Source organism: Mycetomoellerius zeteki, unplaced genomic scaffold (genome assembly GCF_001594055.1).
Source record: "Mycetomoellerius zeteki isolate Tzet28-1 unplaced genomic scaffold, Tzet1.0 scaffold46, whole genome shotgun sequence".
Taxonomy (NCBI): Eukaryota; Metazoa; Arthropoda; class Insecta; order Hymenoptera; family Formicidae; genus Mycetomoellerius; species Mycetomoellerius zeteki.
Window position 1 is genome coordinate 157619 of NW_017257457.1, and position 70476 is coordinate 228094.

The 70476-nt window shown below is 32.0% G+C and overlaps 11 protein-coding genes across 21 annotated transcripts in view; 6 read left to right on the forward strand and 5 right to left on the reverse strand.

The window, feature by feature from the left end:
- Positions 1–3704, reverse strand: part of LOC108726973 (phospholipase A1 member A) — a 3957-nt gene extending 253 nt beyond the window's left edge. Inside the window, 7 exon segments of the mRNA XM_018454836.1 lie at positions 81–249; positions 452–643; positions 1018–1272; positions 1641–1789; positions 2149–2260; positions 3529–3683; positions 3685–3704. Of these exon segments, the coding sequence (XP_018310338.1) occupies positions 81–249; positions 452–643; positions 1018–1272; positions 1641–1789; positions 2149–2260; positions 3529–3683; positions 3685–3704 (1052 nt within the window).
- A 9907-nt stretch (positions 3705–13611) lies between these two features.
- Positions 13612–26863, reverse strand: VGlut (Vesicular glutamate transporter). Its single transcript, XM_018454894.1, has 11 exons — positions 26785–26863; positions 26118–26572; positions 23236–25921; positions 22070–23046; positions 16807–17027; positions 16228–16544; positions 15830–16004; positions 15096–15388; positions 14547–14927; positions 14256–14465; positions 13612–13965 (listed from the first exon to the last, which is right to left on the reverse strand). Exons 1-11 carry the CDS (start codon positions 26830–26832, stop codon positions 13717–13719), a joined length of 6012 nt encoding a protein of 2003 aa, XP_018310396.1. The 5' UTR covers positions 26833–26863; the 3' UTR covers positions 13612–13716.
- A 4678-nt stretch (positions 26864–31541) lies between these two features.
- On the forward strand, positions 31542–35691 carry 7B2 (Secretogranin_V domain-containing protein 7B2). Of its 2 annotated transcripts, none has more exons than XM_018454891.1 (5): positions 31542–31669; positions 32369–32458; positions 32873–33284; positions 34904–35091; positions 35272–35691. In XM_018454891.1, exons 1-5 carry the CDS (start codon positions 31547–31549, stop codon positions 35341–35343), a joined length of 885 nt encoding a protein of 294 aa, XP_018310393.1. In that variant the 5' UTR covers positions 31542–31546; the 3' UTR covers positions 35344–35691. The 2 variants fall into 2 exon arrangements, with proteins under 2 accessions (XP_018310393.1, XP_018310394.1); XM_018454892.1 differs by having other exon boundaries at positions 32915–33284.
- Positions 35692–36435: 744 nt separating this feature from the next.
- On the reverse strand, positions 36436–38912 carry Trf (TATA-box binding protein-related factor). The gene is made up of 5 exons (XM_018454893.1): positions 38625–38912; positions 38461–38567; positions 36981–37224; positions 36706–36904; positions 36436–36609 (listed from the first exon to the last, which is right to left on the reverse strand). Exons 1-5 carry the CDS (start codon positions 38721–38723, stop codon positions 36533–36535), a joined length of 726 nt encoding a protein of 241 aa, XP_018310395.1. The 5' UTR covers positions 38724–38912; the 3' UTR covers positions 36436–36532.
- Positions 38913–40138: 1226 nt separating this feature from the next.
- eas (ethanolamine kinase 1) lies at positions 40139–43340 on the forward strand. 7 transcript variants are annotated; one of them, XM_018454887.1, is made up of 7 exons: positions 40139–40167; positions 41012–41140; positions 41653–41790; positions 42001–42266; positions 42363–42589; positions 42728–42950; positions 43247–43340. In XM_018454887.1, the coding sequence occupies exons 2-7, from the start codon at positions 41021–41023 to the stop codon at positions 43323–43325; spliced, it is 1053 nt and encodes a 350-aa protein (XP_018310389.1). In that variant the 5' UTR covers positions 40139–40167; positions 41012–41020; the 3' UTR covers positions 43326–43340. The 7 variants fall into 7 exon arrangements, with proteins under 7 accessions (XP_018310389.1, XP_018310386.1, XP_018310387.1 ...); XM_018454884.1 differs by lacking the exon at positions 40139–40167 and adding an exon at positions 40178–40403; XM_018454885.1 differs by lacking the exon at positions 40139–40167 and adding an exon at positions 40178–40275.
- Positions 43341–44511: 1171 nt separating this feature from the next.
- Positions 44512–50020, forward strand: PRAS40 (Proline-rich Akt substrate 40 kDa). 3 transcript variants are annotated; one of them, XM_018454882.1, is made up of 9 exons: positions 44512–45540; positions 46164–46337; positions 47780–47900; positions 48028–48208; positions 48299–48509; positions 48624–48786; positions 48862–49001; positions 49133–49254; positions 49575–50018. In XM_018454882.1, the coding sequence occupies exons 1-8, from the start codon at positions 45427–45429 to the stop codon at positions 49244–49246; spliced, it is 1218 nt and encodes a 405-aa protein (XP_018310384.1). In that variant the 5' UTR covers positions 44512–45426; the 3' UTR covers positions 49247–49254; positions 49575–50018. The 3 variants fall into 3 exon arrangements, with proteins under 3 accessions (XP_018310384.1, XP_018310385.1, XP_018310383.1); XM_018454883.1 differs by having other exon boundaries at positions 49780–50016; XM_018454881.1 differs by having other exon boundaries at positions 49133–50020.
- A 1887-nt stretch (positions 50021–51907) lies between these two features.
- Positions 51908–54378, reverse strand: eIF3m (eukaryotic translation initiation factor 3 subunit M). The gene is made up of 7 exons (XM_018454837.1): positions 54274–54378; positions 53612–53791; positions 53434–53528; positions 53033–53248; positions 52637–52905; positions 52403–52546; positions 51908–52134 (listed from the first exon to the last, which is right to left on the reverse strand). The coding sequence occupies exons 1-7, from the start codon at positions 54316–54318 to the stop codon at positions 51911–51913; spliced, it is 1173 nt and encodes a 390-aa protein (XP_018310339.1). The 5' UTR covers positions 54319–54378; the 3' UTR covers positions 51908–51910.
- Positions 54379–55297: 919 nt separating this feature from the next.
- PIG-V (phosphatidylinositol glycan anchor biosynthesis class V) lies at positions 55298–62814 on the forward strand. The gene is made up of 5 exons (XM_018454827.1): positions 55298–55435; positions 55997–56089; positions 60516–60680; positions 61146–62516; positions 62800–62814. The coding sequence occupies exons 4-5, from the start codon at positions 61428–61430 to the stop codon at positions 62812–62814; spliced, it is 1104 nt and encodes a 367-aa protein (XP_018310329.1). The 5' UTR covers positions 55298–55435; positions 55997–56089; positions 60516–60680; positions 61146–61427.
- Positions 58230–59568, forward strand: LOC108727001 (pyruvate dehydrogenase E1 component subunit beta, mitochondrial). Its single transcript, XM_018454880.1, has one exon. The coding sequence runs from the start codon at positions 58318–58320 to the stop codon at positions 59392–59394; it is 1077 nt and encodes a 358-aa protein (XP_018310382.1). The 5' UTR covers positions 58230–58317; the 3' UTR covers positions 59395–59568.
- A 404-nt stretch (positions 62815–63218) lies between the features above and the next one.
- On the reverse strand, positions 63219–68801 carry LOC108726999 (probable ATP-dependent RNA helicase DHX34). Of its 2 annotated transcripts, XM_018454877.1 has the most exons (15): positions 67791–68801; positions 67492–67658; positions 67197–67403; positions 66804–66936; positions 66501–66649; positions 66177–66409; positions 65887–66073; positions 65621–65815; positions 65335–65544; positions 64866–65234; positions 64439–64614; positions 64227–64337; positions 64000–64121; positions 63652–63910; positions 63219–63520 (listed from the first exon to the last, which is right to left on the reverse strand). In XM_018454877.1, exons 1-15 carry the CDS (start codon positions 68530–68532, stop codon positions 63238–63240), a joined length of 3543 nt encoding a protein of 1180 aa, XP_018310379.1. In that variant the 5' UTR covers positions 68533–68801; the 3' UTR covers positions 63219–63237. The 2 variants fall into 2 exon arrangements, with proteins under 2 accessions (XP_018310379.1, XP_018310380.1); XM_018454878.1 differs by lacking the exon at positions 67197–67403.
- Positions 68802–70075: 1274 nt separating this feature from the next.
- The window catches only part of Zip88E (Zinc/iron regulated transporter-related protein 88E), a 5551-nt gene continuing 5150 nt past the window's right edge, over positions 70076–70476 (forward strand). Inside the window, exon 1 of the mRNA XM_018454879.1 lies at positions 70076–70476. This exon is cut by the window's right edge and continues 306 nt beyond it. Coding sequence (XP_018310381.1) covers positions 70409–70476 — 68 coding nt within the window. The 5' untranslated portion in view covers positions 70076–70408.

Below are 70476 nucleotides of genomic sequence, written 5' to 3' on the forward strand. Positions count from 1 at the left end.
TTAATTAAATTTTTATTCATCAAAGATGCGTATAACATGCAATTTCGTAGGGGAAACTCTGATATATAGAATTTATTTACGTATGAGGCGAATCCTCCCCCATCAGGATGTATTCGTCTTTCTTGGGATTGCACCATCCGATTAGGTATGAGAATAGATTTGCGCAAGGAGCCGCCCAAAATCCCTTTTTCGTCGTGATTGATTCTATGTAATACGGTGTCACTTTTGTATGATCGCACGAGAGCGTTTCTACGGAGGAAATTTTCAGTTTACCACCGGAAGAAAGAAGCTCTTATCAACACTTAGATATAGATACACGCAAATCGTAAATTCTTTTCTAATTAAGATTGACTTGAAAGCAATAACATATCTTGCTTGTATATCTTTAGCTGCAATTTTCTTAATATTGCATTTTGTCCCTACTGTCAATTTTCACTCATTAGGTACTTACGGAGTATAGAAGAAGTGGCGCATCCGGGCTGACTCGAGCCACCGTTTACGTAGAAATCCGCGTGACCATTGGGCCCCCATTGCCCCAAGATGCCAGCGCCTGTATGAATCACATCTACAAAATGGGCATCCGTTTCGTCTAAATCCATCGAGCGATTGCCATTCATGTAGAAAAATATCGTCGGATCGAGGCCTGTGTATTGCATACCAACAGGAAAAATATAAATTATTCGATTAATGCCCGATTATACTAATTATTAACCCTCGAGACGTAACATCGCGTAAAAAGTATTCTTTTAATAAGTTCTTTACTTTGCTAGAAGATAAAGAATTTCTTGCAATTTGAAAAGCATGTTTTTTCCAATTTGGTCAATTTTTATTCTCTATATACTATATTTTCAAGAATGTAAAAGTAAGAAGAAAAATTTATTGAATAAACAATGATAAGAAAAATGATCACAATAATTCATTAAATTTATATAATGCAGCATTAAGTAATATAGTGAAAGATTTGTGTTACGTCTGGTTAAATTGCGAAAGGACGATCGGCTGCATACAAGCAATTACCCGTAATTCTCCCGAGTTTGTCATTGGGCAAATAATTTGCAATGAGTCCACCGATATGTGCACCCACGCTGTATCCGAGCACGTGTATGTTCTCTACCCTCGTGCCTCGTGGATGATCTCTCAAGTATTTCACCAGTTGAGCGATGCATTGGGAGCAGAAATCCGGACCCCAGGAGATCTGCGAGAGACAGGGCTCGCGTACCAACGAACCGTAATCCACGATTATAATATTATAATCGCCTCGCGTGAAATACGCTGAAATTGAACGTGGTGGTATGGCTATTTTGGCTGAATGGCTATTCTCTGCTGTGGTCTCTTTAACGTCTCTAATTTTCTTTTTCTACCTATGTAAGCCCATCGAACACTATTTCTTAACTTGTATTTGTAGATTTAATTATTTTTGATTTTGATATAATTTATGTATGTAAATTTTATATTTGTATAACAGTAAAATTCCAATCTATAATTTTAATTTTAATTTTTCTTTTAACAAATTTTAATGTTTAATTAAATGATCTTTTCAATATTATTAGTAAATTTTTGTTACACATACACACTCACGAATTTGAGATATATAGCATACAATTCAAGTATACAGGAAGGTAGGAGACTGTTAATCTTACCATCTCGTAAATCTGTACTAGGTGCTAAGTTTCGTCCACCGCCAAAACCATGAATGATGACCTTCGTCGGATGTGTTTTATTGAACTTGGAATTCCGAAGAGAATTAAAGTCACGGATATCTAGTAGCGAAGGGTCTTTTTGTGTTTTCCTGAAAATGACAGATAAACAGAAGATAACAGCGAGAGAAACTTTTCATCGACACTTGTTACGTTCGCTACGTCAATATAGTATAGAGGATAGTGAGAGCATTCGACGATACTATAGATGCCGGAGAAAGGTAAGTCTCGAAAGGAGGTCACTTTCAATACAAGATAAAATGATCGTGATCTTGAAATTGAAAGTTGCAGTGTTGCGATTGCTTCCTTTTAACAATTCACTCTTCGGGATGAAAGCAATTGACACAAAACGTTAATCAATACAAAATTATTGATATTAAACATTATTATTAAAATGATGTGATTAAACGTTAAAATGTTTGAAAATTGAAAAAAATGATAGAAGACACACCTAGTGTACAGATAGAACTCTATCTGCGGATGCGGACAGGTGTAAGGCGGCTTGGCGCAGGATGTGCTGTTAAAAAGGTCCCTAAGAGTTTTGTTTTGAGCCGTTGCATAGTCTGAAAATATAATGAAATTGATACATTTGTTTTACTTCTACTTTCTAAATGAACGAACGATTCTAGTGTATCGCGCTTACATTAGCTGTCAGTTAGTCGATCAGCCGTGTAACGATTACATGTCTCGTATGCTACAAGTTATCGGACCGTTATACGAAATTGGGTGAAGGTCGATGTTTCTTGTTAGTTTATCGCTGATGCTACAAATAAATTATAATACGTTGGAGATACAAGGTAACGCATTGCTCACGCTTTCTTTCATCCTTGGTTAGCAATCTTTGTTTCTGCCAACTCGAGTCAGTGTGCATCAACGTAATTATGTATTTATAAGATAAGAGTTATACGCTTTAGATTTGTATCGGATGCAATTATTACGGAAGAAAACATAATTGATATGTGATAATATTTTACAGCAAGATAATTCAACGAACAAGTCTATTCGATTTGTAGACTGTAATCGCATTAATTCGTAAAATTATAGTTCAATAAAAGTAAAGATTATCGTAAACGGATATTATAGCTTCATTCGAAGAAAGTTGGATTATAAAAGCGGAACTCTGCGATGTTACTTTTATTTCTTTAAAATCCCATGAGCAAGACGTCTTTTACGAGAGAAAGTGTATGTGTGTGTACGTCAAGATAATAATATATCTTTTAAATTTACAAGTTATTAAAAAATTAACAAATGACAAATTCAAATTAATAATATAAAAATATGTATAAGTACAAAATATAAAATTTATATAATTCTTAAATATTTCTATATATAAATGCAGATATAATATGTAAATAATAAATAAGAAAAAAAAACAAGAGTACAAAATTTGTATTAAAAAAGAACTCAGAGTTGGGCACGCATAGATAAAGCGTTTAAAGAGCGACAAGAAAATTCTTATTTACAACATAATTTCTTTTTGATATTAAAGACAAAAAATTTGTTATCCTTCATTTAATTAAAATATGATAAAAGACAATATTGTACTAAAATTAAAAAGGTGCTTACGTTTGTTTTTTGACTTACCACGTACGTTGATTTTGTAGAAATATACAAGCAAAAAGGGGTAGCGAAACCAAGCAAAAGAAATTTTTATTTTAAGTTTTATTATTGTTTTATCTGTCGTTCCTTGCAGTTTGAATGGCAATCCTGCCGGCGAACGACAACACGCACTCGCGAAGTGCCTCGAATCAAATGTTTTTACGAGGAAAGAGTCGAAGGAAGATATATCGACAGCCGAGATGACCGGTCGATGTCGAATCTCAGTACTTACGGTACTGTAGCAAGGCGCAGAACATAAGGAGAGCGAGGTATCTCACGACACTGACCGCCATCTCCCGCGGTGATCCCGTGGTTTGTGATATAACATCCAGACTTATGCGGCGCGCGAAAAATCCACTCGGATGTGATTCCCGTCGCAGTGCGTACGATTGCAAAACGCAAAGTCATCGGGGGATATATACCGCCTGCGAGGGGGAATTTAGAAAGTAACGAAGAGTGTACCTTTGGTGGAGTTTACGCTTCTTCGTAGTCGTTCCTCTCCCGCTTCGCTCCGTGCTCTCATATACGCGTGCGACATGTGACATGCAATGTTGATTGAGTACGTACGTTTGCGATAGTGCACGCGAGCTTTTAGCTACTACACGTGCACATGCACAAGCTTTTTGAAATATATGTAATATAAACGTTACAAATAATTTATTTAATTCAAAAATAATATAATAACAACGTGAGTGCTCATATCGAGCTGTTTGATCAAAATATAGTTGGTTTGATTTTTTTATTTATTTACTCGAATTTTCTACTTCGACTACTTATTATTTCTTTTATATATTTTTGTTGAAAATAGAAAAATTATACTTTTTAAAAAAGAAAATTATTTTACAAAAAAAAAAAAAATGGAAAATTGTATTTTAAAAACTAAAATACAATCTTATTAGAAATGTCGTTTACATAATCTTTACTGTTTCAAATATTTATGTGTATATATTAGGAAATCATAAAAGTATTTCCGCGCGCGCGTAATAAGTTAATCCCACGTGAGATACTGCAATTAGAGAGTTAATTCTCATATGTACATATGTCTCACGGAAATGCTTTCTGCATAACTAAATGATACGTTATCATAAACAATGCTTTATGCAACTCGAGAAATCATTAAAAAGCATTAGTTTAACGATCGTGTGCGTGAATTAATGTGGTTACGGACATTTGCAAGAGATCTCCAGAATTGTTGTTATGAACCACGTTTGCTAATCTACACGTAACGCCTCAAGGTAAATAAATATATATATATATTTATATATGACAGAAAGAAAATTATTGTACGCAATTGTGCGATCGTTTTTTTTAAAAAGAAATGTCAATGATGCCACTATTATACATATGTACCGATATGTATATGATATGTAAATATAACAGCGCAACAGGTGACAAGTAATTTCTATAATAGCAGCAAATGCAAATGAGATCATATTCGTGCCACGCTTAATAGCTATTCCAAGAATAAGCAAGGATAAATAATTATCAATAAGATTTGTTTCAATAAGGATGTCAGTTTTTACCCACAGCGTCCTTATTCTGCATTCTTAAATACACGTGCAGGTTGTGTACCGATTGTTCTTCTCGAAAGACGCTACGTATTGAGAAACATGAAATAAATTACGAGTTTTACAATAATCGTTGTGCATTTATTATTTGTGTCTTTCTAGCATGAACTCTACTTAATGAATCAGGAGGAACGAATTTTGTAAAGATCGGCTTATGATTTATTGTCAATAGCCGCCAGACTATCTCTCGTTTTTTAATTACATAATACACTGAAAATTACAATGTTACATATATATTTTACATGATAATTAGCATCGCAATAATTAGTAACAAACCAGATTGCGTCGGCGTGTATAATAATTTCTAATATGCAACTACGCATATGGTATAGAATAGAGGTTTACTAACACAAACGATTAAAATATATATTTTTTGTATTCGCATCACCCACAGTCATATCATTCCGCTTTGAAGATTATTAAAAAATATTTCCAAAATACATACATAATTATTTCCGTAAAAAGAACGAGTTTATAACAACAGATAAACGATAGACGTTGTCAATGATGAAGTTAACTTTATTTTTAAATAAAATTAAATCTCTATTTTCTGATTCACAATAAGAAACAAATTGCGATGTGTTTATAATTTTATCTCTTTAAACATCTAGCTTTGTTATGTATACCATTTCTCTATAAATATTAATTAAAATTAATCGATATTTAATCAATTCTGTCAGCTATTTTTTAAAATTAGAATTAGAAAGGGAGAGAATTGATCAAATTTCTTTGTTAACTTTAATTGATGTTTATAAGGACTTGTATCGGAGAATTCTGAAGTATTCTGAACACGAAGACGTGAATTATGATTGCGCTATTACTAACGCCAAACTCGTATTTGCACAGCACGGAAGAGCAAAGAGCGGATTCTTTTGATTCATACGTAATCCTAACTGTAACATTCTTAACAAATTTGTATATATGTATATATATATTACATATAACTAACAAGGGCTTCAAGATTCGTTCGGATTTAAAGCTATCCGGATATCCATTTATTCGGATTACGAATAAATGTGATGCTTCAAATTCGGGTTATCCGGAGATTCGAATTTTCTAAGATATATGAATCTCAATTCGAATAGTAAAAGTCGAACCCAGATCCCGGTTTTCGAATTCGGTTTCGGATTCGTAGCAAACTTATAGCGAATTCGGTTGGATGCGACCTGAATGCATATTAAAGCCATTATACACTTATTTAATCTGAGTGTAAAAGTGCAATATAAATATTTCTCTTATTAGCCTTGAATATCTTTGTTATTACTATTTTAAAATTGAGAGTCTGTTCTAAACATTTATATTTATAAACAATATTAAATCTCATAGGACCGTATATGTGAGAAACACAACCTATTGAAATAAATGCCTTAAACGATCTAGCTGAATCTTAGTCTTAAGTATAATTCTATGTGAATTTATATTTTTTAATTTTGTTTTTCTTTAACTGTATATGTGAATTAAAATTCAATTTTTATTATTTAAAAAGTAACTTATGTTAAAATTCATTAAATACGACGTTTTCTTTTTTTCTGGACATGAATCTAAATCCGGATCCAAATTCAGATCCGCGGATCTGAATAATTCGGATATCCAGATTACCCGAATAATACGGTTTTGAGTTCTCGGATTGGAACCAATTTCGGATATCCGAATATCTAAATATATCCGCAAATACTTAGAAGCCCTATAACTAACATTGTATTATTGTCAAGCGAATCTCAAGCAGTATTTCTCAACCAGCGAGATTTACTGCAAAAACAACAATTAATATACAATAGAAAATAAGTTAATTTATAAAAAACATAATTTTGTTTCACATTAAATATTTTACAAAAGTAAAACTTTATCATTGAAAATTCTCTGTAAATGTACTACTTAACGTTAGCGCTTAAAATGCATCGGAAATCATGACAATTAAACGGAGAATATACATATATAAATACACAAAGCTATATTCATAATGTAATTCGTCTCGCTCGATTTTATAGTAATTGTATTACAATGACAATGTAATCATCTTTTAACAGCATGTTAAAATTATTTTTTTGAATAATACAATATTGCGCGTGATACAAAACAACAGTCTCCTCGGATTATCACTTGAGAGAAGCACATAAAATAATTACAAATTTTTAGTCGCACAAATAAAAGTATTAATAATGAGAAGGAGAATTTACTAAACTACACTTGATACTTATTATATCAAGCCAGAAGGTTTAATATATAGCACTCTTATTGATTAATATTTTCTTTTTTCGATGTGAAATTCTCGTTATCATAAAACATTCAAATCAAACACAAATAACATTAAGCATCAGAATATTTAGTATGGACGTCTCTTTTTCTCTTTCTTACAATATATGAAATGAATATCGAAATTTAATTATCTATATGTATAGTTACATTTAAATAAATAAATAAATAAATAAATACATAATTATTAATATTCTCAGTTATTGTAATTTTATGTAATGTATAAATTTCTTGAGAATTTCTCATCGTTTACACTATACATATACATATATATATTGATATTACATGTATATACATATATATACATATATGTATATGTCTAAAATTTTGCTTATTTATTGTACTTACAATATACTTTATTTTCATTTTTTCATGAACCATTGTCGTTATTGTCAATATAATAATTGATACATTTTTGTAAAGAGATTTAATCGAAATATGTAAATTAATATTATTTAATTACTTTCCAGAGAATGTACAAATAGCGACGAACTATGAATGCCAGTATGTATACAGTATTGTACATATTGTGTTAGATATATACATACACGTGGAGTATATTATGTATGTGTGTATGTGTGTAAGTATAGAAATGGTTCTATACCGTAAACTGTGTCGAATATGTGCTTGTGCCCTCCTCCAGACTGATAAATATAATGCATCTTCTTTTTATAATTATTCAAAGTTTCAATTACAAAACTTTGTATTTGATTTAATAACAAAAATTTCACAAATAATTGCGAGTAAATGGTAATGAAATATTAAATATAGTGTTATCTGGCTTATTCATCTTAAAAAATATATTAAAAATTGTTCAAGCTTTAATCTCCTTTTCAGAATGAGAAATTCTATTAATTGCATACGAGTCACACATTATCCTTATCATTCCGAATCGAAGAAAGATATGATATCAAATTTACGGTATCTATATCTTTGCAACTCAGAGTGTATCATTTTAATTGTTTCACGAACATCTGCACTATAAGATTTGATAATAACTATTATGACGTCTGTATGATACGATCTACTTTGTCTTAATTATATTTATATATTTTTCGTATATTCTTCGTGAAACGACAAAATGGCCAGTACATTCTTCACAAAAATATATGGAAATATTTTAATGCAATACATTCTTGGATGATTCGTTATATTTTCATCACATTCTGTATTATAGATCTGTTCTTTTTGGCTGAACTTTTGCATTAGTTCAACTTTCTTCTTTTTCTCTCTAGGAGGAAAGAAGAGGAAGAAAGATGAACTGGTGCAAAACTTCAGCCAAAAAAAACAAGCCTCTCGTCTCCCATTTCTATTTTCTATATTTTGTGGAGCACTCGAAGAAGCATAGAGCTAATTATTATAAAGTGATACAGAGTGTGCCGAAAATAAAGCTATACTAATTTATTCAACGTAAGCAACGATCCCGCAACAACAATGATCGTTTTCGGTCTCATATGTTATATTATTGAATTTTCCAAGTAAAGTCTAATTTGCATCTATTCTTAGCATCGGCTCACCCCGTTTCCGTTATTTATTGTCATAAGTTATTACTGGAGCTATACGTATATGTAAATATTAGTATCAATATTATTGTTCGAACAGCATTAGAACTTATCTTATTGTTAGATTTTTCGTAATAATTATATAATTTATATAGATATCTCGAGTCCAGAAATTTTTTCTGGTTTAGCGAATAAAGTCGTGTGAATAATGTTAGGCCTGTCACTACTGCGATACACAATGATGAATATATTTATACATATATCCTTAACGTAATGTTGTTTTTCATGTAATATTTGTCATGACTAAAGCGCGCGCACGCGTATAGGTATAAAATTTAAAAGTAAAAAGATAAATTTAAAAAGATAAGAAAGAGAAATAAATATAATAGCACTAATATATTATATATAAGATAGGTGATAGAAAGAGGAAAAGCAAAAAATTAGAAAATGCAAGTGTCTAAAAAGAATAAAATAATTAAATGATTTAAATATCTCAATAAATTTAAATACGATAAGTATTTTTAAACAGCATAAATAAAAATTCTTTCACAAAATAATTGGAATAAAATCCTTTTTCGATTATAATTGTGAATTAACGTTTACGTCTCTTTTGTTTCTTATATCTTTTTGTTATATATCTTCTACAAAAAAATAACAATATTATTTCGTTCACGCTGAGAGAAAGTATCTCACTTTTTTTTTATTTTCAAGTAAATTGTTATTGCTGCCCATGAGATCCGCTCTTTTCCCAACATTAGTCTGACAACAAATTGTTTCTCTCAGCGTGGCAGTGACGCAGACGACACACAACAGTTAGATGACAGTTATCGCGTGCATACCATTAATTTCAAGTGTTGCAAGTGTTTCCGACTTTCTATCATCGTGTGTCTTTTTTAAAGCACAGAGCTCGCGGTCGATGCACCACGCGAAAAAATGTGCGTTGCGGCATCGTTATTTCATGTCATCATTAATACGAGCGTTCTAATCATGACTGGTTATTAGCCTGTCCTGTATTGTCACTAATGTTACGAAGTGTGATTACTACCGTTGCGTACGGGGTGTTTGGTAATAGTCGCATGCATGGTAAACGGGACGATACTCCCCATCAGAGCTTAATATGACCTCTTTCTATATTAAAACTTTGTTAGACAAGAATTAACTTAAAGTTGCTTTCCAATCAGAAGTTTATTTGGAAATTTTTACTTCTAAAATTTTGCTGTATTGCTGTAAGTCTATAGTATTTATTGGAAAAAGAGGCATATGATTATATGTATAAAAAATTGATTAAAACAAGAATTTACTTTAAAATTTGTTACAAGTTTGTATCTCTTAAGAAGACCATTTCCTTTTCTTTTGGTGGTCCATATCTCAAAAGTTATCAGTATTTTATTATTTATCATAATTCTATTTTGATTATACAGATTAATAATTACATATATAAACATGTTATAAAAAAGTAAATTTGCTTTATACAATATTAAAAGATCAAACTCGTTCACCAGATGTGTTAATTCTCAAACACCCCATATATTCATAAATAATAAATAAAATCACCCAACTAGCAAATATAAATAATTAAACTCTAAATTTGGTGCTCGATTATAACATGTGCTTCAAGCTTTCATTTAAGAATTATTGTCGTACACTAAAGCGTCCAATAAAATCAATACTTTAAAAAGCATGTCTTTACACCTTAATATTTTTAACAAATAAATTGCACCAATCATTCTCAAATATATCGATCATCACACATGTATTATTATCATTAACGCATTTAATATGCAGCCATGCCCAATTGATACATATATGTACATACATATATGTATGTATATGTACATATATATGTATATTTATATTTATATCATCGTAGAATATAATAGCAAATAATACATGACATATGTAATATATAATCTTATTTATCGACGAAGAATGCAAGACAATATTTGCCGATATTATATATATATATATATGTCGACACATATATGGATTATAATGGTATATCGTATTTTTAAAAAGGTCTCGCATAAATTGACTAATTTTGTGGATCTTCCTTGGCTATAACGGAGTTATAGTCTAGATTATTCGATTTGTTGATCCACACACGCACAGGGCGTTTAACGGCGTACTTGTATCACGACGTTGTCATTAGCTAAATATTATATATATCTTATCTATATGCGAATATGCATATCAGATTAGATTTATTACTGAACAAAATCAAATCGGTTAATTTCGGTTTTGTTCACTTTTATATTGTAAATATTAAAAAATGATTCGTATTTGTTTGCGAAGATTAAAGATATATCTGTCCATGCATATGAAGTGCTCGATAGGACTCGATTTGGCAAACACACATGTTTCTGCGTAAAAATTCAAATAAATTTTGCAATTGCAAATAACCTCTTTTCTTAATCTATTTAAATTTAACAATTTATTTCTCAAGTATATTTATTCTCGTACATTTTTCTAAAAGAATAATTTCAATCTTTCACCAAGAATATCGTTTCGTGCATCAAGTACATGTATTGAATATACTCTTTTTTTATAATCAGATACAAAAAATGAAATTAATCGAAATTAACCGCTTGACGAGCCTAATATTTTCAGTACTACTTGCTCGCAAAATCCGGCGTCACATGTCACATACTTTTTATTGTTTTCTTGTATGTGTACTCTTTTATCTTCAACTGCGCACATGCGCAATCATGAAGAACGTACATATATACTTATATGTATACAATAAAAGATGTGTGTTTGTATAATATATATAATATATACATATAGATTGCATATATATGTATATATATATAATATACGTATATATACGAAATACATCTAGACAATGTATAATATACATATACTGTTTTTTTTTCTAATTAACAATCTTACTTTCATTTTTGTTATTCACTTTCATGATTTGTCTACTTAATATCTATCATACTTTATTATGATACTTTCATGTTGTTATCAACTTTCTTACGAATACTTTCATACGTTTCATATTAAGTCGTTACGCGAACGTTTTTGGATTTATCTTGAATATTAAGAAAATTTACGAAAAAAATTCTATTTAAAGAATTCGACTTGATTCGGACGCATTTATTTATAAATTGTCTTTTTATCATTTTTTAAATAATTCACGCTTGCTTTTAATGGATATTAATGAAAACTTAATAGCTGCATTTTATCTTTCTTTTCTGTCTCTGCGGTTTTTATATTTATAAATTTTACATGCGATATCTACATGACATAGATATCTTACGAAAATTTGTAGGTATATTTCTTTGATATTCAAATAATCGTCCAGATTTCTAAATTTTCGTTAATGTTACCACATTTGATTTTTGTAAATTTTCTTTAAGTTTTATCCAATTCGCAAATTATAATAATATACCTAGATATACTATATCACAAAGTCAAAGTATATTTAGAAAAGTAGATGTTTCAATTTAGATATCGTCGTAATGGTAGATCAAATTGTACTGTATCTGAGTGTGCGTAAAAGATGTCGAATATCTTTTTGTTTAACTTCATTTCGACAAGCGATTTACGTTATTCGCTATATTGATTCGCGGAACTTTTCTCCTTTATTGCTATATTTCTATTATTTCGCGTAAATAACTAAACACGTCACTCACGGACAATTGGAAATACCTAAAAGTTTCAGCGATTGAGCTATATGTGTCGCGTGCACTAAAATCTCATACGATTTTGGTATATTTTCAAACCTCGCCGTTAATTATTGTCCACAAAGAGAATTATTGTCTCGCGAAGGTTTGAATTATTGTCGCTTTACTGGACATACCTCATCATTGATAAGCGGCATCTTGCGTTTAATACTCTTTTTTTTTTATAAAAGAAATCAATATTGCCAATATTGCACGCGAATATGATATATAATTTAATAAAAAGATTTCAAAATTTTATAAAATTGAAGAATCTCTTAAGAATTATTAATATCTTAATTTTTCTATAAATTAAAGAAACATTCTTTTTGTGATATCTCACAGAAAGAGTTAAAACAGTCGATTATCGCATTGCAATGTAAAGCTTGTCTTAACAATACGCTTCACATTCTCTAAATGTTAAAATATAAATTTAAACGCGGCTAAATGTATATTACATAAAATACATTTTCAAGTTTCTTGCTCAATTAGTTGTTTCTCTTTTACTTCCAAGAGTAAAAGTATGTGTATATAAATAAAAAATAATATAGAAAGTTTTTCCGGCTGAATTTTTTGAACCAGAAATTTATCTTTTGCAGCTAGTGACTTATTGTCAATTTTAAATAACGGAGTGCACGTGTACACACTTCCAATTGTTTATCACACGCCGTTATAAACAGTATCATAAATATGTCTTTAACGAAGTAAATATCATAGCGATACATTTAATTGTCAATCAATCTCGCTAAGTTAACAACATAATAAGTTTGATTTTTAGATTCCGTATCATTTCGAGTTATTCGCGTGGATATTCACAGCGCCATTCTCTGCACTTTTAGATATTTATACGCTCAACAAAAAGATTCCTTTTTTCTCTTTCTGATATTTATCGAAGACGTAAAACTTAGAAGTGTATTTGATCTGTAAATTTGTATTTTGATTTGTAAAATTCAAAATCATAGCTGTTATCTGAAATCTTATTTTTTATACATGTGGTCTTCAGACATGCTACAATCAAATTATAATGGTAAATAATTCTATAAAATGATTTATAATTTATTAAGCTACACATTCAATATATAATATTTTATAATTTTTATACCAAATGACATAAATTTATGACGTTTATATAACAAAATGATTTTTAATTTTTATCGTTCAATAAGATTAAGAGCAAAAGATTAATTTTTTTTAAAGAAAAGAATGAATAATTCTCATGACTTTATATTTTTTCAAGGGAAACAAACTTATTTGTGTAACTATGAAATTTGATCTCTTTACTGGCCTTAATTCCGCAAGTTTTAATAAAGATGCAGCATGTCTGAGGAGGATGTAGGATTGACAGATAACTAACGATACGAATGATCTACAACCTCGGAGAAACAGTCTGCTTTTCTCGTATCCAATTATTCTATCCGGTGATCGAGCATTCTCAGTTCCATTGTTGATTGTGCACGTCATACGTGTAGTCGTCCGTTGCCGGTGGTTGCACGAAAGACGCGTTAACGTCGCTAGCGAATGGATTCGTTGAGTAAAATGGATTGCCGCTGTTGGTTTCTGTCGAGCCGTAGTTTATCGCAGGAGCCTTACTATCTTGTCGTGCGTACAGATGATTTTCAGCCGGTGACTGCTCATAAGTATTCCAATCGTCAGTGACGCTTCCGTCTCGGGACGGTTGCTTCTAGAAGAAATAGTTATTTTTCAAATCTTATTATTTTTATTGCAAAAAGTAATAAATATATTTATTTTGAAAGAATAAATTTTCAAATCTCAAGTAGAGCATATTAAGTAGATCATTTTGCATCACATTTCATAATCGTCATAATGCATCAAAAAATATACAAGTATAATTTGCAAGTATGTGTAACAATTTTGATTTTATTTAAAGATCAAGTGATAGCGATGATTTAAACGAATCTGTATGATATTCGTTGTAAATATAGTAATTACTAATAATTTGAGCATACTCACTATGAATTCGGATTGCATAGTTTTCGGTGGAGGTGGAACGGGCGGTTTTGTCTGGCTGAATTCATCCATGGGATTCCAGCTCTTTTGTTCTTCTAAAGTGGGATCAGCCCAGGGTTGCAACTCACCGGAGCAGAAAATAGCATAGAACGTCACTCCGAAAATATGAACACATGCAGCTATGATAAAAACGTTCCGCCAGCTATGTGGGTCCTGCACAAATGTATATTCTAATCTTTATTTGTACATATTAAATTCTGAAAGATGCTTGAAAAAGTATATTCTTCGTCGTACCTTCTTCTCCGTGATGTTATCCACGAAGAAAGGAACTAATAGACCAGCGATGGTGCCAATCCCGTTGGACATGCCCATTAAGATACTGGCGTATCTTGGAGCGATATCTAGATGATTGACATTAAAACCAGAGATAGCAAAACCGCTGCACGCGACGCCGATCGCGAGAGCGACCGTAGCTGCAGTTCCGTTTTTGGACGTCGTTGCATGAGCCACCACTAAGAAAAAGAGTGCTTCCATACCGAAACCACCACAGTTGAAAATCTTCCTGACATTTGTCGTTGTCATGATGCCACGTTTACGGAGATAATCCGCCAGCAAACCACCGCAAGGTACAATCATCGTCATAAGTAAGTGTGGAAGCGAACCAATGACTCCGGTCTACCAAAATATTTAAGAATAAAACGTATTTCATACATTTCGATTGTAAAATAAGTATTATATCTAATTTTTATATAATAAATCAGTGACATTTTAAATAAAGCTCTTTCCTCATTATGGTTTTATCGAGAAATTATATTATATTAAATACTATAATTATATATTTACCTCGACAAGAGGCATGCCAAAAGACTCGTGCATGAAACGCGGTTGGAAGAGTACCAGCAGATAAAAGTTCCACGATCTGCAAAAATTAGCGACAATGATGGCATATACCGGCATTGAGGTAAGAAACTTGCGCCAGGGAGTCGTCGCCAGCGTGGGCACAGGTGCTTGCGTTTGTCCTTGTCCGAGCGAATCTTCGATGTAACGTAATTCACGAGCCGAGATACTGGGATGTTTCGACGGCTTTTCGAAGGTCAACCACAACCAGAAACCATACCAAATCAATCCGCATATGCCTACAATTTATTTTGCTAAAAATTACATCTACCAACGCAATATTTTGTTTTGTTGTTACACGGAGTAAAAATTTTACTGTCGTTGCTAATATATATTCAGTGTAAAAGCAATTAAATGGCCGTTATAATTGTTAGAATGTAATTTTTTTTGTTGACAAAGTAAAACAAATATAAGTAAATTTCTAAGCAAATTTGTTCGTAGAAAAAATGTGTTTGTTTCTAAACTAAAATAGTCTATTTGAATATTTCTAGCAAATTGTTTTTGCTGTTGCAACAAACGAAATTTAGTTGTGTTATAGCAAAACAATTTGTATGTTATAAATAAATAAAATTATTATTCTTAATAAAGCTTTCTGTTCATATAGAAATTTGTTAAAACAGCACATAAAATATTTCTTTTTCTACGTATGCTTGCCATTGAGACACAAGAAATCTCTTTACCGTAGAAATAAAACGACGCCGTCCAGCCAAACCAGAAACTCAAGTATCCAGAAAGCGGCATACCTATCACCATTGCGGCGTACGATCCACAAAACGCTAATGTGGCCAAACGCGATCTCTCTAGAGGTGGTGCCCAGTATTTCCAAATACCATGACACGCTGGGTACGTGACACCCTAAAAAAAAGAAAAAATAAATAAAAACTGGTTACAATTGTAACAAAATATATCAGATATTATAATAGAATATATTGCAAATATTATAGAGATGAAAATCTATATGACTTTTTAATAAACTTTACTCTTTATGAAATATTTTTACATTTATGTATTATATATATACGTAGCATATTCTAACTGTATCCTTTAGTTTTGTTAAATTTTTCAACTTTTTACTTACCTCGACCAGTCCTTTCAATACTTGCACACCCATGTCAACGATAGGATCTACTTTCAGTGCTCCAGGTACCAACAAATTCAAAAAAGCAGATATTGCGATGGCTGTGCCAAATATTCTGTTAGCAGGATATAACGATGCGAGAAAGCCACCGGGCACTTGCGTTACTAAATAACCCCAGAAAAATGATGAATCAAGGGCGCTTTCCATGCCGATCGTCCAGTTGAATTTGATAGTATTATTTTCGCCTTCCGTAGTATTTTTCATGACAAGCTTGGCCATACCCATGTTACATCTCATGCCAAACGAAATAATGAATCCTAAAAATATGATTAATTAGAACAATGAAAAGAAAATTTTACTTTTTTATTTATGAATATATATATATATATATACATATAATATTTTCTTCTATTTCACAAAATCATTGTGAAAGACTATCCATGTTTTATTTCTTTAATTCTTAGTTTATTAACTAACAGATAAACTTTTATAGTAATATGGGATATAAAACAGAATAGCAAGCAACATATATAAAGTTGGGAAAACAAAATAGTCTTCTAATTTATTATTCATTCTTACCTACACAAGCTAGCGTTGCGATGGTATACCTCTTTGAAAGACATGGACATTCTGGCATGCAGTAAGTATCGATATGTCGCAATGGTGGTCTCTCTGGCTCTGGAAGCGACTCGAACGAAGGCTGCGCGCTGTATCCTCTTTCATCCTCGAATCCCTTGTTGTCTTTGCTACCCTCGCATGTAGTTTCAAACTCCTCATAACCGCCGGCACTTCTTCTGAATCTGTAGAGTTGGTGTCTTCTTAATAAATTATCTTTTCACATTCAAATAGTAAATTTTTAATCATCTGTATCATTTTTTTGAAATAATCTCTTTCTTTAATTGAAATCATAACCCAGATATAGCAACGTGTCCGTCTTGTTACTGGCATGTTGCTTGCTAAGTATGTATTGCTAAGCATGTGTTGCTGTCAGAAATGCAACAATTTAGTCCTCATTTGTTGGCAACTTGATGCCTTCGCGATATGATAACATTGAGTAGCAACTTGCCAACAATTTGCTGACAACTTTAAAATTGTCATTATCAAAATTCATACTATTGCCATCATATTGCCATAATAATATGCAGCATCAATGCTGTCATATTGCCGATAATACAAGATAACATTGCCGCAGCTATCTTGTTGTTAAACTGCTGGCAATACATATACATATTGTCTGCATGTTGCTACAATGTCGGTATATTCGAAATCGTTGAAGAGAAATCTATACGGCAAGTATAGATTGCCAACACCATAAGCAATCACAGATTTAATTGTGCGATTTTGCTGAGACACGCTTTGCTATCTGGGTTAACATATATAATGATATAAACAAACAAACGCAAAAAGAAATATTATATATATATGTATACACATAAATATATTTACATACTAACATGTTCTATAAATATATTAATGAAATATGTTATAAATGTGTGTAGTATATTACCCGGATAATTTCTGTGATGCTTTCGTCTTGAGAGAGTCAAAAGCTACGAGACCCGCCGCTGCGAATCCGGACATTTTCCAATTATTGGGGTTGCTTCGTAATTTTGTACGATCGTGATGTTATATGGCAGCCCCTGTAGTAACAAATATAAGTTATTTTATAAAAAATCAAAAATACATGCTATACGCATAATACGTTCATACGTTACATTATAAATAAAATATGTTAAAATTACAATTGTAAAAATAATTTAGATGCTATAAAAACAAACATTAATTTTTGAAGATTTTTCCAAAATCGATATTAAATATTTTAAGTAATTCAACGTTTTTAATATCCTTACAGATAATTGTCGCGTTGCTGCTATATCTCGGCTACCTACAGCTTTTTTCAGAAAGATCTGCTATACCTATATAGAGTATTTCTACAGAACGGTACAGGGGGAATCCGAGTAGGAGTGTTTATTTGGAGTGGCAGTCTCTCTACCCCTAATCCCTAATCTCTCGAGGGAGCATCTCCGGAGGGTAGAAAACTGTGAGAAGAAACGTTTCACGGACCGTACACTGAGATCATATTTTTCACTTAAAGTTTGTCGGAGACACATTTTAGTTAAAATCGTAAAATCTTTACAAATTTACCCTTAATTAAGACACAGCATATTGAAAGAAAGTATGTGGATTTTAGCGATTTAATTGCTGTAAAATTAAATAAGATAATACAAAATGATATTTGAAATTTTTATGTATAAATTTCAAATGTATAACTATATAAGTATTAAAAATAATTTTCATATCTCTTTCATAATGTGCAGACAAATAATATATTATAAATTGGATTACATACATCATGTATATTTTACTTTCATTTTTATGGTTAGCATTTTAATATATTTTCTTCATATTAAAGATTTTCTTATTGCTTTATATTAAAAGTTAAATATTCTTTTGGAGCTTGTATTGCTCTGTACTTTCATTGTGCGATTGTAAGTCTCGTCACAAATTGTAATCGTCGTCATTGCATGATGGAGTGTGTAGCTGCCTGCAAAAATCGTTATGGGGTGCTGCGCTGATCGTAAAGAGGCACATCAGAGGACAATGGCTCTCGGATATTAAAATGGCACGTGACAGACAAAAGGCACCAAAATGTACAGTACGTGTTAACGAATTAGGGTGGAATGATGAGTATATGGGACATGCTGACTCAACTTAATGGACATTGAGCGACATTCGGCACTTTTGTAGTCTCTACGTCGTGACTTCGCGCCTTGTATATTTTCCGACGTATATTAATGACACATATTTTAGAAACTTAAAATTTAACAAACACATTGTTTGTGTAAAAGGAAAAAGAATTAATAAGTATATAATTTCTTTAAAGACAAGAACGACTGGACCAAGATGTATGAATGACAGCAGAAATATATTCACGATTAACATTACAATTAATATTTTCTGTGATATTATGTTTCTTTTTCTAAAGAAGAATTTTTCTATGAAGGAAATAATAAAGTAATAAAATATGAATGATATTATATAGAAATTAAGAAAGAAAGAACGAAATAAAGATATATTCATTGTCATGAATAAATAATAAAGGGCGTGAACAGGATAAGAACCCATCGTGATATATTCAAAGAGAATTTTAATTAAAACAGAAATTCAATTTACAGCTAATCGACGTAAGAATGGGGCAAACAAGCGTCGACAACATCTCACAGCCTTGGGCATTCGTACAAATCAAGCCTAAATGAATTCATTATAGTATAGAAAGCATCAAAAGCTTTAATACCCACGGTTAGGCCAATCGTGTTGCAGATTTCGCATATTTACAGATAGCAATCAGCATTATTGGAATGCTTCTCTAGACTCGCTCTAATAATTCACAAAAAAGAGCACAAAAGAAAGTCAGATAATTTTTGGATATTCGAATTACTTTAAAAATTTTATAAACGAAAAATTTTCCCGTTTATCTGCAGTCATAGATTTTCAGCAGAAATAAACGTATTGAAAAAATTTCTTGATTATCTCATTGAAAATGAACGATTTCTTCTTTTTGATTTTATTTAATCTCAAATCTCATAGAATCTATTTTCCTCAATTCCTGTCCAAATTAGAAATCCGCTAATAAAAGCTAAATTAAAAGATGTTAATCTTTGTTTTGAAATTAAACGAATAATATTATATCACACAACTTCACTAATACTGAAATTTCTCACAATCATCTCTCTTTCACTAGTATATCACCACTAGTATATCAACGATCTCATCACCATTTTAGTAAAGAATCCCAAATTTGGTTCCCAAAGGCACAGAGATGCACGAAAGGATTGTCTCCGATTTCACTTGCGAGCAAAATGGTACCATAATTCGCGATTTTTCATATTTAAATAAAATAATATCAAATGGCGAACCGGAAACAATAAAGAAAATTTGGGACTCACCAATAATTAAGTCCAGATACAGTTACGAGCGGAGTGGGTAACGGTAGCGCGGGGTACGCGACGGAGAACGTCGTCGACGTCGCCTGACGTCGTCGTCGTCGTCGTCGTCGACGGCGGCGGCGGCGGCGGCAACGAAGTTGACTTCTGGCCACGGCGTCAGCGCGTCTCGATGCAGCGATGCGATTGGTTCATCAGGAACGACGCATCGATATCACTAGCCAATCATCAGCGGTTACAACCCCCTTTAGATCGACCCCAGGCGGAGCTTCCTATGCACCCCGGCCGAAAGTTTTGCAATACAAAACGGCACGCACAGAAAAGAAATGATCGTAACGGCGTTAAGGTTGATTAACTGGACGATATATATTAACATACGTATTATCGGTATGCTGAGATTCCGTTATGTTATTTAGGGAATCGGTCTCTTAAAGGGCAAGTATTTGAGTAAAATGATTAGTTGCGATTAATTTCTCAATAGATTTTTTAATATGTAAAAGGATAAATTCTTATATAATTGCGATAGTTTTATTAGATATTAATAAATTTTGTCGTTTATTTTAAAAGCTCAAAATACATGTTTATAATTTTTTAAAGTTTAGGAAATATATATATTATGTGTAAAGATGATTTTTTTTAAATTTAATTCTATTAAAACGAACATTCCGAAAATTTATGATTTTAATTTTAATTTCTTTAGCTAGTGTAGACTTAACTTTATTGTTAAATTTTTTAATTACAACAGTTGAAGAAAAAGATATTTTCTTACCAATTAAATATTACAATTATATATAATAAAATTGGAGTTTTTGCGACATATTCCTTATCTATTTAATTCATTGTGTTAACTAAAGTTGCAAATAAAACTTAAAAGTTTAAAATAGCAATACAATTTCTTTGTTAAAGTTGATAATCATATCATAACTATAACTAATTGAGATAAATGACGAAAACTCGAAATTTTGTCAGCATAAACAGACATTGAGATACGTTCCGTTATATCTAATATTTCAGTTACTTTTAATTAAATTTTTTATGATAATATGTTAACGATTAAGAAATAAATATATCGAAAATTCTTCCTTCAGATTCGGTAGCCAACTTGCGTTGTTACAAACAGAGCAATCGAGGGTAGAGACCCTTTCCGGTGGTTGCCAGGAAATATCGATCTGCCCAGAGGAATGGATGCTGCTGTTCTCAATGGTTGGAGTATACTTTATCTTCTCTTCGAAATCAGACGCTCTAAATAACTTGGATTTCACTATCATTCTGACATACCAACAGACGTCTGTGAGAGTACTTAATCCATAAAAGGGAATAGATTTGTCGGCAAGCTTATCGTTTGTGGTGATTTTACAAGTAAAAATTTTCTAAATTTTTTCACGAGGTAAGAACGTTGATTTTCACGTTGATTTCTCTTTACAACCTTTGAATTGACAGAGAGAGAGAGAGAGAGAGAGGGAGAGACGTTTTTAATATAGCCTGATCTCAATTAATTTTAATTCTTTCTAAAATTTATAAAATCACAATACAAAATTTTTATTTAAAATATTGAGCAATATGTCTCTCGCCATTATTGCCATGTTTAAGATACAAGTTTAAGATACATATAAAACGAATTTGTCATATAGTGACATTAGAGTTTTTTGTATTTTGTAATCGTTACACAATACTTTTGTTTTAGCGTATACATTAATATATCTAATACATTTAGTATCTGAAGTGCTATCATAATTTTTAATTTTTATAAAAATAAATTTATAGAAGACAACATTAAACAAAGAAAATTTCAATAAGTTTAAGGATGTTATTATTATGATTAAAGAGCTATCAACATACCGTTTCGCAATATCGATATAAAACAACATCATAATATATCAAACTTTTTCACAAATCACCTACCAGAAATTGATAGCGTACTAATTTCATAAGTGTCGTCCGGTTGTAATGTCCTTATCAACGAACGTTTAATGCTTTTGCATAATTCTACATATCGCAACAATTTCAACTTGAAGTCTAAATCAAGGTCATCCATATAATCATTGCAGGCATCGGTTAAAATCGCGAAGGCATGTCTCCTGCGTAGATTAGCGTTAGATCGTAAACTATCATTGGAACGATCGGACATATCTTTCTCAAATATTTGTTTATTCTTTCTTGAACATGAACATGTAAATCTCTTTGCTTTGTTTAATTCCGATATATCGTAAAGTTGTTTATGTGTATTTCTAGCATTTTTCCTCCAGGAATGTGATAATGATGTTTTAAAAGATTCATTGCTATTAACGTTAGAATATTTAATTGGTACATCTCGATATTTGTTTCTGGTCCTGCATTGTTCATATTCGTACCGCATCTGTTCATTTTCACAATGATCTTGATTATGCATTTGCTTATAGATTCGCTTATTATCGTATGTCTTTTCTTGCTGTTTATATGTGGTATGTCCAAAATATTTCGAATCACTCTCCGTAAGAAACGCTTTGGTCGATTGCGAAGAAATTGTTATACTTGTTTCCGAATTTTCCAAGTCGTATCGATGAGAGTTTCTGACGTAGTTCATAACGTTTCCAATTTTTTTCTTTTTATCGTATCGTATTCGATTATTTCTGTTTAATTTTTGCTTTTCTATGTTTTCAGTTGTAGAAGGTAACAAATCGTAAGACCACAGAGAAGGTTTAATCGAACGGAAGCTTAATAAGATCTTATTGTCATCATTTTCCAATCTGTGGTCGCAAAACTTTATGTTTTCTTTACATCTTTTTTTTTCCTTTGTCCTACTAATTGATAAAATCACATTTGAAGATTCACAAGAAGATGTGGTATAACTTCGCTTGCAGCAATCATAAGTTGAGCATGAAGTTATGCTGTAACCCTATAAAAAAATAGATAATAAATTGAAGAAAAGCTCATTTTGAAAATTATAGCTATAGATTTTTAATTTTCAAAGCCAGAAACAATTAGAAAATATTGAACTCAAACATTAAACTCAATCATAAAAAGAATCAAATTTTAATTTTATACATAAATAAAATATTTTATTTAGAAGTATAATCTGTCTTACACATTTGTCACTTGTCTCTTTCTTTCTAGTATCTTCAAAAGATTCTTCTGTTTTCCAAAAAGTTTTAGTCATTTTATTATTATTATTACTTATTTTATTGTTAAACAATATTTTTCTCAGCTTTTCACGAATCAAACGCTTTATTCTATTGATAGATTTGTCGATGGAATTGCGAAACTTTGTTATCGCGAGTATCATTTGCGGTCGTATTTCCTCAGAATAATTATTTGGATGTCTACGAGATGCTGTTCTGTGTTTAATTATTGTCGATATGTTGTCGTTATGAATACCGTTCGCTAATCTGCGTCCGCGAAGCATTGATTTTTGGAATTTATCTTGCCTGTCGCTCATCGCAAATTCACTTGTCGTTACGAACGAACGACAATATAGCGATGCATTGGATATCGAGTGATTTTTCGAACGTAGATATTCTCTTGTTGAGACAGAACTTCTTGAATCTCCATTGGATCGGAATCTTCCTTTCGACATGGAAAATCTTTCCGGCGATGTAACAAAATCTTGTGTTCCATCTTTTACATCTAACATTTCCTTATTTATATCAGGAAAAATTTGATTTCTTTTCTTGGAAACAATTAAAGTATGCGTAGAAAGATTTGCTATTTCATTGCATCCATCGCTTGTTTCCTTGATATTTTTATCATTTTCACATGTCAACCAAACTGTTCGTGGATAACACGTATCTATATTGATTTCTTTCGATAATATCTTTGATTTAGGCATTTGAATTGGAATCGAAATTGTTAGCAAATTGTTGCTTCTGGATGATACCTGCACTGTTTTGGAATAGTCCGTACTTCGAGCTGTTACTGCATCAAAATTATTTTGAGATGTTTCAAAAGCACAATTATTTTTTCTTAAAATATTATCAGTGACTGTGATATCTATGAAATCATCGCATCGACAAGAACAACATGAGTTACTTCCAATTTCTACTTTTGCAGAATTTAATAAGCTATCATTTTCTCGCGTATCGAAGTGTTTATCGATTTTATTGATATTGTTCGAGAAACAATTATAGTTTAATTCTACTAATTGTTTATCATATTCTGAATTTTGTATGAATGATGTAATACTACATCTATTAGTATTTGTACAAATTTCATTTTCCAAATTCGATTTTTTGTTCGACAAACAATCGTATTCGTTGGAGGTTTGCGAAAAATTGTCCAAATCTTTGTTTGTCTTTATTTTAGTAAAAGTATATTCAATTTCACTGTTTGTTTCGATAAAATTTTCGTATGATATACATGTACAATTTGCATTATCATATTCACAATTTTTTAGAAATGATGTAATACCGCATTCATTAATATTGTTACAAATTTCGTTTTCTAAATTTGAGTTGTTATTCGACAAACAATCGCATTCGTTGGTGCCTGTGGTCTGCGAGAAACTGTCCAAATCTTTGTTACTAAAAATGTCTTCAATTTCATTGTTTGTTTCTGTAAAGTTTTCGTATGATAAACATGTGCAATTTGCATTATTTACTAATTGCGTGGACATATCATTCCTTATAATTAAATTACTCGATTCAAGAATATTTTTTCCACACTTTTTTACATCATCGTCATAATTGATATCCATTGAATTCAAAATTGCGCAGTCTTCTCGATTTCTTTCAACAGAATTATCAACGCATGACGTCATATTATATATTTCTTCCACATTATCTTTGCAAGGATCATTACAAGAGAAGTTTACAAGATTTTCAACATATCTCGAACTATTCTCATTATTATTTTCTGTTTTATTTTGTACTATATTTTTTATAAAGCTTCGATCTGCTTCATCCGATTGTGAATAGCACGTGTCGAGCTTTTCAGCTTTTTCGTGTGCATCGACATGTGCATCATTGAAATTCGTACCATTATCTTTACATTGCGAAAAACATTTTAATTCGTTAATTTCAGTACTTGACTTTGAGGACAAAATAGAGAAATCTTCTTGAACCATACATTTGTGGACATTCTGACAAATCGGTACTCTCGTAACGAAAAAGTGTTTTTTGATATTGGGGGCTTTTAACTTGAAACTGATATATCCAGAATATATTTCGCAATTAAGACATAGCGTTTTTGTCAGTTCGATATTTAATTTTTCTATAACACTATTGAGACACGAGCAAACATTATGCATGCTATCTTCGAACTTTCGCTTCATCACTATCAAGCAAGATTCGGTTAAAGATGGATCAGCTTCAAAAATTCGTCTAATTAGATTGCTCGGTTTGCAAGGCAAAGATAAGCGAGTGACATTAGCGCTAGAGAACGTCGAATATTCATGATCTTCTATTTGTACTTTATGAATAATTATCTTCAATTTCAAATCATTCCGTATCTTCTTTGATTCGGTATTGCACGATTTCTCATTAAAAGATTTATTTATTTTATCAGTGCTATAATCATTTTGCCTAGATCCAGTTGCAACGCAAGTAGAATAATAATAGGAATTATCTTCTTTTTGATGGAGAAAATTTTGATTTAAATCAAGTATCTGATGTTTTCGATATTTTGATGTCGTTTGTTGTATGTGTTCGGTACTTCTGTCATAAATGTTTTTTGCTAATGATTTGACAGTTTTTTTACACTTGATTGATCGTTTTGTATTGCAAGGTACCGTATTTAAATTCATGTTACAGTCCATTGAAATAGTAGTATTGAAATTCCTAGTAAATAAAATTTGGTGTAATTTTACGATAATTGATAAGTAAAGCATTTTCAATAAACATTAATGAAGGAATGATCTTTTATTAAAGTTAAGACATGTTAATTTGATCAATTTCATTCAGTCGTCGATACTTGAAATATTCCATTTTAAATTTTTAGTGATAAAATATTTCTTTTCATATACATATAACATACATGAAGTAATTGCGATCTAAATAGTCTTGCTCGTTGACAAAATTCCACAAATTAAAGTTTTTTAAAATATTATCTTCGATGCCCAATGTATCTAACTCCCGGCAAACTTTTTTCAATCTATGATACAAAATGACAGAATCCAGAAAACAAGTGATCAGATCATCCTTTATCATGCGTTTGATGGTATTTTTCATAATTTCTTCCATCGTGCTGATATCGTATTCAGCGATTTTGTTCAAAGGATCCTTCCACATAATTATCATATCGATGAATTTCTTGAAACATGGAAACTGCTTAGCCCATCGAGAATTTGTGTTGTACACGAACTCCTTTAACAAGGACTGAAATCTATATTCCAGACTAGGCACAAAAAGTGCTCGAATCTTGTCGAAATAGGGACCATATTTATTTAAATCAAATACTATATCTTGGCTCGCACAATCACATGGTTTTATCTAAAATATAAATTGAACGTTGGATGAAGAGAGAAGCCAACTATATTTTTTTAAATGATAAATCGTATTACTTGTATGTAGCAAAAAATCATTCTTTTAAAATTTTACATACAAATAAAATTGCACTTTATATTTTGCTGTACCATTTAGTGAATATTAAATAAAATAATTTAGGAAATAAAAAGAAATGTATAACATATGTCTTTTATTACCGGTAATGCCTGCTCATTCCTAAACGTATACAATTGATTCTTTGTCATGATAAAATTAATTACGAAAAAAGAGAAAAAGAAAAAATAGAGAAAAATACAAATATATTTAAGTATATAATAATTTTATGCACGTATCAAATAATCTATACATCTTTCTTCGAATAAATATTCCGAATATTTAATGATATTTAATAACGCATACAACCTAGAAATGCACAGTCAATATTACTTTTCTTCTTGAAGATGGATACAATTAAAGATTATATCAGTTAATTGTATTTCCTATATTCACGGCTTTACAGCCATGAAAATATGACTAATATTCTTTCTTGTATAATAGCAAGGTATTTCGTATTTATTAATACCATATAATGATGCTGGCTTGTAGATACGCTTATAAATGCGCAATTATACTGACATTACATTGGCGATGCAATATTATACGAGAATAATTTATTATGTACTATTTTCATTTAAACTATTTAACTTTATTATCTCCATTGCCATTGCGACGCCAAAATGTAGGACTCGTTGGATATGCATTATATTAAAAATGATAAATGTAATACCTTTAGACAGATGCGTAAAAAGCAAGAAAAAAATTATGTAAAAATGCATCAAGTTAATTTATTGCTTAATTGAAATATTATAAATAAACTATAACTCTCTAAAATAATTAGAAAATCTAATTTTGAAAATAAAGACATTGGAAAGTTGAAATTTTTCCTCAATTTACATTAAGAAATAGAAAATCTCTATTCCCTATAAGAATAAGTTACAAAATCTCTTTTCCTTTTCGTAATAATTATAAAGTTAATTTTATATCTTGTTGCGCGAACACATTTTTTTGACAAGAAGAAAAATATTATCTTTTCAGATGAGAGCAAAATCGTATTCTTCATCAAAACGCGCCTGTATTACTCTTTGGTACTACTTTGCTTCACGTAAAATAAAAAAGAGTTATTTGTACTTTTACACGCAAGCTGAAACAAATATCTGTAATATATATGTACGACAAATATAAGTACAGTGTCTGCGTCATGCGTGATACCGTAGCAACGTAACACGCGGGGATGGATATCGTGCCGTGACGAGAGCAGCGAAATACAAAAAGCTTTCGGCTAAGAGGGAAATCGAGATCACGAGGAGTGATGGTGAGCGTGTGTGACGAAGAGAGAATTGTACGAAAATCTGCGGAATAGTACGAGACAGCCATAACCCATTCACGTAGTGGCTCTCTACCAAGATCAATACTTGTGACGCCGCGCCGAGACACTGAGCGTAACAGCTCCACGCTGACTACGCACGCAGCATACCGCCTCTAGGCTCTACCGTCCGCGCCGACAGAGAAATCTCTCAGATATATCCCGGAATATTTATCTCTTTTGTTCGGCAAGATTGGTATATCAAATTTTATTAACAGCACTTAATTATTAATACAATATTTAATTATTAATATAATATTTACGTATCTATCTTATTTTTACATTTCATTTATTTATATAAAAATAGTATTTTTGTCTATATTCTTAATACGACTCACAATTTATGTATTTATAAACAACCAGTCGTTAAAAAATACATCTTTATATGAGCTTAATTAAACATACGACTCCGTTAACGACGTAATAAATATTTGTAAAATATTTTTTACGATTGTAATTTTTCTAAGTTCATTTCTTAAAGCAGCAATTATGGTTCATCTCATATATCTTGTTCAGCTATCACTTTGATGTTATTAATTGCGTTAATTTTAAAAATCAGTGTGAATATAACAGTAACAAATTCATGTGATGCTATTCTCACTCAAGATATGTAAAATTGCATCAATTTACTATCGCGGTTATTGCAAGCAACATTTTTATCCCATGGTAAATAATGCAATATCGGAATTAATATATATATCTGAAAATTTAAACATCGTGTAATATCTCTATATATCGAAAGAATATAAAAAAGCGTAACGGATATAGGAATAACAGGCTCCCCATTATTGATCGATCGTAAGCATAAAATATCGTGCCAACGATAAACATGTTTGGTCGTTTGACATCCCTACTGAAAAAAATCGCGTCATACAGTTACATGATGAAATCATGTATAATAATTAAAATGTAAATCACATAACGGATTGTTCCAAATCAGTACGTGAGTTTAAAAAATTACATATTTTGAAAAGTCACATAATAATAAATATGTTCTTTTTTCTTCTATTTCTATCATTCAATTCTTTAAAATTCGATAACTATAATATCATAGGATGAAATTATTTGTAATATCATGTAATTTTTCAAATTACGTACATCATTTTAAAAAATCACGTACTGTTTTGGAACAATCCGTTACGTGATTTACATGTTTTAATTACATGATTTCATCAAACATGTAACGTTATGACATGATTTTTTTCAGCAGAGATAATTATACTTCCAATTACATTATCAATTTCATAATGTATAGAAGAGCGTTAATATCATACATAAAAAGAAATAGATTCAACTTGTCTGACGATGGATATCGGGACATTCTCTGGTTTATGACGAATGCTGTTTAATGTGAATGTAATTCAGTTTATGCGCAAAGGAATCTTTGGCATCGAAAGCCGACTAAGACACGAGGACTTTTATTCGAACGGGGAATTATAAGACAAGACGGATGGATGCTGCGCTGGAAAATCACTACGAGCTTCAAGAATGTTCTGATACTCCTTCCCTTGGGACACATCGAATAAATTGTTGCGATATATTTGCTCACTATTTCTAAATAATATTATATTACATATAAATTATAAACTTGAAAAAAACCTTTTTACAATAACGAAAAAATTGAAATGCCAAAATTTTTTTCAGGACAATTGAAAAGGATTTGGCTTTTAGTTATTAAATAAATATATAATAGAGGATGAGAAAAGTGTTTTTAAAAATTATTTGAAGTTTCCATTTTTTTAAATTTTCTATCAATATAAATAGATAAAATAATTGACTTTCTGTATATCTTCTCACGTTTCAAATAAGATATTATTTTATAGCTAATTACATATTATAAAGAATAGTAATATTATATTAAAATATCTAAAGTAGTATTACAAGAAACAATTTAAAAATCTTATGAGATTTAATTATTAATATGACAAATCATAATCAATCTTAGCGTGGTGAGATGAAGGCGAAACGAAAATTTGATTCTGTAAATTGAGTTGCTGAAACGCAATGCACGACAACAACTAATGGACGATTTATATACGATCATAACAAGGGGGAAGAATCTTTTGATCTTTCATCCCTACGCCACTACACTTTCTATTTTAACCCTCCTGTAACTGGTACGCTTAATGAAAGTGCCGGCTTGACAAACAACCACCACTATGCTACTTCATCAAGCTTTTATCAAATCTGGAATTTTTTATTTCTGTCGATTTTATGCACACGCGGATTACTTTTACGTCACAAAACGAGAGATTGTAAGAAAAAGAAGTAGTTCTAAAATGTAAAAACTCTACAAATAATTTTTTGTAAACTTTATTATTTATACATTTCCAATTTTATTATTTTTTTTAAATACATTTTAATATAACAACCCAATCAGCACACAATATTTTAAAAATATTGTGTAAATATTTTTATGTTAAATAAATATTTAAAAAACATTTTAAATACATTATCTGCTGATTGAGAATACACATTAAGAAAATATTTTTTACTTTGCGTAATAATACTGTAATGATTAATATGTGTGTATATGTGAAAACGTGCAATGTAGTCAGAGAAATAAAATTATTCATTTCTTGGAGGGCGTCATAGCAAAAAGAAATTACATTTTTGTGATGTTAACTCTCGAGCTTCATGTTCACGAAACAAAACGACCTCGTACTTTAGATACTTTATAGCCTCTCGACAGGACTTTGAGATATACGAGCTGACTTTAATATCGTTATCCAAACGACGTGTCCTGCACACAAATCACATTTGCAGGCAACCGTTGCTTATGAATGCAATTTAGATAAGCAAATAACCGATATACAGTTATCTAAAGTAATTGGATAATTCTGTGTTAAGAAAAATTACGAAGATCATTGTATACGCCGTGAGATTAAATGCATTTTTAAAGTGAGTGCAAATTCAAACAATACTATAATATCGAATAATATCTGTTAATAAGAGAAAGTGATGAAAGAATATACAGTCAATGCAATTAGCACATTAATTGAATGATCTTTATACCTCTTAAATTTATTTTTTAAATTTAGTTTAATTATTAAACGTCAATTTAAATATTGTGGAATAATTACAGATTTTAAAGAGATTGTATTATATATAATATTGTTGAGCGTATATATGTAATTGTTGATTAATTGATTAATAAAGGTATTTAACTTAATATGAAACAATGAAACTATTATGTTCAATTTTTTCTGACTTATTTTTTTAAGTATAAAGATTTAATACAATACGCGTTTCAGTACAGTTGAAAACATCGAAAGTCTTATTCATCAGTCTTCTACATGTATCTATTTATCGAAAAGATTCCCCTATTCTCAACTATATATGTATATCAATCGCATATTGGTCACGGCAGCTTCGTCGAATGACCTTTAATAGTGGCTCGATTTTACGAATGTGGGTTGAACGGCGAGGATGGTGGGCACGTTGTCGGGACAGGATCATAAAGGGTGAAATAATGGAAAAAGGTAAATCAATACTCTGGTACTCGCTGAGACCGCGAACAGCGCTCGTTGCGACGGCGACGACTATCGCGGCCGTCGATGACGACAACGAGGAGAGGAAAAGTGTGTGCAGCGAAAAACTGGTGCGTGATACCTCGAACCTTCTCGAGGATATCCGGTCTACGTCGTCGGTTTTCTCCGTACCATTTGTCGCTGATTATGGTGAGTTACACGTTACACTCGCCGAAAATTGAAATATTCCGCCGCTTTTTAAGACATAATTAAACGATTCGCAAATGCTCTAAGAAAATCTAAATTATCAAAAATTTTTATGAGAATTTGTTTAATTGTCGTGAAAAGAAGAGCTATATTGTTTCAATTATTCTTACAGTATATAACAATAATTAAAGCAATATAGCTGTAATGATTGATGTATCAATAATTCTTTCTTTATATAAGATGTTAATAAATTTGTTAGAAGATTATCAAATTTGTTCGGTATCTCAAAGACAAATTTATCAAAAATAGATGTTGCTAAGTATTTGTTTTTTATTAAAAAAATTTTGTCAGCAGAGTGTCAACAGAAATCTGCCAGCAAAATAAGAATTTATCAGCAAAAATTGAATAAAATTTGTCATTATTTAAACACAGAACATATTATTTAAATAATAATTACGAAATGACAAATTCTGTTTGGTTTCTAAAGCCAATTTGCAATAAAATTATGTCGGCAGATTCTGTTGGCAGAATACGAGCTTAATATGGACGTAGCTGATGTCAATTTGCTGCACTATTTCGCTTGTATATATCTATAACTATAAGCAAATTGCTAATAGACTGCTAATTTTACTTATTGGGATGTTGTAGTGATAAGATAAATGACAAATTGTAAAAAAAAGAACCTTTTGTGCTATTCCGCAGATGCACGCATTGATTATCATGCTCTACTGCATTCTGCTCCTTTTGATCGCTGTTGCTGCACGATCGAATATTTACTTGCCTTTAATGAAGGTAATTATGAAAATCAGCAGCTCTACAGGTGTAAAAAGTAGATGAATTGAAATGAATCGAGAGGAATTTCTTTTTGCGAAATGGAATATTTAATCTTCGAAATCAGGAATTGATTTAAAAGTTTCTGAAAATTCACTTTTTCTCCTTCAAATCCTAGTATATAGATATCACAAACATCATGTCAACTTATGTATGTATTTTAATGCCGAATTAGGAGAAAATGCAACTGATTTTTTTCTCGATTTATAATGTATTATTTTTCTCATAGGAATTGAAACAAAGAAATACGAATGAAAAAAGATAAATGTGTAGGAAAGAATTGAGCAATTTCAAAGACAATTGTTGATTTCGAAGATACGTAACATCGCAAAATAAATTCCTATTTATTCTTTTTAATTCATCCATTTTTTGCAGGATGTCAAAAGAGCATGTAATTCACTATTTGGATGTATCCAGGAGGAGGATTTATGGACCGATAACTTTCTGCAAGAATTGATCGATCAAGTAGGAAACGAATTTGTGAGTGCGCCTGATTCGTACTTGGAATATCAGGAGGAGAAAGCCAAGGAATTGCCAATGGAATTGCCGGCCGATTACGACAGCATGGACACTTTGAACCCGAATCCAAGTATACGAGATCAGGAGTATTTGCAGCATAGTACGCTCTGGGGCCACCAACGGTTCGACAATAATAAAAATAATAACGACAAGGGCTATAATAGACATAGGATTCAATTTAGTCTGAAAGGAGTCAAGGACGAGAAGGCGGAAAATCCTTTACCGGCTTACTGTACTCCTCCGAATCCTTGTCCAGTTGGATACACGAGTGAGTAAATAGAATTCAACAATATTGTAGGAAAATAAAGAGAACCGTATAAGGCCATTTAAAATATATAAACGACCGGAATAATTATGAGCAACAGTGGAGTGTCGTTGGCGTAGCACACTGGCTACGTTTACACCGTGCATTTAGGCCGCGGCTTATACAATAGACGTCCTTGTTTATCCTGTATATTAAACAAAGACACCTATCGTATAGGTCGCGGACTAAGCGCACGGTGTAAACGTAGCCATTGAGTTGTGGAACTGAGACCCAGTTCCACAACTCACGGTTAACTCTTAATCGAGGTTCAACTTGTTTCTCATCTCTTTCCAATTTTAAAATTGGAAAGAGACAATGAATAAGTTGAACCTCGATTAAGAATTAACCGTGAGTTGTGGAACTGGGCCTGAGTGCTAGATTCGTAAACGAGGGTTCAAAAATCTCGATAGACTCCGTTAATTTTTCCGCCGGCCCCTACAATATAATCCAATTAAGAAATAATAGAGTCGCCACAAAAAACATTTCTTTCAATTATATAATCTATCTTATTCTATACTTCGGATTTGCTCAAGTATTTTTTCCGTTGCCTTTAAGAGCTCCTACAGACGAGCGACTTTGCAGCGTCACAATCGAAAGCGTTGACCCGTTCATATGGAGCTATTCGGTGGCATTACAGAAAAGTGTCGCGAATATGTTCATATGAGCTATTTTGTGACGCGACAAGAAGCGTTGCCCATTTGAACGTATCCGCAATGCTTCTTGTCGCGCCACGAAGTGGCCCATATGAATATATTCACGACACTTTTCTGTAGCGCCATCGAATAGCTTCGTATGAACAGTGCTTTCGATTGTGATAAGTCGCTCGATCGTTGACAAAGTCGCTCGTCTGTAGGAGTCCTAAGGTAAATGTCCCAGTGATCGGACATGTACCTATAATGTCTGGACACTTACACAAAATTTATTAATATTAATTTCAAATGCTTTTTTTATTGCAGAGTACTATAATTTAATTGCATTTAAAGATTACAATTAAATTATAATATTACGTTTTAAAAAGATTATTTGAGACTAATATTAACTTAAATAAATAAAGTGTTGTGTAAATGTCCGGACATAGGTACATGTTCAGTCACTGGGACCGGACAGTTACACAAAACTTTATTTATTTAAATTAATATTAGTCTCAAATGCTTTTCACTTTAAAGATCAATTTGAATTAGTTGTCTTTTGTCATTAAACATCTATTAATATTTCCCATTAGCATACTAATTTTCTAATTGTGGTAGGACACTGGGACAATTAGCCCAGTGTTCGACCGAATGTTCGGCCATTGATACATGATGCATTCTATTACTTATTTAAATATTTTAATTAATAATTGTTATAAGTTGAAATAATATTTCCTTGCTTAAGGGAATCTTGAGTTTTCAAATAAATACAAATATTTATATTAAAAACGTTTTTAATATTATAAATTATATTATTTATAACAATCCTACTTGCGGTGAAAACATGTGAAGAGTATAATTATTTTTAATCATCAAATATCTTTTTTAATTCGAAAAACAATAATTTTATATATTCGACGTATGATTTATTAAAATTTATTCCTACTTTTACAGGTGAAAATAATTGTCTCACCAATTTCGAAAACACGGCAGCGTTTAGCCGCGACTATCAAAGCGCTCAGGACTGTATGTGCGACACAGAACATATGTTAGAATGCTCCAACGATTCTGGAAACAGTAACAGTTTGTCGAACATGCATATTTCGAATTCCGATCTCAATCAAATTATCGAACAGTTTCAGGTAATTAAAATATACAGTCATCGTATAAAATATGTATGTTTTATACAATTTTTGAACAATCAAAATTACAAGAATTAATTTATATTTGATCCTTTTTTTCAAAGAAAAAGGACACTGGAACTTATAAATAAAATTAAATAGTATAAAATAATTAAATTAAAAGTATTAATCCTGTTTCAGGAAGAAAACCCGTTCTTTCAAGGGGAAAAATTGCCCATAGCTGCAAAGAAAGGTATACACGTAATCGATTAAAGACCGCAGAAACGAACTTGAGAGAAAATTGGAACACGAACATGAGAGTATATATATAATATAAACTTCATTGATTAAAGTTTAAATCGATCGAGGAAAGGACTTTAGATTCAAATACTAATAGATGTATAATTAGGCCTCCGCCTAATAATAATAATAATAATAACAAATAAAACACACGCATTTACGCAGCGTTAAAGCGTCAAGTATTGAGAAACGTTGTAAATGAATAACGTTTCCAAATCTGATGATGCACGGACAAAGTTCTTAAATGAACCACGGCTGTTTATCAGCGGGTATATTAAAGTATCTTCTTTTCATAGCTCTCGCCAGATACATATACTTATATACATGTACGTTCTAATATTATAAAGTGTCTATAACAGTTGCGTTTATAAAATAATGTTTAAACATGTTAATATTCTTTCAATTTACAAAAATGTATATGAGTGTTTCGTAAAATTTGCAGAATTCTGTATTTTGCAATATTTAGAAAACACTTTTTGTATTTTCAAAAGCGATTGAACATTCCAAACTTTACATATCCAGATCCAGATATTCCAATTTTTCATAAAGTTAAAGAGAAATCTATCATAGATGTATGTATATTTATCGATATATGTATATTTATAATAATTCTGATATAGTAAAATATTATATAAATTGTATACACTACGAATATAATTGTTTGTCAATTATATTTTATTTTAATATATAGTATATCAAAAAATATTTATTTTCATTATGCAAAACGTCTGAAATATATACTTTAACAATAAATAGAAGTGTATGTTGTTTTTAACCATTTAATTGTACGAATTATTATTAAGATACAATGTCTTGTAAATTATTTTTTTATTTTATGTGTGTGCGTGTGCGTGTGTGTGTATGATTAAAGATACAAAGAAATATATAAAATAGTTAAGGTAAGAAATATATAAAATAGAAATATATAAAATAGTTAAGGTCTTTAATACAATCATAATGATAAATTACACATAGTATATATCAATATAAAATCATAAAATTAACACAAAATATTAATAATACTGCAATTATGCATTATAAAGAGATATAAGAATACAAGCTTTCCTCATTTTGTAGAATTCTAAAATCGGTTATCATAAATAGAGAAACAATTTACATGTCTTGTCATTTTATTTGACATTTATTTTGTAAATAAGTAATATTACTGCTTTCTATACATCTTTAATGTCGGATATATAAAATTTAATGCATCTTGTAGTTCAGTCCTATTTTTTGCTCCTAAAAGTTATCAAATAAATACATTTAATAATTATTTAGCCGTTTTCTTGCTGTAATATCTGCAAAAATTTTACATTTTACAGCATTGAAACATACCTGTTAACACAACTTTGCCATTTACAAATATTAATAATACAACTCTAGGTGTTAATATTCTGTATGTCAGACCAGGATATAGCTCTGGCTCGTAACTAGAAAACTGACCGTGATTTTGATTTAGATTCTCTAACTTAATTGGGAATTTCAAATCACACGTTGCAACTATATTTTGTATTTTAAAATTGGAAAATTTAACCTAGAAAAAATATAAAAGCACTGTACATTAAGTAAAAATTCTCGAGATCTCTAGGCGTGTGAGAAACGTTACTTACAGAGAATCCAAGTTTCTGAATTATTCTGGCAAATTTCTTTGCTGCTAAAAACGAATCTTGCTCGCTTCTCGCGCCAGTACATACTATTTTACCAGAGCGGAAGATCAGCGCTGTCGCTCTAGGATTCTGTATCCTCATTATCAATCCAGTAAATCTAGCTGGGTTGTATTCAGAATTCCTAGTTCTTACATTAATGTACGTAAGTTTCAATTCTGTTTGCAAGTTAACTGTAGAGACTACATTTCTGTAAAAATAATGTAGACACTAATGAAAGATATTACACTCTATATACATCTATAATGCTGATTCTATAACGATTTGGTAGTCGAAAGTCTTAGGGTTGGTTTATAATAGGATGTAATCTGTTAACTTTTTCCGTAATCTGTAAGAATTGGCCAATCACAACCGAATGAGAGGAGAATAATCGATGATGATTGGTCAATTCTTATAGATTACAGAAAAAGTTAACAGATTACGACCTATTATAAACCAATCATAAAGGTGCATTCAAATGCCAAGCATCAAGCGTCAAGCAGTGGAAGCAGCAACCAATCAGCGAGGCGATACAGACAGTGATGTAAAAAATATTTTTTACGCCAATATCCATATCGCATTGCTGATTGGTTGCTGCTTTCGCTGCTTGACCCTTGATGCTTGCATCTGAATGCACTTTTATGCCTAGTTCAGACTGGACAGCAAGCTTCAACAGCAGAGCAGCAACCAATCAGCAAGACGATATTTTTTATGCCACTGTAAATATCACCTTACTAATTGGTTACTGCTCTGCTGCTTGATGCTTGCTACGTCCAGTCTGAACTAAGCATTAGTCTTACGGCCTCTTTCATCAACCCTGATTAATGCTAATGGATGGTTAATTCAATCACCATGATTGCCAATGTAAGAACTAAGTACAGAAGAGAAAGAAAGAAACGTTCTGATACATTAAACTACTGTTAGTACTTCTACGAGTTAATCGTCGATTAATTTAACCAGAAGTTGGTAAAAGAGACCCTTAATTGATGAAGTTAACCAATCAGCACTTAGGGCCACTTTTACCAACTCTGATTAACTTAGGTCCATTTTCACCAACTCAGATTAGCTTAATTGGCCTTAATCGGCCGATTAAGACCCAGTTTCACAACTCACAGTTAACTCTTAACCGAGGTTCAATTTGTTTCTAATCTCTTTCGAATTCTAGAATTAGAAAGAGACAATGAATAAGTTGAACCTCGGTTAAGAGTTAACTGTGAGTTGTGGAATTGGGTCTTAATCGGCCGATTAAGGCCGATTAAGCTAATCTGAGTTGGTGAAAGTGGTCCTTATATTAGTCGTATATTAGTCGTACAAGTTGGCTATTGGTCAACATCACCAATAAGACTTAGGACTATCAACTACCGACTCATTGTAGAATCAGCATAATAGTACAACAGTAAGTAGATATTTATACACAACGCAAACAATTATGTGACTCAAGACCTACTGTAAACAAGGCTCTGGAACTTCTTTCGTGCTATTAACTGGTGTTATCGGAATCATCATCGATTGGGGGTTGGCACTTTGCGATGTGCTCGGTCTCGGCACGTTAGTCTACAAATGAAGTTTACATTATTTTTAGAAAACACAGTCTAACATTTAATAACCTACCGACAACGGTGGTGCCATGGATCCATCTTCGCTCGCATTCTTGGCTGGATTATTGAGCAATCTCTTTAATTCGTTATCTTCCTGCGCAACTTGTGTCATTTTGCAAAAATGCCAGTATCAAGCAAGCATTAAACTCACATGGAATAGCACATGGCTTGTTTAACCCACCTAACTGCGTCTAACCGCCTAACCTCACGCACAATCGGTTATCGGCATATGGTGCATTCGGAGAGACGCTATTAGCGCTATTTTGTCATTCTTCATTGTTTATTAATGTAAAACAAGGATAGAATGACAGAAAGCCCTAATACCTCTAATAGCAGAGAGAAGCCTGAGAGCGGCCATGTTCGGGATTTATCTGCAACCTTATTTTAAAGCGCCTTTATGTCAACAAAACGTGGACATTGAACTACGTAGCCAATGTCCACGATCCCGTCGGTAAGGTCCACAATCCTGTTGGTAATGTCCATTATTTTTTGATTGTATTCTTCGCTATATCCATGATTTTCGGTCCGTTAGATAGACAAAGACGAACAATCGTTTGTTCAACAAGTGCCGACAGATTGATTGTTCGTCTTTATTTATCTAACGGACCGAAAATCGTGGACATAGCGAAGATATAATAAAAAAATCATGGACGAGATCGTGGATATTGGCTACGTAGTTCAATGTACATTTTGTGAACATAGAGGCGCTTCAAAATAAAGTTGCAGCTAAATCTCGGGCATGGCCGCTCTCAGGCTTCTCTCTGATTGTACCATTATTGGCTTTCACTAGTTAACAATAGCGACAATCATCGATAAGACGTTTAGGGTGAAATCACACGGTGCGGAAAAAGACTGCGGAATAGAGAATGCGTCATTAAAGCAACCAATCAGCGCTATTCTGAATAATTTTTCCGCACCGTGTGATTTCACCCTTAGGGTGCGTTCACACCTTGACGGAAAGCAGAAAAGCAGTGGCCAATCACAACTCGCGCTGGTAGTAAGTAGTACAAAAAGTCGAAATTGTACCAGCGCGAGTTCTGATTGGCTGCTGCTTTTCCAGTTTCTGTTTTTCCGTCAAGATGTGAACGCGCCCTAATGGTGCGGTCCATGATGCGGAATTGGCGCAATGAGGAATTGACGGAACGCTCGTGATTGGTTTAGAAAAGCCATATCGGCGGAGCGCAATTGACGGAATGTTTGCGATTGGACGGACATCGTTCCGCCAATTCCGCATTGCGTATACGTTCCACACCATGGAACCGCGCCATTAGAGAATCTCGCTACTGATGTGAGTAGTATGTGCAATCGAAAATATCGGTATGTGTAGACGAACGGAATCGTCGCCTGAACAAACAAGGATGTAACGATACATCGGCTGCGTTCAGCAGAACGTTTGTTTTGCAACTGTTGGAAGTTTCCTTAGCGCTAATTGGATCATACTTTTAGATCTAAAAGAATGGTCCTATCTCAGCAGACAATCATAAAACGGTTGCAAAACTGTTGAGTCTGCTGAACGCAGCCATCGTATGCATTATGCACTTTACGTCACACAGCCAGTCAGTCACATATGACGAGTTTCACTGGAATCAGAAACAACGAGACGTCATTTTGTGATATGATACATATTGATATGTGTGCATATTTATATCATCCAGATACCAATTGTATATAATTGATGACGATTACGTGGAATGATCATCTCTTAATTATTAACCTTAGTTGGCACATGATTTAAAAATTTATGTATTTACACCTCAGAGAATTTTCGAAAACAATTTAACAAAGCAATCTAGTACGTAAAATTTTTACGTGCGTAAATAAACTGCGATCTTTGATGGAGAGTGCTCTCCTTAAACTGAGATATTCGATATGCACTCGTTTGAATTTCGTCATTCTCTTTAATTGACTATAATGCTACCCTCGCTTATCAGTAATATTAGTATATTATCGCTTATATAAGTATATAAGCTTATATCAGTATATAAGCTTATATAGATAAACATACTTGTTCCAGATCTCTTAGTTGCTATGAAACATTCGTAAAGACTGAATGTTGTGTTTTTACATTTTTGTTTTTATATACGTACATACATACAAATTTTTTTAATTTAGGCTGTGTTCCAAAATTCACTGTCAGTGCTGAAAATTTATAGTACATGTAACGTAGACTGTAGATTTTCAGCGTTGGCAGTGAATTTTGAAACATAGTCTAAATATTTTGTTCATTCATAATGAAATTATAGCCAATAGATCCACGTTGTATTATAATATATTTAATTTATTCATAATAGTTATAAATAGAATATATATTTCTTGAGTCTTTAAATTATGTTCATGTTATCTGCACTCTATTATTAAAATAATAATTAAGTAAAAAATTTTCATCATTCCATAAAATAGCATTAAGCTATGAGTGTATGTGAGGAACATCTCAACATTACAATAGATGAGAATGAAATTATTGTTGGTGCTAAAGATATTATAAAGAGGATTAGACCATCCTGGCCTTCGCAACAACTGCATTTCAAGGTAATTTTCGGTATCTTTTATAAACTCCTTTTATAAGAAGTAATAGAAACAGCTGAGCAACGATAATAATAATTGATTCAAAATTAAATCGCATATCTCTTATTTCCCTTGCTTTAAAAAAAATCGTTATATTTACAGTGCCCTTTTTTTTATATCAATATATTATATTTTATTTCTCTACCGGTAATCTTTTTTTACTTTGATATGTAATACAATTTCAATTCTTGTCATAGAATGTGCATGTCAGAATTCGTATTTTCCTTATGTTCGATTTATTCATTCCTTCATAAATGCAGACATATTTGGAATAATCAGTTTTATCAATTTTGTTTTCATAAGTAAATAATAAGAAATATTAATGTAAATAACTTTTTAGCCTTTTCTTGCACCCACATAATTTTAAATATTGACATAAGTAACAAAAGAGTTTTCAGATAACAATATTATCTTTACTGATATGTAAATCAATTCGAAATAACTAGGAAAAAGAATATCTTTTTTTTTTATTTCAGGAATTTTCTGATGGAAGAACAAATAAGTTGATAGGAGTATGGTACACGGGACATTATACAGATATGATCCTGGTTAGAATTTATGGCAATAATTCGGATTTATTGATCGACCGAAAAAGTGAAATAAAAAATATCCGGGTAAAGATTTTATCAGTTATTATACACACCGCCATCCTGTTCATATTTCAGTTTATAATTAATTTTACTGTTGTAATTTATATGTATTAATTTTTTTACATTTATTAACATACACATATACGCATAAGTATTATACACAGAAAAATATAACATTCAAATTTTAATGTGTAAACAATATAACTAATGTATAGAATAAATATTTGTGCATAGATATTGAATAAGGCTGGCTATACTCATTGCATTTATGCTACATTTAATAACGGGTTTGCCTATGAATTCCTGGAAGGTGAAACTCTGACTATTGAAACAGTCAGGAATCCAAAAGTATACCCATTAATTGCGAAACGTATGGCTGAAATGCATAATCTCGAGTCTGAAAATGAATCTATATCAAAAGATGCTTTTATTTGGGAAAAAATGAAGAAATTTATGCAAATTATACCCAAAAGATTTTCGGATTCTCTCAAGCAAGCACAGTAAGCGCTTATAAATAGATCCTTCCTTTGAACGTCATATAAGATATATACTATATATATAATTGGTTTAGTTGTTGTAATAGTTTCTACTTTAAGGTTTGAAATGTTGATACCATCCTATGCAATATTGGAGAAAGAATATGAGATATTGAAAAGTACCCTTTCCAAAGTGAACAGTCCTGTAGTATTCGCTCATAATGATCTTCTACTAGGAAATATATTGTACAATCAAAAACAAGAGAGTGTCGTTTTTATCGATTATGAATACACTGCGTTCAACTATCAGGCGTTTGATATAGTTAATCACTTTACAGAATTCGCCGGTAATTACGCATTTTTCAATGTCTTACAAGTATATTAGAAAACATAACTACTACCTTCATACATAAAGTGTATTACAGAATAACAAAGCATATTACAAAGTATATTAAATAAAATTTTAAACACCTGGTACATTCAAGGTTTTGACGAGCCGGATTATTCTTTATACCCGGATGAAAATTTTCAAAAAATGTGGTTGAAAAAATATTTGCAAATATACAATGCGACGACTAATGTGTCCGAAAAAGACGTTGACAAATTATACTGGCAAGTTACTAAATTTACTCCCTTGCCGCATTTTTTCTGGGGCTGTTGGGCTCTCATCCAGAGCGAGCATTCGCATATTGATTTTGATTTTTTAGAGTAAGTGTTTTTATTTATCAATAAAAAATATTTACAAATAATGTATCAAATATATCTGATACGATAGTAGAAAGATAGTAGAAATACATATTATATATATATATATATATATAAAACTGTCTACTATCATATCTACTACTATCGCATATACATATATGCACACTAGTAAAAATAACGGTAATAATAATTCGACAACCGATTATTTTCTTCTATAATAGAGTTATCAGAGTTTTAAGATAAAAATGAAATACTTTGGTCAAATAATTATTACAGTGAATTTTTAAATATTTTTTCAGATATGCTGCAATACGTTTCAACGAATATTTTAAATGGAAGGAAGAAATTTTTAAGATGAAAACCGAATTTGATGAATGAAACAGTGGCATATAAAATTTGACATTTTTTAATGTATTAATTCCAATTGAAATATTTTGTTTCAAATATATATTCTAACAATTGTACATGTAATGTGTGTATATATATATATATTTTTTATTGACTATTGGTGCATAATATATATATATATATTGCAATATTTATATTACATAAGTGATATTAATAGTTATTAATACCATCAAATATGACCACTATTTTATTGGTGCTGGTAGTGTGTAATATTATATATAGATATATATCTTTATCACTGTATATTTATGCACAAGCACAATAGAATAAATACTAGACAATATTATAATTTAATTAATCTTAAGTTTTCTTTCTTTGTTAAATATATATGAAATCTGTAAAATAAAAATACCTGAAGAAAAGTTTGTCAGTATTAGTTTAAATTATTAGTAATTAAGTGCTCTTAATGATATTTTCAATTATAGAGCAAATAACAATAGATTAATAAAAATAATCGATTTCAGGAAGGAAGACTTTCCTATATCTCATATTTTTCATTATCGTTGAGTACAAAGTACAATTACCAGCTGTTGAAGATAGCCAGTACTTGGATAAGTTACGTTGAGTGCTAAATTTTAACTTATTGATGTTATCATCAATCGTTACCAGCGATCAGTATAATTGATCAATTTTTTTTATATATGGTGTCTCTAGAAAGATATCCTGTATATTGTATTGTGAATTATGATACCGTATACCAATGAATCAGATGATATCGTGAATCAATCCACAGACTTCTACGCTGCATTCTGTTATTCACTATAAATAATGAAACTCTAGTTCGTGACTATAGATTTTCAGTATTCGCATTCGAATGACAGAACGCAGCCTATATGTATAATATTCTGAAGTTTGTGAATCAATCGCCTTGAGATCAATTGTATTTCTTGTAACGAGATAAGAGAAAATTACAAAAGTGAGCGAATTTATTGGAATATTTATAATTTTATTTATTATAACACCTAGAAAATTTACTCACTTTGTAATTTTCATCTCCTTTCAAGATACACATTCGACTTCCTTATCGTTTATTCAAATCACACATATTTCTACGTGTGTATCGATAGTTTATGGAATCGGTCAACGTGGACTGGTGGACATGATTCACACACACAGATGTTAGGTCACTCACTAGCGTGTTCACGCTTTCTTGGATGTAAACATTGAATGAAAATATGGTAATAAACTGTAATCGAAAGGAGAAGTATTAGTTGAGCCTGGTTGAGGCAAGAATTCTTCGAATTTCATCGATATACTTGAGTTCTTTGTTTAATAACAAACGTTGTAATTGTCAACTGTTCGGTTCGGCAGTTCATTCGTCTATTGTTTCTAATTGTTTTAACACATAAATAGTGTTTTCCAGCGACAGACAGTCACAGTGTACTTTTGACACTGTGATCATTTCAACTCGGTATAACATGGGCAAACAAAAATGTATGTGTTACACTCGTTACATTGTGTCTCTTGGAAAGCAATCAAGATTATAGGAAATTCAAGCTTTTCTCGCTCACTCATTCGTATATATTGATCAAAATGACTCCAAAACGAATGATCGCGTGACGATAATATACAGCAATTCGTGCGTTGCGCCACTTATTTTCTCGTTCTTGGTGCTTGTCTTTTTCGGAAGAACGACGACGTTGAACAGTCTGTTTACCAAGTCGAGAGAGATAGTTGTTTCGGCAACCTAAGCTGTCATCGGCAACCATCTGATCGCAAACGATATCAGAGAGAAGCTTTAGTTATATATCGGTTCTAGATGCTTCCTCTTCGTCGATAGAAGATGTCTCGCGGCGACAATACCTATTTAATTGAGAGCAATTGAGAGTTTTGTACTGGACAATCGAGAAAGAGAGCGAGAAAGAGAGAGCGAGAGGGAGAGGGAGAGAGATCAAATCAAAACTACACCTGCAGGCTGCAATCAAGTACGCAGTGGTGCGTAGTTCGTGCTGGATCGCGCATCTCGGCGCATCTTCGACCTCTCCGAAAAAGGAAGAAAGGAACGTTGCGTTCTCTGGTCACCCGAAAGCCCAGACTTCGCGCTTGCCGATCGTTTGTCGATAATTGAAAGATGCACGTCACCTGCAAGTGCCTGAATGTGTCCATCAAGTCTAGGAGCGCCGAATTACAGCAGGTTAACGTCGAATTGACCGATCTGGAGCGTGCCGATGCCTTTTTTCGTGAGGTAAATAAAAGCTTTTTCACTCGTTCTCTCTTTTTCGAAAAGTCCATGATCTAAAGATAATTAATTTAAAAAAAAAACAGTGTTCTGTGTTTCATCCCCTCCTCCCTCTTTCGCTTCTCACCTGTTTCATTGCAAAGTTAAAATTGATTTGAATGTAGTGTTTGATCTTACATAGAGACGTGTGGTAGAAGTGAAAAAATGTGTCTTCTCATGCTTCAATTTTCATAAATATAGATTTCAGTTTGACATATCATGTAACTCATTGCGATCATATCAATTCCATGTTTTTTTTTACAGCACGGTAATAACCTAGGCTTATACTTTGCGATCCCATCGCATTATGTCAACATTTTGTTCAAGCTGGTTCATCTTCCATCTTTTGTACCATTCCATATTTTCCTTAATTTTTATATAAAATATTTTTTCTAGTATTCACCTGAAATTAGTGAGCATCGATCGACATGATGTTTCTGTGTACAGATTAAATTCTTTTGGCATTTGTAAAAAATAATATCTGTACAAAAGTCATACTGTCATCAATTACTTGCGTATATATAATTATAATTAAAACAGAACGATTTAATTATCAATTACGTAACAGATATTGATTTTATTTTTGACAGGATTTGGCGAGTGTACCAGAATTGGAAAAAATTACTAAAGAACAACCTGGTTTAATGGAAAAAAGAAATGTAGGATCCTGGATTGTACACCGTTGTTGCAATTGCTCAATGTATACTCATGCAGTTCACAGAGAATACGGTGCTGCTTTAGTCCTCATTAATAACAATATTCTTGTAAGTTTTAGATAAAACGTATTGCAAGAGAGATATCAAATTGATACTCCAAGAGACAATGGTCTCGATCAAAATAATTTTTTTGCGTTTACCATATAAATAATCTGTTTTACTCGCACAGTTGCCACCTTTCTTGTCCGATATTAAATGCCACTATAAAATTATTGTTATCGTCTTGTAATGCATTCTCTAAAAAAAAAAAGAAAAAATAGCATGAAATCTTTTGTCAGCATTTTTATCAAATTTGTTTAAAAAGTCAAGAATCTCTGGCCAGAGAAATGGCAACAGTGTTTACTTGACTGACTCTTCCTATATTCTTGTTGTTGCCCTTCCAAAATGTTTGTTATCTATTTAACTTTAGTGCAACTTATGCAAAATAATTTATTATGAATCATTCTTTATCTAAGGATGTGTTCGGATTCCCATCCGGATTCTCCCAAAGACCCGGTTTCACAATTCACGGTTAACTCTTAACCGAGATTCAACTTATTCATTATTTCTTTCCAATTCTAGAATTGGAAAGAAATAAGAAACAAATTACCGAACTTGATCGAGGTCGATAGTGCAGACTTTTTTAATTCCAAATTCGATAATAGTGACATCTTTGATTCATTTCTTACATTATATTATATATCGTTCTATCTCACTTAAACGCATACATCTGTCCTTATCTTAACTTAGGCCAGCATCATCTACCGCAAGACCGCGCAACTATTACTACACGGAATTTCGGCTCTGTTGACAGTCCCAGTCTTCGCAAAGCATCCACATATACACGTATTTTCTATTCGGTAAAAAAGCTTTTCTTCTAGACTTTCAATCTTAGTTCTACAAACTCAATATCGTTCGTTACAATAATGTGACCTCAGCCGTATGCTTATTTTCAAGATATAAACTATAAAACTCTTGTATGAAGCAAATATAGACCTGAGGTGTCAGCTGTACGAGCTAAAAGTAAGCGAATTTTTAAACTTTTCTTCGATTTTCTCATAAAATCCGATACAGCTGAGGTCCTGTTTGTGCGTACTTTAATTCTGTAAAAACAATTTTGCAATCCGTCAATTCAATTCGGAGATATTTCACCGAATGGAAATGATGGTAAAGTAGAACAACTTTAGCATCCCCTTAAGAATTAACCGCGAGTTGTGAAACTGGGCTTAGATATCATGCCATGTTTAACATTTGATAAACAACAAGAATGATGTGATACTTAGGTGATACTCAGATAGGAGTCTGAACATAGCCTAAGATAAGCAACTGATTTTTTGCAGAAACAATCGCCCTTGATAAAGGCGATTGTTTCTGCATATGATATTAATTGCAGGTACACATTTGTTGTTTACATAAATTACAAAAATAATATGTCAGAGATATATTATTTATTTTTATGGACTCGTTAACTTTTGAATAAACTTGTTTGAGAGATAATTATATTGTTATAGTTATCTCCCGAGGAAATAAATCAATTAAAATCCAATCCAGATTATAGCCCAATATTTAGGGTAGTAATTAATCATAGTTTGGAAGATCTCGACGATTATCTGCAACAGCCTAAATTTTCTGGTAAGTCAATGTGTATGTATGTGTTCAACATGTATTTAATTTTGTTGGATTTTATAATAATTTATTTATATCTTATAATATGTATCCATGTATTCTTAGTGTTATATGTTGCGTTTTATTTATCTAGTTTCACAATTACCTAACACAGTTCAAGTGGCCCTAGATGGATTACACCAACAATTACAGGAGGCTGTACAACGTCAAACAATAGCTATAGAAGATAAAATACGTGCGTTTACTGCTGAGCAGCATCAATTGTTGGAACAATTTCGTGAAAGAGCACACAATGAACATAGGCTGTTATCAAAGTATAATTTTAATTACAAATATGTGTATATTACTATATTACATAATAATACAATAATAATAACTTGTTTTTTTTTTTTTTATATAATTAGATTAGTATGTAGAGGTGACGAGACAAGCAGAGTAACCAATAATATAGAAACTCCACCAACAACTCCTGACGGTTTTAAAAGTATCATGACTACCTCTGTAGCTAGTACAGTGACTCCAAAGTCTAATATAATATTCAATGATACAAATATATCTAGTAGTCCAAACATTAAACACGAGACAACTACCAAACACTCTAAAAGTAGCATTAATGTAAGTCATTTTATCAAAATTTTCTCAATCGTTACTTGATTACTTGATTACAGAAAAAGTCTTGTAATTATAATTTTAATAATTATTATTGAATCTGGGTAATAAACTTTACAGAATGAAAATTCGAGAAAAAAGGATACAGTGTATATTAGTACCAAGGAATCAGCTAGCTTCGATACAGAAGTATTGTTTCCTTTTGAAGGAATGGAGGATACAGATGCAGTCAGCCAGCAGCTTCTATGCTCTTCAGAAGACACTGATGGATCTGATACTGATGGTATGACGTATTAATTTATCATTAATATCCTTGTGTTTTGTTTAGGTCGAAATCTGTGTAATAATTAATATTTAGATTCAAGCCAAAACGAAGAGATTCATATGCCAAGAGGTCAACGGGATGGTCATTCTACGTTAGCTAAATCATTACCTGTCATCGTGCCTGTTTTCCCTTCTATCGTTCGTCATACAATACAGGATCAAGACGATGATCAGGTATAATTTTATATGATTTTTAATTTTTGCAATATATTGTATTACACTTCTGAGTCTTTTTATGCTTATATTTGATCGAAGTTTACTCTCTCTCTCTCTCTAAAAAAATCTATATATAATTATAATTACAGTTGCCAACCGATCCACACAACATTCGAGCTTCGATGAAAGCCTTAGCTAAAAGCGTCAATACTGATACGGTATTTGGAGATTTACCACGTCCCAGATTTTCTACTCAGATCTGATTTATCAAGTATGATAAGAGAAATTCATTCATGGTTTCTTAATTTTTTGATACAGAAAAATATATCATAGTCTCTATCATCCATCATTTGTCTTTTATACAAAAATTACAAGAGGTTTATGTATACTTGGAATAAATATAGCCGGTTTTACACAGAAGTACAGAATATCCTGCGTATTTTATAGAAAAGATGCCTCTTAACTCAAGGTTTAGATATTCTAGATTTAATTAGATAATGTAAACACATGTAAATAAGATAAAACTTTATATGCTAAACTGAATGCGGTGCTTACAGAGATGTTGTGAAAATGATTGTTTCGCCTTTACAGGATGGGAAATGACTATAGTGACGTTGAAACAGTGTCATATTTTGAGGCAAGGAATATAATGAATTATAATAAATCTTACTTAAGGAAAAGCTGTAAGATTTTAAAAGTAGATTTTCGCTTCGCCTTCTAAAGCTTAATCTAAAATGTGCTCTTTGCTTTTTGTTTCTTACATTTTACTACTTTTTACTTTTCGCTTTTTTGTTAGCTTGTTTCTTCATTTTCTGGTTGCCCGAGATAAGAATTTATGACTTCAGGAGAGGGAGAGAGAAAGAGAGAGAAAGGGGAGAGAGAGAAATAAGAAATACCTAACAAGAAATACGTCATTGATGAAACGATCGCAAAGAAGATAAAAGGCAAGAAACAGGACGGAAAGAGCACATAGTACTTAGATTAGATTTAAAAGTCAATGAATAAAAGAATGTACATTAAATATTTATATTTGATTTAAATACGCAAAATTTGGAGTTATATAATACATACAATTTAGGACTTTATAATTTATTCCATTTTATTTACGTATACGTTGTTGTAAATAAGTATACAATAAATTGAATTTTTTAAAAAGATTAATTTAACATATAGCAGCACAATAATAGTAGTAAATAACTACATTGTGCTATTGGCATTACTGATGCTTGTACAACGTGTGATATGCGCATGTACATACGAATGTTTTACAATATTAATTTTTTTGTCCCGTTTTATTGAAAATTAAAACGCTACTGAAAAATACAGAGGTAATGTCAACTATATTTAAGTAAAAATGCTTTAAGATTATATAAAATTCATATGATAGAAAAACAGCGCAAATGTCAATGTAATAAGAAAAGTTAATTATAAATCATAATTTTTTACAGATTTTAGAGATTAAGATCTAAAATAGATCAAATGCTTCTTATAATGTCGCGTATTTTATTATCAAATAACTGATATTTTTCTGCAATTAATATTTTTAACCGACTGCATAATTAAATGCGGTTAGATACTATTCAAGAAAAAATAAAATTTTTCTTGTAATATGATTATATTTTGCTTCTAAAAGAATGAAGTTCATTTTATCATGTTCAAACATTATTGATTCAAGTAGAGTCATCATGAGACATCTGTGAAAATATTATTTTATAGAATTAAAAATGTATTTTCCGATATTTTTTTTCATCCAGTTTGTTGTATAGTATACTATTAATTTTTACACTTATTGTGAAATATATATTATGTTAATTTGATGTGTGTGTGTTTCAAGACACGTACAAATGTATGCATGAGGACTGTCTCAAAAGTATCCGACGTATCTTTGCGTATATTTTTGTCCTTGAGCATCCTCTTTCTCTCTGTAGAAAACAGACATTCGCTATTCAGGGGGGAGTACCTTGAGGAGTACTCACCAAGCGATACAACCCAACAGCTATTCAGTTGACAACGGTACGCAGTTGTGTGGGCTTTGAAAACTCCGAGCATTGCATTTCACAATGATCGAGCGAGTCGAGCAAAGAATTTGCATTAACTTTTATCAAAAATTTGGCCACACATGTTTCGAGATAATCGGCATAATCCGTAAAGTTTATAGCAATGAGTGACAATGGACGATGAGAAGAGTCTCGACTCAAGAAAGAGTGCCAGAGTTGGAGCAACGTGAAGACAATGCTCACTGTTTTCTTTGACTAGGGAGGTGTTATACATCACGAATATGCTCCATAAAGTCGCACAATAAACAAAGAGTATTACTTGGAAATTCTGAAATTGCGTGACGCAGTGAGGAGCTGTTGGTTATTACATACAAAAAGTGACTTCCAGGACTGCTTTCGGTGATGGGTGAATCGCTGAAAGGATTACTTCATTGTCCATATTCGGACATTGTCCATATTCGGAGTAGTTCTTTCTCATTATATAAGCAGAGGTTGGATACTTTGGGACAGACCTCTTATATCTACATGCATAACACACATATAGTGTACGTACCTAATCTAAATATACATAATGACACAAATGCGCGAAAATGGCAAAATTAATCATCTTATTAATTTTCAATATACTTTATATATTGTGACAAATTTAAATCATTTATTTTATAGAAATAATTTTACACTAAAAAACGAGATGATTAACGCGAATGTCGCTATATTAAATATGTAAATATATGTTTATAATTATGTAAAAATTTTCTATTTAATAGTTTTGTGTTATACAAATGTGATATTGTGATATATTAATTTTTAGCTACATTGCTTTTATAGCTAAATTCAATAAATCTTTGTTATTCTCCGGAAAAAAATTAACTTTTAATCTTGTGGTATTCTCATAATAATTATGTATATTTATGGAATTTTTCGATATTGTCAGTGAGCAAGAGTAGCTTTATTCTTTGCTGCAAGCTCCATTTGCGCAACAGCTACAGTTTTCATGCCATCCTGTACGGCCGAAAGATTAGCTTTCCATGATACAAGTAAATCTCGCAGTTGCATCCATTGTGGACGACCAAACGTTCTATGCATTGTGCTTGAAATTAATACTTTACGGCCAGCCTGATCCATGCGCGCTCTTACAAGTTTGGTTTTTAAAACTGGAATATTATTTACATCTCGTGAGAATATTATTACACAATTATAATATTTCGCATTTTTTTTTTTCCTAAGTCTGTTTCTTAACAAATTTGTTGAACGCTTCGATAACTCAGTGAAAATATAATTTTACTAGGTCAGTACAGATTCATTTAATATATCCTGTCAAAAATCAGTTGCCACTTAAATAAGCAATAATGGAAACAATGTTATTTAAACAGGATGTTAAATGTTATTGTAAATAAAATTTTAAGAGTAAAAATAACTTACCATCAATTATGAAGCTTTCTACTTCAGATTCATCAATCTGCAATTCTTCTTGTATCGTATCAAAAGACATTTCTGGATTTGTCTCTGCAAGTTGCATAAAGGTCAATAGCCTCATCTTTTTCATGTTTTGTTCATGATTTAATCCTATAAAAGAAAAAAAAGTACATTAAAAATTTTATTTCATTAAAATAAATTCAAGCTTTACATTATCTACATTATGGACTAGATATATACCAAGTTGATGCTCTACAAATTCTCTATGATGTTGATAGAAATGTAAATACGCTGGTAATTTATCTTGCACAAATACAAGAAGTAAATCATGTATCAATTCGCCTTCTAAAAATCTCACAGGTTTCAATGCCAAAAGCGGATCTAACAAAAATGTATTTGGATCTGCTAATGCAGCTAATATACAACGCTGTGCATCTTCCCTAGCTGCGGAAGCATTCTCTGCTGTATAAGTTCCCAACAATTCCACCATAACAGCTGCTGCTTGTTCTCTAAAAAGAATTATATAAATATTTTGTAGAATATAATTTATATTTGAAATTATTTCGACATTGTATAGAAAATAAACGAATGTGTTAGAAAGGGAGAGAAGAAAATGGAGAAAACATAAGATGTTACCCTTGTTTGCTTAAAAGAACTTCGTGCAACAAACGCAATAATTTTTGCATTTGTTCATTCGATGGAGGAAAGGAGACAAATTGTTGCTTTAATTGATCTATTCCACTATACACAGCTTTTACTTGATCAACATTGCGGGCTATTTGTACCAAGTGATAATAAACATGGTATCTCATTGGAGAATCATCGGCAAGAGATTGGAATAAGAGCCACAAACTGCAAACATATACAATTTGAGAAAATATATTCACAAAAATTTGCATGTTAGTATTATTAAACATTAAAATCTGCTTTGTGACTGAAAATACTATTTTTTCTCTTAATTAATTTAAATATAATTTGTTATATTAAAAAATAATGTTACATATATATGAATTTTATAAAAATTAACAATGTATTACGCTTTTAAGCAAACTAATCCAAGCTTATATCCAGGTGCTTTTACGAGTTTCTCACAGAATGCTAAAATTAAATTTTCAGCACGTTCCGTAGGTATCTAAAATAGAACATTGGTAAAAATAAAAAGAAAATTAATATTTAATTATCTATAATAAAAAATTATCAAAATATTAAACTTGCCAGAATCATGATAGACACAATGTCATTCAATACAGTTTCTATTTCACTTTCGTTTCCTTCTTTGAAACATGCCTCGCATACCCCTATAATCTTATGCAAATCATCTTCTATACCTTTAGGAGACTTCTCTTCGCTGATTTCTGCACCAAGACTTTTAAAATATACTCTTAATTCTTGCGCCTAAAAACAGTAATAATAAGAATAATAATATTAAAAAGGTAATTATACAGTTTAGTTACAGCACCTAAAAAAATCAATAACATTAGACTTACTCAATGTATTTTTACACGAAATAAACAAATCTAGCAAAAAAGTGTCATTCTACCCCACAAACCGAGATATTAATTCTAATGTGGAATCTACAATAAGTCGTAGCGGTCGTAAAATCTTAAGTCGTAGAAAATTGACCAGTCATAGTCGATTATTCTTCTCATATTCTACTGTGATTGATTAATTTTCTGAGACTTAATTACGACTAGTATTCTAATTAATTGTAGAATTTTTTATGTTACTGTATTTTTAACCTAATATACATTAATTTTGATATAACCTAAAAATATCATATACATTTCGAAGATGTGTTTTATAACTATTACGTGCGTATGCCACAAAAATAAATTCCTAAGGAAATTAGCCAAATGTTATTTAATTTTGCAATTTACCTGATCATCTAACGACAATTCCATGAAAATTGGTGGAACCTGCATTTTGACGACGAACGATACACGTTTTACCGTAATAAAAATCAATCAAACAAGGACAAGGCTAAAAGCAGAGAGAAAACTGACTTTACTGAGAGTGGCTAGAGCATGGTGGAAGTAAAGGTGAAATCACACGATGCGGAAAAAAGGTGCATTCAGTGGGTGCATTCAGTACTACAACTACTCACTGAGCGCTCAGCGAGCTCTTGCATCTGATTGGCATATTCCGTTAGAACTAAAAATATAGACCAAACAGATACAAGCGCTCACTGAGCGCTCAATGTCTTGTATCTGTTGGTCTATATTTTTAATTCTAACGGAATATATCAATCAAATGCAAAAGTTCACTGAACGCTCAGTGGCTACGTTTACACCGTACGCTTAGTCCGCGACCTATACGATAGGTGTCTTTATTTAATATACAGGATAAACAAGGACGTCTATTGTATAGGTCGCGGACTAAGCGTACGGTGTAAACGTAGCCACTGAGTGGTTATAGTAATGCACCCAAAGACTGTGGAATAGAGATGAGTCATTGAAACAACCAATCAGCGCTATTCGGAATAGTCACTATGGCCAGCACTATGGCCAGTATTCATAGTCAGTTCTTATATTTAAGACCGTCTTAAGTTCAATCTTGAGATGTCATGAACCAATCAGAAAGCTGCATTAGCGTCTTAAGACGATCTTGAAATAAGAACAGACTATAAGTACCAGCCTATGAGATATGCTGGATTCACACTGCATCCGATTTTCGTCGTACGACACTCTGCAACCAATCAGAAAACAGGATTCCGATAAATTTTGCTTCGTATCATCGGAATCCTATTTTCTGATTGGTTGCAAAGCGTCGTACGATGAAAATCGGATGCAATGTGAATCCAGCATTACAGCTAGCGTTTGGCGGCCATATTTGATGGACACGAACCGGTCCGGATATAGCCGAGGCTGGCCGAATGTAAATCAATGTAAATTGTGACGTAGCTTGATACATAACCGGCATAGGCAATTCCGCTTCCAATAGTATAGAATTTTGGTACAGTATTCGGATAATGTAAATAATCAATGATTTTTTAATACGGTGGATCCAGTTTTTTATCCAGTAAATAATTGATAATGAAAGGTATACATTTCATATATCGCATATTTGTTTAGGTAAATATTAAGAAGAGTCCGTCCACCTCAAATTTTGATAAAAATACTGAATCGGTTTTGCGTAAAAATACAGATTTGACAAGAAAAAGTGTCGCTCTGTTCCGTGAAACGAAATATTAATCGTTTAAGTTGACGACTATTGAGGTTAGGAAATCTGTCATAGCTACGATACGGCATGTATATACTGTCACATTTTCATGCTCTGGCCACATGCGCATGTGTTTGAAACTGAGGTGGACGGATTCTTCTTATAACATTTACCTAAACATAAATTCACTGTTTTAAAAACACAAATTCACTGTTATTGTTAACTTTAACGATTAATATTTCACTTCACGAAATAGAGCGACACTTTTTTCTAGTCAAATCTTTATTTTTACGCGAAAACGCATCGATTCAGTGTATTTTTATCAAAATTTGAGGTAGACTCTTCTTAATATTTACTTTGTTTTATAACAGTGTCTTATTGTATTCCAAAGTTATATGACAATAGGATTATTGTCACTGTATTTTTTAATTAATTTAATAGGATAGAATGGCGGGAACCATGAAGGTCAACCATGGCTAAAAAATGGGCGATATCGAATTGATGCTTATGAAAAAGACTGTGAAGTATATACATGTGAGTACAGCTTATATCTGTTTATGTGAAAAAAGATCTTACATGAAATAATATTGTAAAACTTGGGATCATTAAGAGATATCATTGAATTATTATAGTGTATAATTTTAATGTATTGTGTGATATATACATATATATAAAAATAAAAATCGATATTGGGAGTTAATAAGATTATATTAAATAAACTACGAAGTATAAATAAAAATAATATTATTCAGAAGAACAATAAAATAAGGATTCAACTATTGATTAAAGAGAATAACATTGTAGAAAGTTTAGAATTAATACACAGGAAGAAAAATAACATAAGAACCACTTTTACCAACTCCGATTAACTTATACAAGCACAGGCTAATTCTCAATTGTATGTTCATTTATTTGATCGGTGTGAAAACAGAGAGAGAGAGAGAGAGAGAGAAAGGGGGGGATAGCTTTATTAACGCTAGGATAATAGGTATCCTCTCAAGTGCTCAATACATAATAGTAACAATATACAGGGAATCCCGTAAGTTTTTACCAATCGCTTTTATGTAGATAGAGTGGATTAAACTGAGTCGAAAAGTCCTGTATTATTTTGCAATTTTCGCAATAGTTAACAATGATATTAATTATATTATTAAAAATTGCCGCGAATATTGATCTTCAATAATTTTTTATTCAAATATTATCAACTTTACAGAAAAAAGTTCTGAGAATTTTTTCAAAATTTTTTATTAACTTTTTAGTACTGCATTTTCTTATTCTTATTAACATGAGAAAATACGGTATTAAAAAATTCTGAAAAAATTCTCAGAACTTTATGAGAAGAAAATAAACAATTTTTGTCTGTTGCTATTTTTCTGTAAAGTTGATAGTATTTGAGTAAAAAATTATTGAAAATCAATATTCGTCCATGTCATCGAATAAATTGTACTGAAAAACTCCTCCCGGATTTTACATGAATTACGCGAATAATATTTTTTCATAAGTGCTGCTGCTAACTATACAAAAAAATAGATTTTATACAACATACCGATATATCTACGCGATTAAAATAGGATACATGTTTAACTTTTGCCAGACCGTATAAGGCACGACGAACGCTATTATAATATATAATCAGGTACCCCATAATCACGTCCTCTCTGAATATTAAGTGCCACATCAAATTTATGAATAAACCCTGAAGATCTTCAACGATTTTAAGATCCTCCTCTTCACATAATTGAATAGCTATCCCCCCATTAGTAATTTCTCTATAACGATAATATCTTTTATTCTTGTTAAATTAGCATAGAGAGAATTCTAAACAACGATTCATCATTTACATCACATGTGCGTTTTAAACGTCGAAACATCAAAATTTTTATGTATATTGTCAAATACTTGTGACTAGTTCTAATTGGATATGGTTTCAATGAGCAATTATTCCTCCCATAGTTGCGTAAGTATACACCTAGTATTATGATTATTGCGATTATCGTGGCAGTGTTATTATTATTATTATTATTATCATTGTAATTATAATATACATCTTTAGATTGTAAAGCGCAGTTTTATATCTTACGACTTTTAATACAAGCTGTTAGTGTTAGTTAAAAATCAAGTCTTTTTTTGTACCACCTTGTACCTTATTCAATTGAATGAGAAAAAGAGTGCAAACACATGAATAACGTATTACAATATTACCAACGTCAACGATACGTCGTACATATGACATTTATTGTTAAGAGTTGAGAAATAAAAAGTATTGTTTACCTGATGGAACCAAGGTGTGCCCAAAGCAAAAAGCGGCCGATTGGAAAAATTGCTTTATCTGCGGATCGATATTGGGATTGTAACCTTTGAACAAATTATCATTTGAATTACACATAAATTACAAGTAATCTAATAAATTGTTATCTATTATGTGTGTAAAATTAGAAAATTGATACTTTTTATCTTCGTACACAGGAAGCCTGTTTCTCAATCATGAAGGCAACCATTCGTTGACAATGTGTTGCTAAGTCGCTATTATCTATTTACGGGCTTTACTAAAAATTTCGTCATTCGACCAATTTGGATTGTGACGTTTAACATGAGATACTACAAAATTGTGCCATCTAAACCATATTATACCGAAAGTCAGCAGGCATGAATTTTCGTAACATACACGTTTGAACCGCATTGAAATCAACAACAAATTAGGCGATAACGATCAGAAATTTGCTCGAAATTTAATTAAGACTGATTACAGCATTTAATTTAAAATGTATCTTGCTCGACTATTGAGGAATAAAGAGATACTGCGGGTGAAGATCCCCATAGGTAAAACGTCCCGTAGATCGGTCACGAAGATGACAGTGCGCGAAGCGTTGAATATGGCCCTCGACGAGGAGTTAGCTCGGGACGAGAAGGTATTTATATTAGGAGAGGAGGTCGCGGAATTCGACGGCGCTTACAAGATAACGCGTGGTCTCTGGAAGAAATATGGCGACAAAAGATTGATCGATACACCAATTACGGAGGCTGGATTCTGCGGTATTGCCATCGGTGCAGCGCTACTAGGTCTAAGACCGATATGCGAATTTATGACTTTCAATTTCTCCATGCAAGCCATTGATCGTATCATCAATGGCGCTGCGAAGAATCTCTACATGTCCGCCGGAAGATATTCCGTTCCTATTCTATTCCGAGGGCCAAACGGTAATGCCAAAGGTTTGGCTGCACAGCACTCTCAATGTTTTGCCGCGTGGTTCATGAGTTCGCCTGGCTTGAAAGTCGTGTCGCCGTCGACCTGTGAAGATTACAGGGGCTGCTTGAAGGCGGCCGTACGAGATCCCGATCCCGTAATCATGTTGGAGAGTGAACTGCTTTACAATATTGAGTTTCCCGTGTCCGACCAAGCTATGGACAAGGACTACCAGATACCTATCGGCAAGGCTAAGGTGGAGAAACCTGGCAAGCACATCACTCTAGTGACACATGGCCAGGCGTACGTATATACGCTTCAAGCGGCCGAGTTGTTGGCAGGACAAGGAATCGAGGCGGAAGTTATCAATCTACGATCGCTGAGACCTTTGGATTGGGACACGGTATTCAAGTCAATCAGCAAAACACACAGATTAATGACCGTCGAACTGGGCTGGCCTAGATGCGGAGTAGGAGCCGAGATTGTCGCGACAGTGATGGAAAATCCAGTCTTTTTTCAGCTGGACGCACCTGCGGTTCGATGCGCCGGCATTGACGTTCCGATGCCTTATTCGGAGAAGATCGAGTACGAATGTACCCCGAAGGATCATCATATAGCTGATTATGCTAAACGCATCTGTGGCACAAAATTCTGATATAGTTTATCGGCTTATGGACAATAAAGTTTCTCACTTACTGAAATATCTGGAGATACTCTCGGTGTAATGCTGTGAAACATATCGATGATGATGAATAAGTGGCGGTGGATTGGTCATCGGTAATCTAACGGTATTATAATTGGGATACAGAGGAAAATCCGACGACGCGAGTCGTCCTGCAATATTCCATTGGCATTCATTCTTAAAATGTCGGGCCACACTTTGGACGTACCGTAAATCAATCCACCGTCTAATTGTAAGTATGGTGTAATCTCGTTCAGCTATGATTATTGCATATCGAAGTTTAGATTTGAGCAATGTTGAAAAACAATGTCGCTTGTTAACGGGGTTGCTATGTTTCGAGAACCGTACATTGTCGTACTTGTTGATGAGGATTATTCGGCGAATGACTCGTCCGATAATCGTATCGTGTACTTAAACCAGGCATTTCCGTGTGTCCCGGTTTACTTCTGTATCGATGATTCTTTGGAATTTTTATGTTAATATATTCGGGTGGGCACACTGGTCTCTGAGCATCTAAAAAAATTTCCTTCACCATCTGTTGACCTGTTGAGCATACATTTTTCCATTGTATTCGTTTAAGTTTTATATAATAATACTGTCCTAGTCCTAACTAGTTGTCATTTAGTTCCTGAATACATTAATTCTAAATACATCTAAAAAATTCGACAAATATGAAATGGCCATAACGGTCGAACGTTAACATCTAAAAAATATGTGTGAAACACATTTAATCTGATAGATGATAAATATGCATGTGCGCGTGCATAATTTATATTATTTTTGTCTGTAAATTTATACGCAGAATATATTAGACGGAATATATTCATCTATAAAATATAAAATTATAAAGAAAGATTTTCAGATATATATATATATATTATACATATAATACAATATATACAGATATAGCTTAAATTTATGCATGATATAATTTATCATATATTGATAAATTTGAGGTGTAAATTTACCAATGATAGTAATATAATTTTAAATATTTAATATAATTGTATAAGATAAATCGTATTCGCGTATACCGAAAAATACAAGTAGAGGGTTTCTCCCCGGTCTTGATTTAGATTCAATTTTTCCAGTAGCTTCTCACTTATCTCTAATGGTCTGTTAGAGCCTGAAGGTTTATACACTTCATCTTCGTAAGCTGTTGGCAGTCTTCTTAATAACGGAGTATCGACTGCTTGTAGATCTACCAACCGTTATTGTACCATCCGTCGTAACCAGGATATTCGATTACAGTATCATACGTGAGTATTTATTCGGTTGATTATTATTACGTCCATCCCAACATTCAGTAAATAACCAATCTGTCAAGTTCTCGTCGAAAGTTTTGTCAATTTCTTTTTTCAATTTCTTGTCAGACTTCTTGAAATCTAGAATACAGAGAGAGACATACCATAATGTCAATTCAATATGTAGAAACTGTAAAACGAAGGAGCAAAACGCATATAAGAGATGATTAAAAAGAAATTACAAGATTTATGCAGATTATAATATGAGATATTTGTATATGTATGTATATACGTACATTTATTCGGGGGGGGGGGGGGAAAGTCCGCAGATATAAGTGGAAGTTGCTGTTGTGTTGTAGCGTTTTGTGCAGTAATTAATGAAAAGTTAATTACGATAATGAATAAATTTAAAGATGCATGTTAGTGCGACATATGTAAAAAAAATAGATGTGTATGTCACATAAGAATTTTCTTTTCCAGCACTATTCTCCAGTACTCACTTATTTAGAGCTGCAGCAATTTCTACTCAGTGATTTCGTTACGAACGGCTTGAGAGAGAGATTCGACTATTTCCTCTTCATATAATAAAAATACATACACAGGAAATAAAAAATCAGAATCATTGGCAGATATAATTAGACCTTGAGCAAGATTATATTGCGTTTATTTATATGAGTTTATTTAATAATTCATTACGATTCATTATGATTAGATATAATTCTACTACTATGTTATAGAAATTAAGCGTAAAAGTAGCGCAAAATGTATACGTCGAGAAAGAAAGTTCTTTGGTTCGCGATAATTACTAGAATTGTGATATTAAAATTACAAGTAATTTTCAATGTATTAATCCCCGATCATCATGCAGATGCATTTAAAAGACCTTTGGATTCTGCGGAGAAAGTTTCTCTCTGCGACCAAATAATTAATTTTTTATTCAATGGTCTTACACGTTGGGATGGAGAATATTTTTTACATATTGCAAGATATGGGTACACATATGAGAATACTCTCGCTTTTTATCCGTTGTATCCAACTATGATTCGCATTATCGCTGTTATTTTGACAAAAGTATTTCCTTTATTCAACATGCAAAGTACGATGATCGTTGCTGCGATTTTAATTAATTTCGTGTGTTTCGTAAAGTCTGCTATTATATTTTATGATCTCACTGAGAGTGTATTTCAAAATACTGTAACGGCTTACAAAGCGGCTATACTTTATTGTATAAATCCGGCTAGTATATTTTTCTCGGCGTTATATTCAGAATCTATGTTTGCATATTTAACATTTTACATTATGCTCGGAAGTATGAAGTGCATGCCTAACATCTATTTTCCATTGGCTTTATCAACTTTAGCAAGATCAAATGGTATCGTCAACATTGGTTTCCCTATATATTTCGGGCTTAAGAATTTGTGTAATTCAGAAAGAATAGAAACACATGGACGAAAACATAATGTACTATCAATCTTATGGCATATTTTAAAATTAATGAAATTAAATAACTATTTTACTATATTAAGCGTAATGATTATATCGCTATCTCCATTTGTCCTTTTACAAATATACAATTATATGAAATTCTGTACCTCTACATTCGATAAATCGTTATTGCCAGTTCACATTTTACAATATGCTGTAGAAAATAATCTGATTCTAGCAGGTAAAACAGACTCAATATGGTGTAACGCTAGTGTGCCTTTAGCATATTCGTATGTGCAAAAGACATATTGGAATATCGGATTTTTAAGATATTATCAATTCAAACAAATACCGAATTTTATAAGAGATGAATTATACTTGTTAGGCTTTTTTGATAGCAAGGCAAAAAGCGAAAATATTGTTAAAGTAAAAAAATATCCATCAAGTATGTTTGTTTTTGTAGTACATGGATTATTTCTAACCATATTTTGCTTATTCTTTGTACATATCCAAGTTAGTACACGTTTATTAGCCTCTGCAACTCCCTTGATATATTGGTACTGTGCATTAACCATGTCTCACAAATGTACCAATCATACCGATTTACAGTACGAAAGTGACGAAAATATGTGCTCTAAATGGAAAGTATTTTTGTTATATAAAAAACAATATACATTGCAAGATAAATTTATATTATTTTACTTTATAGGATATACAATTGTAGGTTGTTTTATGTTTTCAAATTTCTTGCCATGGACTTGATATATCATATTTTATATATGGATGGTGTGCTTTCTTTCTGTCTCTTCATTTGTTTTTGTTGCAAGAACGTTTCTAAACTTTTCAAATATACATGTATATGCAAAGAATAAATCTTTAGAATCGAAAACTACTTGCGAAGAATACTTAAAAATATTTAAAAGAATACAATTATTTTTATGAATTTTGAAATACATACGTACAAATATTTGACTATATTGTAGATAACATGTATATATAGAACTTTATTAATATAGGCGCATTGCACCTATATTAATGAAATACTTATATGTATATCTCTAATTGTAAGTAAAAGAAGAATCAGTTATATGTGAAACGTTACTTTTAATAAATCATATATTCCATTTATGTACAATCGATAGATATTTTAACTTGCTTTGATATGCAATTTTTTATGCTTTAATATTTCGATAGGTGTAAGGTATAACGTTAGCAAACAATCAGGACATTCGTATGCTTGACTATTAGCTTTACGTGTACTATTTTCACTTTTTGCATCAACGGTAATCATATCTGCAATTTTACAAGAGTTCTGATGTTGAAGTTTTTCGATACTCGACAAGATTGCTTGGAGATCACAATTTTGACAATGCCATTCAGTTTCTTGCATTTCTGCAATTAGTTGTTCACTCCAATTGGTTTCTTTTATACTATAATGTAAAATTGAAGTTTCATTAATGAAAACAATAATCTTTGTATTGTATTAATTAATAATGAAGTTTACATTTTATACAGTAATAGCAATTTGGTAAATAATTATATTATGATTTTTTGTACTTACCAATTATATGTAATACTATCTGTTACAAAAACTCCACCTTTAATTACATTTGGTATACTTTTAAAATCGGGTTGAAAAGGATTAGGTTCTATACTCGTATCATTACAGCTATTACCAACATATATCATTTTTAAATCGGCAGGTAACAGCCGTTTTATGGTGTATGGTATCATAGTATGCATATATTCAATCAGTTCTTGCGTAAGATATTGCTCAATTTTACTAAAATCTTTTCTTTCATCATTAACATCATTGGTTCCTAATATAAGACATATATTAATTTTGCTACATATTTAACATTCTAGAGAAATGTGCACATACAACTTATTTGCAAATGCAATTTATTACCTTGCAATTGTTGATTTAATAAAAAGTCCCATTTATTTCTTAATTTGGTAGCTTTCATCAACAAAATTTGACCACTGTCAGGCGTGGGAAATTCTAACATAAGCCACGAATCGCACACTATTCTACAAGATGTAAAAACAGTTTCAAATTATCATTAAACTGTTACTATCTCATTAAGAAATTATAAATTAAGAAATTAAAATTTACAAAGGTAATTAGGTACTTACATAGAGAATGTGCTATTTGTGTCTATTTCATGTGCAAATAATAGCAATGTTTGTGCGGCAGGCATTCTTAAAGTATTTACTAGATATGGTTTTGTAGTTTCCAAGAGGGACCTGTTAATAATGTTAGCATATTATATGAAACGTTTAAATTTACTTACATTTGATATGCATGTACGCACATGCACGCGCGCACACACAAAATAAAAACTTACAGATACGCCAATATCTCATGTTTACAACTAACGGGAGTCTTGCTCTTAAACCCTGGCATTGACATTATATCCGGTTCTTCGATTTGCAAAACTTGTGGATGATTTCCAAAAAAGCTCATTGGATGCAAAGCAACGTATGGTTTCGCTTTAGTATGAAATAATTGCTCACTTGTAGACTGGATAATAGTTTGAAGATATATTTATTATATAAATACATCATTTTAAATATATACAGCATGATTCACAATTATAAGCAAATTTTAGAACATCTTTTTAAAATTTATTATCTAATTAATAAGAAAGCACAAAATCATCTAAATTCGTAATATCTTCTCTAGTTTTGAATTTCTTTACATTTAATCCAAAGTATTAATATGTATTTAAAAGAATCATACTGTATAAAGTACATAGAGCAAATAATTTTTACCTTGCAATAATTAAACTCGTCAGCACAAGCAAATTGTGGATATAAACCACTACATAATATCAATTTTAACATTGTCAGATCTTTATAGGTACATGCGGTAGACGCCGTTAAAAGATTCTGCACCTGACTCGAGTCATTTCTCATTCGAAATTCTATATCTTTTATGTCAAGTTCTCCATTATCTTCAGCATTATCCTCCAATTGTATATCGAATGTTTCTATTTTTAACTGTTTACGCCTTTTAGGTTCACTTTGTTTGTAAGTTCTTTTGAGAGATTTCAAAAGTTTCAGTTCTCCATATCTTATGGTACGTTCTGCGCTCGTCATGGAAGAATTTGGTTCTGGGAAACTTTTGAGTAAATTGCAATCCTGCATGATGTCATGTACAAGCAACAAGTAGTATTAGGTATATGTAACGATATTAGATATCTATGTAAGAAATGTATGAGAGGTATAACGTGAGACTAACTTGAAGTAAGTCTTTAAATTGAGCCCTTAATTTCGTCATTTCGTAGAATCGTTGTTCTTCCAAACCTCTTCTTTTGCACCATTTTCTACTACTATTACTATTACTTCTATATTCTTGAGAATTTTCTTGTTTCACTTCAAGCCATTCTTTAAATGCATTCAATAACGTTATTGGATCACCATGATCGGATTCCAACTTCTTTCTAGATGTCTGTAATATTATCGAAATTGTTTCATTACGTAATTAGCAATATAGCGCAGTCGTTTCATTTGTAAGCATTAATTACTTCACATTCGGTATCCCTATAAGCCCTGTTAGTGAACGGTGTTTGTATACTTAGAGCAGCGGCCAGTGACAATACGGGTTCCACTTGATGAAAAATAGATCCCATTATTAACATCTTCCCTATTGTAATATCAACAGGTAGCCGTGCTAAGGTTTTACCGATACATGTGATCTTTTCGTTATCAGTAAGTGCATCCTAGTAAGAAAAAAAGTTAAATTTTATATCTGGTATTTTGTGAGAAAAACAAAACCGACTGGGATACCAACGTGATCTTTTAAGGATAGTATAGCATTCTCTATACTATTCGTTGGTGGTGGTTCTATAAACGGAAACTTTCGCGCATCAGGAAGTCCCATCGCTATCATTTGCAACAGTGAAGAATCTAAAGGTACACGTTGTAATTCTGGCGTTGAATATTTTTCCAATATCTTGTACTCTTCTTCCGAATAAATTCTGTGAAAGTGGATATAAAACAATATTATTTATTCCTGAACACTTTTCCATGTAAAATGGAAATTCGTACAGATTCACTTGGAACTATATTATAGCACGTTACCTATAACAAACTCCAGGTCCAGTCCTGCCTGCTCTTCCTTTCCTTTGTTCCGCACTGGCCTTGCTTATCCAAAATTCTTTCAGTCTTTGCATTTTACACGACGGATCATAACTCATTTCCTTTACTTTTCCACTATCTGCGACAAATCTGATTCCATCAATAGTAATAGAAGTTTCCGCAATATTAGTTGCGACGATGCACTTCCTAACACCGTCAGGTGCATAGTCAAATACCTAGAAATGAAAAGAAAAAAGAACTTTTTGATATTCTTTTGTAATGTATATAAAAGTGATTCATCAAAATAGTATCGCAGAAGAAATATACCTTATCTTGTTCAATGATAGAGAGAGTACTGTGAAGTGGTAAAACTATCCAGTTATTTTTCTTCATACTATATTCCTTGGCAGCATCTACGACTGCAGTAATTTCACTTATTCCGCTCAAGAACATTAATAAATCACCTTTCTCATCAACTGAAATATTTTTATCGTTGTGATTATTTTAATTTATATTTGTATGGGATAATTTTAAATAAAATTTAATGAATAGGAAATAATCTTACTTTTATTCCTTATTATAACTTTTTCATTTTACATTATTATTATTATATAAAATATAAGTCCCTACCTGGATATTTTTGATCAATTATTTGCATAATTTGTACATATGGACTGGGATTAAATCGATCATTTTTGTATCTGAGGTCTTGTACAGTTACAGGACGATATAATAATTGAATGGGATATAATCTTCCAGGAACCTTTGAAGAAAATACATGAAAAATCTTAGTAGGATACTTGACATATTTAGTTTATACCGAAAGGTGTTTAAAATTGCATTGATGTGATTATGGCTGCGTTCCGTTTCACGCATGCATCTTTTATCTTTGTTATTCATCAAATGTTAAACAAGGATAAATGATGCATTATGCACATTATACATGAAACGAAATACAGCTTATATATATAAGCTTTTGAAATTATTAAAATATTATATTCTGAAATATACAGACACACTTACTTGTATTATTTTAACATTTTCCTTTGCGAAATAATTACTAAAAAGTTCTACATTAATAGTCGCAGACATTAAAACTAATTTTAAATCGGGTTTTTGATAAATGATACATTTCATAATGCCGAGTAAAAAATCTCCATGCAGGTGACGTTCATGTACTTCGTCCAAAACTATCACATCATATGCAAGTGAAGTCGACTCGCTTGACACCTAAATGAAATATTGATTTGTATTCTACAAAATTTGTTGAGACTATCTCTAGTTACTAAATGTAATTTGCAGATATTTAGATATTTACCTGACGCAACAATAAACCCTCTGTTATAAATGTAATGTTTGTCTCTTGGTTCTTCTGTTTCTCAAAACGTATCTGATATCCAACTCTACTAAGATTGTCGCTCAATGTTTCAAAAGCAACTCGCTTTGCTAAGGAGATGCATGCTATTCTTCGGGGTTGCGTGCATGCTGTACAAGTATTACAAACGAGTTGAAGAAAAATTAGACATTTTGCAAATATTTTGCTATATATATATATATATAAAAATAATAAAACGATATAAAATATTTAGACTGATAATGAGATAAGAAGCACATTACCAATTTTTTGGAAACCAGCTTCGTACAAGTATCGAGGGATCTGAGTAGATTTCCCACAACCAGTGTCTCCTGCTACGACGATTACCTTCTCTGTTTTTATCATTTCAACAATTTTTTCTTTGTATCGTGCGACTGGTAAGTTAGCTTGAGTGTCTCGGAGTTTTTTTAATTTGGCAAATTTTTCCTTTTGTTTAAAGTCCAAGTATAAGAGTATCACATCCCTGAACTTGAGCAGTCTTAATTCGATCAATGGTTTTGCTTCTGGGACTCTGGCAAACAATTCTCCATAGGATAAACTAAGCTTGAAGTTTAGACAATGAGACTTGTGATACTTTTCTGGCAGCCCGATGGAATTTAGAGCGGAATTAATCTCAGATTCTTCACTGTCGCCCAATTGCTTCTTAACAGACTCGTATTTCTCGACGAATTTCCAAAAATCCACAATGTCATGGACGAGATTCGGATTTGCCGTGAAAATCTTATTCAATTCGTGTTTATATTTACTGAAATACGAGTCCTCGTTGCTATCTTCGTGACGACTTTCCGAGGACGAGTTTCGTGACAGAGAATTTCTCGCGTCATCGAAAATCTTGGGCATTTCCCGGTCGCTTCGCGCAGCGGATCTTGAGAAGATGTGTTTTTCATTCTTACGATCGTCGTGATGCTTTTTCCTATAATACCTGTCATCCTCACGCTTACTTTCACCCTTGGGTAAACGCTTTTTTTCATTCCTCGATAACATTATCGTATTTTAATTCGTATATCGCGCCGTAACCTCACTTTTCATTCATCACGTCGAATATATGACCTTGTGTTACATATTCCTTTGTGTAATTAGAATTCCCCCTAGAATTTTAATAAAAATGTACTCATTCGACGCGTTTTCACTCAAAATAAAAGAATCTGGTAAAAAAAGGTGGCGATCGGCCTTGCGAATCGAATTATGCGTTGAAGTTCGAAACTTTAGGTTAAAATATCACTCCGTGATTCCAACCATAGATCTATTTTTTATTGCTGCACTTTCTGAACTAGTACACATGGATGTAATAAGAAAGGTGAATCATTCTGGTGGATGCGCAGTGGTTTGAAAGGAGCGGGGGTTATATCAGCCAATCAGAGTTTGGGCAATTTGGCTGATTCAAAATGGCCGACGGAGCATGGCTGCGGTCCACTTGACGCTACAAACGCTTCGAAGCATTCTCTGATTAGTCAATTTGTAAAATTCTTTGTTCTGATTGGTCGCTCAAACGCTTCGAAGCGTTTGTAACGTCAAGTGGACCGCAGCCTACATTCATACATAAGTTTGAAATAACCGCGTCATGGAACCAAAATGGCGGCAGTTCGCGGGACTTTGGCCAGTATTCATAGTAGGTTCTTATTTTAAGACCGTCTTATGCCTAGTTTATGCTTCGGTCTTAATCCTAAAATCCTAAAATTTAGCCAATGGAATACAGATTTCAGTTAGAACCAGTTAAAACTGGCAGTCCTATTGGCTGAATTTTAGAGTTAAGACCGAAGCATAAATCAGGCATTAAGTAATGTCTTAAGTCGCTAATGCGGCCCTCTGATTGGTTCATGACATCTTAAGATTGTACTTGAGACGGTCTTAAATATAAGATCCGACTATGAATACCGACCTTTGTCAATCTAGTGACTTTAAGAAACGGGCGTGAGATGCTACATCTTTTGACATATACACGTACTATAAATACACTTTTTTTTTACCGTCGATCGCAATAGTGATTACTCTGTCAATTATTGTCGATTACCATCAGAGTCATGAGATCTGCAGATGACTTTTCAAGGGTCCGTGTCTGTTGTTTCTGAATTATAACGCAAATCTTTCAAATGATATAAATTAAGTCAGATGATGAATATATCAATTTTGATATATTTTTATACATATTGTATGTAACGTACAATATGTATCGAGACTTGAAACACGTGCATCGTCTAGTAGAATTCTAGTAGTCAATCATAGCTATTTCTCTGAAGAACGAAATGAATGTAAACGTAGTCATTGTTTACGTAAAGAACAGACTTTATCTCATCTAATAGCTAGTGGATTTATAATAGTAGATTTAGAGTATCAAGATTTGATAATATCTAACATTTCGAGAGGACATTTGTGTGTGTGTGTATGTATCTGACAATAAATCTTAAAATTTACCCCTCGGGAACAAAATTGCGCTCTCATCATATCGCTTTTGATAAGGTAAGATTAGAACTAGATGTAACATCTACTGCTAGTCGCGAGACTAATGATAAAGTCGTAGACTCTCTCCAACATCCACGTCGGTGGATAGCAGATGCCAAGTGTCGGTCTCTATCAGCGTTATCATTGTCGTCAGATTAAAGTCTGGAGACATCACGAGTCGTGCCGTTGCGACGCACATGCAACGTGTCTTCAAAGTATTCCTAAAAAAAAAAAAAAAAAACATCTTGTTTGTCGTGTGAGGATCGAGGTGGAATTTCCGCGAATTTGGTATTCGGTGGTGTCAGATGAGATACGCTAGTTCAAGTTATTATTGCGAACGAGGATATAGGGATCGAGATTGCGGGCGTCTGAAGCGTCGAAACTCGTAACGCAGCGAGATATCTAATAGCTAAACGAAACGATGTTCAGCAACGCCGTGCAAGCGAAATTGGCGTCGATGGTGCTGGTTGGCGCCGGCAGCTTCGTCGT

Bases quoted from the DNA above. Each gene is read 5' to 3' on its own strand.
- VGlut (XM_018454894.1), bottom strand. From the start codon at position 26,832: ATGACAAAGAATCAATTGTATACGTTTAGGAATGAGCAGGCATTACCG. The intron at 14,928-15,095 runs GTAAATATATAA...ATATTTTGGTAG, and splicing joins TTGGCATGCCTCTTGTCGAG to ACCGGAGTCATTGGTTCGCT. The intron at 13,966-14,255 runs GTGAGTATGCTC...TATTTCTTCTAG, and splicing joins CTATGCAATCCGAATTCATA to AAGCAACCGTCCCGAGACGG.
- 7B2 (XM_018454891.1), top strand. From the start codon at position 31,547: ATGACGACAACGAGGAGAGGAAAAGTGTGTGCAGCGAAAAACTGGTGC. The intron at 32,459-32,872 runs GTAATTATGAAA...CATTTTTTGCAG, and splicing joins TTTACTTGCCTTTAATGAAG to GATGTCAAAAGAGCATGTAA. The intron at 33,285-34,903 runs GTGAGTAAATAG...CTACTTTTACAG, and splicing joins TTGTCCAGTTGGATACACGA to GTGAAAATAATTGTCTCACC.
- Trf (XM_018454893.1), bottom strand. From the start codon at position 38,723: ATGACACAAGTTGCGCAGGAAGATAACGAATTAAAGAGATTGCTCAAT. The intron at 37,225-38,460 runs GTAGGTCTTGAG...TTATTTTTACAG, and splicing joins GTTCCAGAGCCTTGTTTACA to AAATGTAGTCTCTACAGTTA. The intron at 36,905-36,980 runs GTAAGTAACGTT...TATTTTTTCTAG, and splicing joins TTCAGAAACTTGGATTCTCT to GTTAAATTTTCCAATTTTAA.
- eas (XM_018454887.1), top strand. From the start codon at position 41,021: ATGAGTGTATGTGAGGAACATCTCAACATTACAATAGATGAGAATGAA. The intron at 41,791-42,000 runs GTAAAGATTTTA...ATTTGTGCATAG, and splicing joins GTGAAATAAAAAATATCCGG to ATATTGAATAAGGCTGGCTA. The intron at 42,951-43,246 runs GTAAGTGTTTTT...ATATTTTTTCAG, and splicing joins ATTGATTTTGATTTTTTAGA to ATATGCTGCAATACGTTTCA.
- PRAS40 (XM_018454881.1), top strand. From the start codon at position 45,427: ATGCACGTCACCTGCAAGTGCCTGAATGTGTCCATCAAGTCTAGGAGC. The intron at 45,541-46,163 runs GTAAATAAAAGC...TATTTTTGACAG, and splicing joins CCGATGCCTTTTTTCGTGAG to GATTTGGCGAGTGTACCAGA. The intron at 48,209-48,298 runs GTATAATTTTAA...TTATATAATTAG, and splicing joins GAACATAGGCTGTTATCAAA to ATTAGTATGTAGAGGTGACG.
- eIF3m (XM_018454837.1), bottom strand. From the start codon at position 54,318: ATGCAGGTTCCACCAATTTTCATGGAATTGTCGTTAGATGATCAG. The intron at 53,792-54,273 runs GTAAATTGCAAA...TACTGTTTTTAG, and splicing joins AATTGTCGTTAGATGATCAG to GCGCAAGAATTAAGAGTATA. The intron at 53,249-53,433 runs GTAATACATTGT...ATATGTTTGCAG, and splicing joins GGATTAGTTTGCTTAAAAGC to TTTGTGGCTCTTATTCCAAT.
- LOC108727001 (XM_018454880.1), top strand. From the start codon at position 58,318: ATGTATCTTGCTCGACTATTGAGGAATAAAGAGATACTGCGGGTGAAG.
- PIG-V (XM_018454827.1), top strand. From the start codon at position 61,428: ATGTATACGTCGAGAAAGAAAGTTCTTTGGTTCGCGATAATTACTAGA.
- LOC108726999 (XM_018454877.1), bottom strand. From the start codon at position 68,532: ATGTTATCGAGGAATGAAAAAAAGCGTTTACCCAAGGGTGAAAGTAAG. The intron at 66,410-66,500 runs GTATATTTCTTC...TTTCATTTCTAG, and splicing joins CTATCATTGAACAAGATAAG to GTATTTGACTATGCACCTGA. The intron at 65,235-65,334 runs GTTAGTCTCACG...GACATCATGCAG, and splicing joins AATTTAAAGACTTACTTCAA to GATTGCAATTTACTCAAAAG.